At 37.4% G+C, this 72,089-nt stretch overlaps 4 protein-coding genes and 4 long non-coding RNA genes across 18 annotated transcripts; 2 read left to right on the top strand and 6 right to left on the bottom strand.

Moving 5' to 3' along the window:
* Window positions 1-7,880: 7,880 nt before the first annotated feature.
* Window positions 7,881-10,232, bottom strand: LOC108173223 (uncharacterized). Its single transcript, XR_011580181.1, has 3 exons — window positions 9,780-10,232; window positions 8,428-8,518; window positions 7,881-8,144 (listed from the first exon to the last, which is right to left on the bottom strand). It is a non-coding gene; the product is annotated as an uncharacterized lncRNA (long non-coding RNA).
* Window positions 10,233-11,627: 1,395 nt separating this feature from the next.
* On the bottom strand, window positions 11,628-25,769 carry LOC103433802 (uncharacterized). Of its 11 annotated transcripts, XM_070820740.1 has the most exons (6): window positions 25,335-25,647; window positions 23,887-23,945; window positions 23,137-23,246; window positions 20,122-23,041; window positions 13,845-14,390; window positions 11,628-13,557 (listed from the first exon to the last, which is right to left on the bottom strand). In XM_070820740.1, the coding sequence occupies exon 6, from the start codon at window positions 13,049-13,051 to the stop codon at window positions 11,933-11,935; it is 1,119 nt and encodes a 372-aa protein (XP_070676841.1). In that variant the 5' UTR covers window positions 13,052-13,557; window positions 13,845-14,390; window positions 20,122-23,041; window positions 23,137-23,246; window positions 23,887-23,945; window positions 25,335-25,647; the 3' UTR covers window positions 11,628-11,932. The 11 variants fall into 11 exon arrangements, 4 of the variants coding, with proteins under 4 accessions (XP_070676841.1, XP_070676843.1, XP_070676842.1 ...); XR_011580179.1 differs by lacking the exons at window positions 11,628-13,557; window positions 13,845-14,390 and having other exon boundaries at window positions 22,912-23,041; window positions 23,780-23,945; window positions 25,335-25,661; XR_011580178.1 differs by lacking the exons at window positions 11,628-13,557; window positions 13,845-14,390 and having other exon boundaries at window positions 22,912-23,041; window positions 23,137-23,228; window positions 23,780-23,945; window positions 25,335-25,660.
* Window positions 25,770-41,564: 15,795 nt separating this feature from the next.
* Window positions 41,565-51,772, bottom strand: LOC139195344 (uncharacterized). The gene is made up of 3 exons (XR_011580183.1): window positions 51,536-51,772; window positions 42,546-42,609; window positions 41,565-41,767 (listed from the first exon to the last, which is right to left on the bottom strand). It is a non-coding gene; the product is annotated as an uncharacterized lncRNA (long non-coding RNA).
* On the top strand, window positions 43,462-49,306 carry LOC139195345 (uncharacterized). The gene is made up of 3 exons (XR_011580184.1): window positions 43,462-43,602; window positions 48,754-48,978; window positions 49,051-49,306. It is a non-coding gene; the product is annotated as an uncharacterized lncRNA (long non-coding RNA).
* Window positions 51,773-52,274: 502 nt separating the features above from the next.
* LOC108172525 (uncharacterized) lies at window positions 52,275-54,328 on the bottom strand. The gene is made up of 2 exons (XR_011580175.1): window positions 54,071-54,328; window positions 52,275-53,945 (listed from the first exon to the last, which is right to left on the bottom strand). It is a non-coding gene; the product is annotated as an uncharacterized lncRNA (long non-coding RNA).
* On the top strand, window positions 54,233-58,158 carry LOC103433801 (ethanolamine-phosphate cytidylyltransferase-like). The gene is made up of 9 exons (XM_008372093.4): window positions 54,233-54,981; window positions 55,070-55,305; window positions 55,438-55,619; window positions 55,696-55,767; window positions 56,043-56,110; window positions 56,763-56,883; window positions 57,187-57,252; window positions 57,356-57,478; window positions 57,669-58,158. The coding sequence occupies exons 1-9, from the start codon at window positions 54,635-54,637 to the stop codon at window positions 57,738-57,740; spliced, it is 1,287 nt and encodes a 428-aa protein (XP_008370315.3). The 5' UTR covers window positions 54,233-54,634; the 3' UTR covers window positions 57,741-58,158.
* Window positions 58,159-58,693: 535 nt separating this feature from the next.
* On the bottom strand, window positions 58,694-59,805 carry LOC103434040 (protein LURP-one-related 5-like). Its single transcript, XM_017331979.3, has 2 exons — window positions 59,403-59,805; window positions 58,694-59,210 (listed from the first exon to the last, which is right to left on the bottom strand). The coding sequence occupies exons 1-2, from the start codon at window positions 59,661-59,663 to the stop codon at window positions 58,803-58,805; spliced, it is 669 nt and encodes a 222-aa protein (XP_017187468.3). The 5' UTR covers window positions 59,664-59,805; the 3' UTR covers window positions 58,694-58,802.
* Window positions 59,806-61,999: 2,194 nt separating this feature from the next.
* On the bottom strand, window positions 62,000-63,039 carry LOC103419422 (protein LURP-one-related 5-like). The gene is made up of 2 exons (XM_008357528.3): window positions 62,654-63,039; window positions 62,000-62,459 (listed from the first exon to the last, which is right to left on the bottom strand). Exons 1-2 carry the CDS (start codon window positions 62,912-62,914, stop codon window positions 62,052-62,054), a joined length of 669 nt encoding a protein of 222 aa, XP_008355750.3. The 5' UTR covers window positions 62,915-63,039; the 3' UTR covers window positions 62,000-62,051.
* Window positions 63,040-72,089: the final 9,050 nt, after the last annotated feature.

Here is a 72,089-nt window from a genome sequence, read left to right as displayed (position 1 = left end):
TTGTTTTTGCCTTGAAGATTTGGAGGCATTATTTATATGGTGAGAAGTGTAAGATCTTCACTGATCACAAAAGTCTTCAATATCTGTTTACTCAGCATGATCTTAATCTTCGTCAGCGAAGGTGGATGGAATTGTTAAGTGATTATGACTGTACTATTGAGTATCATCCGGGTCGTGCTAATGTGGTAGCTGACGCACTGAGTAGGAAACCTCAAGGTAAACTCAATGCCTTATATGCTAGCCGTGTTCCTCTTCTTGCTGAACTGAGGGCAACTGGAGTAAAGTTGGAGTTGGAAGATCGAAGTGGAGCCTTTCTTGCTAGTTTTCAAGTCAGGCCAGTTTTGATTGATCGTATACTCGAAGCTCAGATGATGGATGAGGAAATTCAAGAAATGGTTCAGTTAAGAAGTGAAGGGAAAAAGAAAGACCTCAGGATTCGGGAATCAGATGGTATGCTTATGCAGGAAAATAGAATGTATGTTCCGAATAATGAGGAATTAAAGAAGGAAATATTGGATGAAGCGCATTGTTCAGCTTATGTGATGCACCCGGGAGGCACTAAGATGTATCATACCATTCGACCATTTTATTATTGGCCGGGTATGAAAAGGGAAATTGCTGAGTATGTGAGTAGATGTATTATCTGCTAGCAAGTTAAAGCAGAAAGAAAGAAGTCTTTTGGGCGAATGCAGCCACTTCCCGTTCCCCAGTGGAAATGGGAAAATATAACCATGGACTTCGTGTATAAACTTCCTCGTACACGAAACGGATTTGATGGTATTTGGGTGATTGTGGATCGACTTACCAAGTCAGCGCATTTCATTCCAGTGGGGGAGAAGTATCCTCTGAATAAATTGGCTAGGTTGTTCATTACGAAGATTGTGAAGTATCATGGAGTTCCAGTGAATATTATTTCTGATCGAGACCCAAGATTTACTTCTAAATTTTGGGTAGCTTTTCAGGAAGTTCTTGGTACGCATTTGCTTTACAGCACTGCTTATCATCCTCAAACTGATGGGCAATCAGAGAGGACGATTCAGACGTTGGAGGATATGTTGAGATCTTCAGTGTTACAATTCGGTGATTCCTGGCATGATCGTCTGGACTTGATGGAATTTGCCTACAATAATAGTTTTCACTCGAGCATTGGTATGTCACCATTTGAGGCACTTTATGGTAAGGCGTGTCGTGCACCATTGTGTTGGTCTGAGGTTGGTGAAAGAGTGTTAGAAGGCCCAGAGATTGTGGATGAGACTACTCAAAATATTCAGGTGATTAAGTCTAACCTGAAAGCAGCCCAAGATCGACAGAAGAGTTTAGCTGATCGATATGCCACTGATCGAGTGTATAATGTGGGCGATTGGGTGTTTTTGAAATTGTCACCTTGGAGAGGTGTGGTACGATTTGGAAAAAGAGGGAAGCTAAGTCCGAGATACATTGGACCCTATGTGATCACTGAAAGAGTTGGTGAAGTTGCCTACCGGTTGGAGTTGCCCCCGGAGTTATCTAAGGTCCATAATGTGTTCCACGTCTCTATGCTTCGACATTATATTTCTGATCCTTCTCATGTGATCCCTCCTCAACCGCTAGAGATTAATCCGGATATGACATATGATGAGGAACCAGTCACTATCTTGGATTGGAAAGATAAGGTTCTAAGAAACAAGACGGTGAGTTTGGTGAAGGTGTTATGGATGAACCATTCCGTAGAAGAAGCTACCTGGGAGACAGAAGATCGTATGAGAGAGATGTACCCAAGATTATTCTATGGGTATTAAGTGGTTTAATTGGTTATGGGAATTTCGGGGACGAAATTCTATAAGGAGGGGAGATTGTCACAGCCCGTCCCAGGATTTTTATATCGGGAGCGTGAAATGAAGATATTACCCTTGACGTTGCTAAGGTTTGTATGTGTAACGTTATTTGGTTTAAATTATTATAAGTTTTGGGGATTCAAAAAAATTGGTTTTGGAATTATGTGGTTAGGGAATTGGATGGATGGTGTGGATTAGAGTGGACCACACCTTACACTCCCTGCTCTCTCTCCCTTCCCGTAGCTCTCTCTCTCTCCTCCCTCACGATCCCCTGCTCTCTCTCTCACCATATACGTACGGACGAAGAACAAACCACCCAAAACACAGTGGATCGAAGCGACCAAGGTAAGATTCTTCATCCTCTTGATGTTCTGAGTTGATTGGTACTAGTTTTAGGAAGGGAAACCTTCGAAATAACGTGAACCCGAACCCCCCATTTTTGGTCACTGTTCATGCACACGTGAAATGTTGTGTTTCAGGAAATTCTAAGCTTATAGTTAGCTTAGTGAGGTCCCAAGAAAGCTCGGAGTGCTTTGTTTGAAGGATTTGGACGTCGGGATCACGAGGGTTAAGTTTGGCCGGTTTTGCTTGGATTTTTCCGATGAGATTTAGTTGTTTTTGGAGCTTAAAAATAGCGTATCGTGATTCTACATGTTTGGGGCTTCATTTTGGTATAAAATACAAAGAAAACGGTTGAGAAACGAAGAAGAACAAGAAGTTTTAAAACTCGTCGGAATCCGGCCACCGGAAAAACCAGTCCGGCGACTGGCTGGGGAAGATGACGCCCATGGGGGCGCGTGTGTCTGTGCGTTCCCTGGCTCGTGGGGGCACGTGCGACACCAAAAAATTAATCTAAAAATTTCTCGACGTCCGTGACGTCGAGAAGGTCGATGTGGTATATTCATATACCCAATTTGAGCATCGTATGAGAAGTTATTTCGAATTGTTGGTTATGTGTTTAAATTAACGTTTTTATAGTTGTTTCGCATATAGGTGACACTTATCCCGAGGACGAGCGCATCCAAGGACGTCACGGGGGTTACGACCCATCGACTTATAAGTGAGTGGGCAGTTTTGTTTTCGTATTACCTATATACAACTGTTTTTCCCAAAAAATGTGTTTATATGAAAATTATGATTTAAATTGCCATGCATGCAAATGTTGAGATATTTAGTTTGATAATCGATGCATATATATGTTAATTGACGCGGTGGACGCACATGTGAGTTTTTATATTATTCAGATGAGTTATTTTATGAGAATTGCATTGAAAGCTCATAACATGCACCCTAGGTGTTAGTGCTTATATTATTATTCACCACACCGCACGCTCGTCTTGGATCCAAGTAGATGGATGTCGTACAGACCATGTGAGGGTTCCGACATGCTAGTCATATAGATCACTAGATGTGATTCCGACTAGTGGGTGACCTTAGTTATGCGCGCTGATGATTGATGAGAGAAGCACTAGAGCGTATTTATACACCTCTCATCGTACAGACTACTATACGTAGTTTCGAGTGATGTGCAGTGTAGTGTCATACAGGTCACAGTTGGTGACTCCGGCAGGGCCGTATAGGTCACTGTGGTGACTCCGGCTGAGTGAGATGTTGAGCTTTAGAATCAGCCGTACAGGACCATTGTAGGGTCTCTGGTTGATTTATTATTTCACCTTATTGATATTGATGCATTTCTGACTATATTTGGCATGGCGTGGCATATTATTTCTGAGATGTTATGTTGATGGATATGAGCTGAGTTTTGATGATATGTCTATATATATGTTTATATACTATTTTTCTGGGGAAGTATACAGGTTTTACGGTGAGGGGTTAGAAATGTTTTAAATGAAATGTTTTGGAAAATCTTTGATTTTACTGACCCACTCATCATTGTTTTGCGCCCCTCCAGGTTCTAGTTAGCGGTTGGTGGCTCTCGAGGTCTTTTTCGGCATTCTGACAGATGTTCTGCATGTAGGACTCACCTGCGGGTGATGTATTTTATTTTGGTCCTACTTGACTACACTTAAACCTATGCTCTGAATTTATGTGTTTACCTTATAACTCATCCTTTTATTCTAGTAGGTGGTTCTACTAGAGATTGGTTTGAATTCCTTCATTTTCTGTTATATCTTGCTTCCGTGTCGCACTTTTGGTTACGTCACGCTCACGTGACGGCCAGCACGCCTTGATCCTCTGGGTCGGGGTGTGTCATATTGCATGTCATATTTTTTTTTTAAAAAAAACTAAAAAGTTTCACGTACAATGTGTGTGGGCATACCATTCTTTCTCTTTCTATTTCTCTCCTTCAATTTTAAAAACTAAACTAAATCATTTTACACACACACATTTTGTGTGTGAGCATACGCTTTCTCTCTCTTCCTCTCTCCTTCAAATGTAAAAACAAAATAAAAAAAATTTACACACATTTTGTGTGTGGGCATAGTTCTCTCTCTTTCTCTCCTTCAATTTTAAAAACAAAATAAAAAAATTTACACACATTTTGTGTGTGGGCATAGTTCTCTCTCTTCCTTTGGAACCCCTTTTCTATTCGAATGAGAAAATCTGAGCACCCGCCGAATTGGTAAGGCAGACGTATCAATCCAACCCATACAATTCATTCATTAAAAAAAATTCTCTCTTCCTCTCTCCTTCAATTTTAAAAACAAAACTAAAAATTTTCACACATTTTGTGTATGGCATACATTCTCTCTCTCATTCAATTTTAAAAACAAAACTACTAAAATTTCATACTTTGTGTGTGGGCATACTTTCTCTCTCTCTTCCTCTCTCCAATTTTAAAAACAAAACTAAAAAAAATCACACATTTGTATGTGGACTTACATTCTCTCTCTCTCTCTCTCTCTCTCTCTCTTCCTCTCTCCTTCACTTTCAAAATAAATTTAATAAAATTTTACACACTCTGTGTGTGGGCATACGTTCTCTCTCTCTCCCTCCCTCTCTCTCCTCTTCAATTTTAAAAACAAATCGAAAAAAAAATTCACATACACTTTGTGTGTGGGCATATACTAGTATTAATGGAAAAAAGGCAATAAACACGTGGAAAATTTTAATTGGCTCAACGACTCACAAATTAGTGCTTTCAAATTCGTTTGGATTATGAATACAAAGGTAAGCATCGCGCAAGTCATGACTCACAACAAAAGAAAAGGAAAGTTTGATTGTATTTTTGGTTCCTAAAAAAAAATGTTTTGATAAGGTTGGGAGAGGGGGGGGGGAAGGATTCAAATTTGTAAGGAATAGGAAGTAGAATTATTTTAATTATAGAGTTTCACTAGAAAAATTTTACGCACTTTGCTGCGAGATTTCAAATTATAATGAACAACCACCATGAATAATATTCATAGAAAATTTCCCTCAAAAGGTAATAGCAACACAATCGCATTTTCAAATGCAACAATTTAGACAACACACATTTTACTTGAGCAAGTCCCACAAAATCACAAATCAACATAGTCATCTCCAAATAATTGAAAAACCAAGAGATAGGTGAATAATGGCAAAATAAGTTAATTCAGTTTGTATTTATATTCTATTAAGTTGACATCAAGAGCCAATATATTTAGGGAGTTTTAATGAAAAGAGCTTCCACAAACTTTTTTTAAACAAAAAACTAATAATAATTTTATTTAATGACAAAAACTTGAAATTTAATGAAAATGACAAAATTTTAATATAATAAAAAAAAGTAAAAAGAAAAATTGAAAAAGCTTACCTGTATAGTTCCTAATCCCCCTCCCCGCCCTTTCCGCAGCCCCGGCCTCGGCCCAGTGCCATCAGGGTGATTGCTTGGGACCCAAAAAAATTAAGTTGTTTTATATGTGTATGAGATTGTTGTATTTCATATAGTAAACGCTCATTATGAGTATCACCATGCTTTAGATGGCAGAGTGGGTTTTTGTGGTTTTTGTTTCCGTGCCCACCCAGGTTCAATTCCCTCTCTCAACATAAAGTAGTGGATAGTTTCCCACTTTTTTCGTTGTGTTTTTTTTTTTTTTTTTTTTTTGGTCTACTTTTAAATAACAAACGAACGTTAATTAGGTTGTTAAATGTGGCATTTTCAGTAGTGGTTTTTTGTTTTCAGATTGAATTTACTTGCAAAATCATGTTCAAGTTTGTCTAAATATAAATTCGGATTTTTTTTTTTATCTATTGACAATCTTTTCATGTTTAAGTAATAAAGTGTAGTCATTATCTTTTTATTGAACAAAGTGTTGTTATTGACAATCCAAAAATATTATCCTACACTTTTGTATAATTTTTCCCTTATGATTTTATATATTTAGAATGAACCGCAACTTCTTATGAGAGCTTGAGAAACAAAAACATAGTTGAATTACTATGTGCCCGTTAGTAGTAGCAATTTGTTGTTTTCATATGTTGATTACATATAGAAATTAGAGATCTTAAATATGAAAAATTCATTTCAAAGGTTTCATAATGTGCAAGTGGCTTGCAGATCAGTTAGTTAAAAGTGTTAACTTTTGTGCTCAAGGACTCGGTTTCATAATCTGCAAGGGTTGAATTTGCAGAGACCCCTTCTCCTCTCTATCTATCTCTCTCTCTCTCTTTTCTCTATTTCTCTCTCTAAATCTCCACAATCTTCACCTCCACTATCTCTGTCTAAAACCCTAAACGCCATTTTCTTCGATGCGATCTCGTCCTCTCCGCGGTCATTTGGTCACCAACACGGCCACGACGTCGTTTCAGCTTCTGATTTCATTGCATTTGTCGAGATTTTCACTTATCGTTGTCGAAATGGCCTTCTTGTAGACGATGTTGATGAGAGCATCAGTGTCTCTATTAAGGAAATATTATTATAATTGTATTATGAATTTCTAGCCTAGGTGAAATTCCACAGATCAGGGAAAAGTTACATGCCTTTCCTAGCCTAGGTCAATCCCACAAATTGGGGATCACGGCTTGCATGCCATAAATTGTAGATATGTATTAATTGTAAAGTGTTATATATAATCTTTGTATGAGGAACAGTTAGGCAATTGAAGAAAATCATTCACCCAATTGTCTTTTACTCAAACCTAGTTAATTTGCCCTTCAATCTTTCCTTTGGTTTCTTAAGAGTCTCTTCAGGCCACGCCGTAGTTTTAGGCTCTGAGTCTGAAATCGATGCTTCATCAACATCAACGGCGTCGTTTGGTTGCCAGTCTAGAACTTGAGATTTGTGATCACCATCTAGGGTTTCGAAATGTCTGTCTCCAAGAAGCCGAGATATGAATTTTGAACTCAAATGCGAGTGATTTAAGGCTATTCGGTTTCTTGAGGAAAACAAAGTTGGGGCTCTGTATTTTTGGCTAGCCAAACAGAGGATTAACTGAGAAATTTGTGATTTTGTGTATTGATTACCGGCTACGGTGGTGGTAGTGTGGCTTTGCCGTCGTCGATTTTCTACTTTTTAGAAAGAAGAGGGACGAGAGAGTTGGGAGAGAGGGAGAGGTTGAGAGACAGTAAAGGGGATTTTTTTTTTTGAATTTTTAATTTCCACGTGGACTCCTTAATAACACGTGGTGCCCAGTCATTATCCACATGGGCGTCACGTCATCAGTTAACGGGATATTTAACAACCAGACTAAATGATGTATGAGACTATCCTAAAATTAATACTTCAAGTATGACTCTGGGACAAAAAAAAATTCATGTATCAAATGTTGAAAACCACAAAATTTAAAAGTAGTAAACTGAGATTTATCCTATATATATTTATAAAGAGAGAAAATGGGCATAAGGAGAGAAGAGAGCGAAAGGGGTGGGGCCAAGTGGAAGATGAAAGATGAGAGAGAGAAGAGAAGTGGACGAAATGAGGAAGAGAGAGGGGAGAGAGAAAGAAAGAGGGGAAGAGGGGGGGGGGAGAGTGGAAAAGAAAGAGAGAAGAGAAGTGGACGAAAGGAGGAAGAGAGAGGGGAGAGAGAAAGAAAGAGGGGAAGACGCGGGGGGGGGGGGGGGGAGTGGAAAAGAAAGGAGGGAAAGAGAAAAATGGTCGTTGGGCCAATTTGTTGAGTTGGTTAATCTTGAATTTTATTCTAACTGTTAAAGAAAGTCAAAAACATTTACCCACTGCCATCGAAAACAAAGGGCCATACCCATCCAGCTACATATTTCTATTCTATCATTGTAATATAGACAAAGAAACTCAAACTATTAACAAACAAAAAAGTTTATAGACAGTTGTGCCAAGAGCACCAATTGCACACTCCTCCCACAGAAGAAGGATGTGGCTTTTTCCCATTTTCGTACCTAGATAGTCCACCTCCGCTTCTCTGTTGGCGGATCCCTCTCCCTCACCCTTGCTGACTGCAAAAGAATCAGATTTAACATATTAAAAAGTTAGCTAAGCAATAGGAGCAAGTTGTATTAGTTGTTAAACATTCTGCTAATCAGTTTTGTACTTGTTAGTGGTTGATAGCTTTCCATTGTTTGTCATTGGAGAGCAAAGATTTCCTTTCCCAATTGTATAAAAGTACCAAATGTAAACTAATCATTTTCAAACAAATACTACTCTTCTTATTACATATTAGCTTTTGCCGCCTTCAAAAGAATCAATAAGAATTTAACAAATTAGGAAGTAACTTTATACCCACAACTTTGTCCGTAATCATGTTGAATTGAGAAAGGCAATTCGGCTGCCCTCTTTGCAATGATGGGTGATTGAACTTGCATTTGATCCCCTATAGTTGGCATTAAAAATAAAATACAAAAATTAGCAATCAATTATTAACTACGTTGAGAAAAATCAAAGAACAATGAAGAATTGAGAAAGATGAACAATTTGAAGACTAGTAGAAACTATAAATCAATATCGTTATACATACATCACCATATTACTGATTATATGATTACCAACATGAACTGTGCTTAACAAGACTGCGAACGCCCATGAACTTTATACTTACAACTTGAAAACTAACAGACATAAATCACCATATTACTGATAATATCCACCCATGAACTGTGCTTAACAAGGCTACGAACACCCATGGACAGATGACTATGAAGAATTTGCACCATCGCCATCGTTTCAACTCTTGACCAAGGTTAATCGACAAGTGACCAAATGAGAGTGACTGTTGGATCTATCCGCTTGTGAATAAATCTGAAGTTTTTGGAATTTTTGTTCAGTTCTATGCATATATTTCCAATTAAGTAGAAAAAAAATATAAAAATCTGATTAAATTTAGAACCAACCCCTTATCTAAACACAACAAAGAAAAAAGAAAAAAGAAAGAAGAAAAAAGGGGGTCATGAGAAAGAAACCCAACAAAGGCAAAGCTCCAAGAATCACGGGAAAACCCAACCCTATCAAAGAAAGCAACTTTTGTTCCAACTTATTAACTTAGACTTCCCTGGATCTGAGGCAACCTATCTCTGCCTCTTGAAATTCAACTCTCTCTCTCTCTCTCTCTCTCTCTCTATCTCTCTCTCTACAAATAATTATGACCATTTGCTAAGCAGGACAAGCAAGAAGGTAAAAGAAGAAGAATGACTACCCAATTTGTCAACTGTATAGTCTTTCCCTCCCTCCCTCCTTCCCCCCCCCCCCCCCCCCCCTCTCCCCCTTCTCACTCTCTCCCTAAACTTCTTTTAAACAGCTGAAATCCATGAAAAGGATCAAAGAAATCAAGAAAACAAGATATGGGCCAATTAAAAAACCCAGCTCAAACATGACTGCCTTTTACAATATGGTGGTGGTGAGTTCATTAGTAAGTGTTCAAGACTTTCTTGCATCTAAAGGCATTCAACACATATACACTCCACAGCAAAATGAGATGGCTTGATTGAAACAGCCATTACTCTTCTTTCTGCAGCCTCATTGCCTCAGAAATTTCTAATTGAATCTAAAAGAGGCTTTGTACCCAAGAATTCAACATAAAAACACACCCAACAACTAATCTAGCCATCAATTACTCAAAAGAACAACAGAAAGCTTACGTAGTGGCAAAATCAAGCTGGCCATTTCTTATGCCTGAAAAACAGTGCGCCCATGAGTAGATCGAACCCCTTATAATCTTTTATTTCGAACGACAAATTGTCCTCCTTCCAAGAGAGGACTTCTCTGGTACGAGGATCTGTTATGGATTGGGCGAGCATGACATACAGCTTGTAGATAAAAGTTGAACTTCCCATCGGAATCCCCCAAGTTGCAGGCGATTTGTCGATCTTAATCTGGCCAAATCCACCATTTGAACAGGGATTTCAGTATCATGGGTGTTCAGCGAGCAGTTGATCGAGATTTCAGTGTCATGGGTGTTCAGCGAGCAGTTGATCACACCTTCCATTGAATTGGATGTGAATTAGGGAAAATTCGGATGTGAATTGGGGGAAATTTGGAGAAGGAAAGTGTTCGGGTTTAGGCCGTCGCTTGGAAAATGGGAAATGTGAAGTTGCAACTCGACTGTGAGACTTTCGGCATTTTACGCCGTCATTTACCTTGAGTGGATTGTATTTTTGGTTCCTAATACAATCCAATCGAGGCAAACAACGGCGTAAAATGCCGAAAGTCTCACAGTCGAGTTGCGACTTCACATTTCCCATTTTCCAAGCGACGGTCTAAACCCGAACACTTTTCTTCTCCAAATTTCCCCCAATTCACATCCGAATTTTCCCTAATTCACATCCAATTCAATGGAAGGTGAGATCAACTGCTCGCTGAACACCCATGACATTGAAATCCCGATCAATTGCTCGCTGAACACCCATGACACTGAAATCCCTGTTCAAATGGTGGATTTGGCCAGATTCAAGATCGATGAATCGCCTGCAACTTGGGGGATTCCGATGGGAAGTTCAACTTTTGGTGGGCTTAAAATGGGTGGAACACGTTGTTCCACGGGACGAGTTTTGGGTGAATTTTCGTTCCGCCTCACCCCCTGGAACGACTCGTTCCACATCCGTGGAACACAAAATTATAACATCTTCGTCTCATTCTTCTTCCTCCTTGTTTCCATCCGAGGACATCTTTGCTCCCTCTCCGTTCCGTCCTGTCCTATCCCGTCCCGTCCCGTCTCATTCCGTTTCATCCCGTTCCGTCTGCATACCAAACGATACCAAAAGCCCCCTCTCCATGTTTTGGGTTGAATTTTGAAATAGTCACGCGGGTTTAAATTTCCACATTGCTTTATAAAGTTTTGAAAGTATATCTATTTACACATTTATTTATTGAATTATTCGAATCTTTATTTAATTTATGTTACATTAGGCATAATTTCGTATTTCAGTTTGACATTATCTATTCTAAAATTGAGGAAGGATTTGACTGTAGCTTAGCTACAGTCAATTGGTTGCCACTCGATTTCAAGCTATTTACCACAATACCAGCCAAATGGCGCTGGTAGGGAGGGTAATTATCAAAAGTTGGGAGGGTAATTTTGACTCTGACCAGATTTGCATTATTTTTTTTATTATCTTGCTTTTTAGTTCGATACGAAACCAAACATTTAACTAAATTAGTCCAACTTACTCTATTCTAAGCTAGTCCAGCTTAATCCCTAAAGTTAGTCCAATCCAAAATAATTTAGTGCAACAAATGCACCCTTAGCCCTCTCGTGAAATTGATTCTCACGGACACAGTCAAAGAAAAAACAAATCATTGATTTTGAACAAATTGATTAATTGCATAAAATTTCAATTGTGTTTTGGACATGTGAAATGAAACATACAGATTCTCCGCTCTGGTTAGAAGATATGATTACGAGATAGAAGGTTGCGGCCAAAGAGGTAAAGAAATATATAGGAAGACTTGGAAATAGACTATAAGAAAAGATTTGAAGCCCTTGGAGCTAACAGAAGACATCATGCAATAAAGCGGAATGAGTTATTGAAATTGAAGCAAAGAAAATAAAATAAAGCATAATGAGTTAACAAGACGACGGCTTTGAGAGATGAACAAATACAATGTAGAAATCTCTACATTCATGCCAATGCCACCCCCTATTCCGCCTGCCAATTTCCTACCCATCTCCAGCTTCACTTGTTTGAGTCCACAGCGTAGCAAACTTCACCATCGAACCAACCAAACAAGAAGGAAACATAAGCTTTCAAACGGCCGGGAAGAATTTGAAAAAATTTACTTTGACACCTCTGCGCTATTTGGATATTGCACCTTGCGCTAGTCGAGGGACTGGAGTCGGCCACCATGGGATAACAATCGGGAAGAATCTGAAACAATTAAATTTTCTGTTTCCAACAATCTTTGACACCTCTCCGGTTACAATGTTGCACCTGATAGTATCTTTTATCCGACCATGGAGCTTCTTCGTATCTACTATCATATACAAGGTATCCTCGTTATTTTGGTCAAAAAATACCCCCTCAATCTCTGTCCATGGACCTATCACAACCTTTGTTTCATCCACCAAATAAACCCTCTTCTTAAGTTTCACAAACAAACTCTTTGATCCTCCATGGATACTCACCCTCGGATCATCATCTTCTTCTTCTTCTTCCTTCAACTCACAAATAGACAGATAGCCGGAAACATAGTCATAGTTGCACATCCGCACACCCCCATCATACGCTGCTATGCACCTCATTGGAAGAGCGTCCCACTCATTCCTGATACGGTGTCTATAACAGGTAGATAAAGTAGCACTAGCACTCTTGTCGATCATGAACGGATCCAACTGAATAAGAATGACATCATCATCGCCCATCCAATACAGCATTAGTTTGGAAGCAACGCCAGTACAGACACTCATCATTTCCAAAGTAAAGTTGTACGCGGATGTTACAGTTCTCTCGGATCTTACAGTTGTCTCCTTCCATTCACCAGTCTCAGAAGAGAAGATCTGCACTTTGAATGTGCAGAAATCTCTCATGTCGATGAGTTTGAAGTTGCTGAAATCTATTATGTCCTTGTCCTCGTCATCGGCATCATCAGGATCCATTAATCTCACAACCCTGCACCTATAATTCGCATTAAGCTGGATCATATCTCCTGGCTGATAATCTTCCTTGTTGTTATAGTAGGGAAGATCACAGATGAATCCCACTAGTACAAACTTGCACACTTGTGGTGGGGGAGGAAGAGGAACCCACTGGATTGTATATGGATTGCAAAGGTAGTAATTGCGCTGGTTAAACTCGCTTGTGCAGCACAGAACTAAGTCATTATATGTACCTACCACAACTGGCTCTTGTTTCAAACCATGGAAACTCACAAGTCTTTGGAAAAGCTGATTCAACGGTTGAGAGGACGGCGACATCTTCTAAGGAATTCCTCCCCTTTTGTATTTATTGCAGTAGTTATTGGCTTTTGGTTACGATCCCTTTGGAGGTATAGAAAACGGCCCATAAAATGAGTATCCGAAATGAGAGTGCACCAACGCTTGGAAACGCACTTGCATTGTGAAACGGACTTATAGGAAGGAAGTCGACAAAAGATTTCAACCAATAAAGAGTCCGCTAGATCATCAATATTGCTGTTCATGAATTTTGATGATGGCCACTGCTCTAGGGGATGACTGGCTTATTCTACTGCGGCCACTCTTCGCACCAATAGTACTGTTATGGCCTCTCATGGCAGGATGCATAATTAAAGTCAGGCTGTCAGCTTCTGAGGGTATTCTATACCCGAAACTGCACAAGATATACAAAAATTAGGACTGACATAAACACCTTTTCGTTCAAGACCAGGAAACCGCTGATTTTGACACTCAAGCGGTGATAAAGATGATCAAAGGGCAAAAGCAAGAGGCTTCAATGATTTCAACTGCACCCCAGAAACGAAACATGTTAGTAATAAGCAAGAACAATCCAACTAAATAAAATACGGTTTTGGGCTTGCTGAAGCATGTCAAGGGTAAATAATACACAAATTTCTAATCCAATTAATCCACAGAAGAAACAAGGGATTCTGCCAATCAATTGATTCAATTACATCAGGTGAACACAGAATCTGACTGACAAGCAAACAAATTTGAGCATATAAATACTCCAAAAACTCTCAGACAAATCAAAGTTGAGTGCTTTTAAATTAATTTAATTCTTCCTAATTACCCATGGCCTAAAGCACTCTCTGAGATAGATAGAGAGAGAGAGGGAGAAAGAGAGAGCTGAATCTGACTGCCAATCACCCGCCTCAGCCGCACAGAGAAAGTGAAAATTGAGGGAGGGAGAGACAGAAGTGAGCGGAACCCCGAACCGAACCCAACAGTTGCATCCTCGTCGTTTAAGTACTTCCAAATATCAATCACACAAAGCGTTATTGAACTTTACCGGGATGCCATATTTTACCACTAATACCCACGTGGCGTGCATGGCCCATTCCAAATTACACATTTTCTGACCAAACTTGTATTTTGAACCCAAACATACTTATAAATAATTTTAAATCGATTATTAGTAATTCAAAGTATGCATGCATATTGCTTACGTAACAACCGTTTATATGTATATATTAAAAAAAAACGACATATTTATTCTAGTTTCGTGAGAATTACTTACTCATATTCATGATTGCAAAGAAAGAATATCATCAAAATCAATGTTAATATAAATACCTTATATTCACGAGTACTCCAATTCTATATCGGGTAAAAAACACTTTTATATATATATAGGCTTGGCAAACGGGTCGTGTCAGTCGTGTTCGTGTCGTTTTCGTGTAACATCTGTTATCTTAACGGATCGTGTCGTGTCATACCTGTTATCTTAACGGGTCCTTAATAGGTTTGGTCACTTTACCCAACCCGACCCGTTATGACCCATTATGACCTGTTAAGAAAAATATTTTTTTTTCTTAAATTTGCACTTACCACACATTGTCACATAAATAATACTTCAAAACATTAAAACACATTTGTCGTTTAAGGACTACATCTACACTCGAAAATAAAAGTCTCATAAAAAATACATCCATACACTACTAATCTATTACAAATATTAAATGTGCAAGGATATGACAAATGAAAGCGTTTTTGTTTTCAAGGATGTGAAGCATTTCTCAAAAGTTTAAACTTTGCCAATGGAACTCAAAACTTAATGAAAGTGACCCACTAGAGTGTTTATTCGTACTTTCATTAAGTATAACATAAGATTTTGTGGTATCCACTAGTGTAAATATTTTAAATTGAAGATCGAATTCATTCATTGTATTCATATAGGGTCAAGGAGTGTAGTTATAAAAAATCATCAAAATCGGAGTTAAAATAATCGTTAAATTGTGATTTTTCGTTTATAACCGTCGAAAAGTTTTGTCATGTTACTTAATCTTTAAATATTTGTTTTTTGCAATTTTTTGGCGTACAAACAAGTATGACGGCTAGATCGTTGAAACTAGTTTCGTAGAATGCGTATCTCATCAAAACAATAGATTCATTAACACTTAAGAGTTTATTCTTACTTTCATTAAGTATAACATAAGATTTTGTGGTATCCACTAGTGTAAATATTTTAAATTGAAGATCGAATTCATTCATTGTATTCATATAGGGTCAAGGAGTGTAGCTGTAAAAAATCATCAAAATCGGAGTTAAAATAACCGTTAAATCGTGATTTTTCATTTATAACCATCGAAAAGTTTTGTCTCGTTACTTGATCTCTGAATGTTATTTTTTTGCAATTTTTGGCATATGCGATCTCAAAGTATATACAAACATGTTTGACGGTTGGATCGTCGAAACTAGTTTCGTAGAATGTGTATCCCATCAAAACAATATATTCACTAACACTTAAAGATTTTATTCATACTTTCATCAAGTATAACATAAGATTTTGTGGTATCCACTAGTGTAAATATTTTAAATTGAAGATTGAATTCATTCACTGTATTTATATAGGGTCAAGGAGTGTAGCTGTAAAAAATCATCAAAATCGGAGTTAAAATAACAGTTAAATCGTGATTTTTCGTTTATAACCGTCGAAAAGTTTTGTCTCGTTACTTGATCTCTGAATGTTTGTTTTTTTCAATTTTTGGCATATGCGATCTCGAAGCATATACAAACAAGTTTGACGGTTGGATCGTTGAAACTAGTTTCGCAAAATGCGTATCTCATCAAAACAATATATTCACTAACACTAAAGAGTTTATTAATATTTTCATTAAGTATAACATAAGATTTTGTGGTATCCACTAGTGTAAATATTTTAAATTGAAGATCGAATTCATTCATTGTATTCATATAGGGTCAAGGAGTGTAGCTGTAACAAATTATCAAAATCAGAGTTAAAATAACCATTAAATTGTGATTTTTCTTTTTTAACCGTCGAAAAGTTTTGTCGCGTTACTTGATCTCTGAATGTTTATTTTTTGCAATTTTTGGCATATACAATCTCGAAGTATATACAAATATGTTTGACGGTTGGATCGTCGAAACTAGTTTCGTAGAATGCGTATCCCATCAAAACAATAGATTCACTAACATTTAAAGATTTTATTCATACTTTCATCAAGTATAACATAAGATTTTGTGGTATCCACTAGTGTAAATATTTTAAATTGAAGATCGAATTCATTCATTGTATTCATATAGGGTCAAGGAGTGTAGTTGTAAAAAATCATCAAAATCGAAGTTAAAATAACCGTTAAATTGTGATTTTTCGTTTATAACCGTCGAAAAGTTTTGTCGTGTTACTTAATCTTTAAATGTTTGTTTTTTGCAATTTTTTGGCGTACAAACAAGTATGACGGTTAGATCGTTGAAACTAGTTTCGTAGAATGCGTATCTCATCAAAACAATAGATTCATTAACACTTAAGAGTTTATTCTTACTTTCATTAAGTATAACATAAGATTTTGTGGTATCCACTAGTGTAAATATTTTAAATTGAAGATCGAATTCATTCATTGTATTCATATAGGGTCAAGGAGTGTAGCTGTAAAAAATCATCAAAATCGGAGTTAAAATAATCGTTAAATCGTGATTTTTCATTTATAACTGTCGAAACGTTTTGTCTCGTTACTTGATCTCTGAATGTTTGTTTTTTGTAATTTTTGGCATATGCGATCTCGAAGTATATACAAACATGTTTGACGGTTGGATCGTCGAAACTAGTTTCGTAGAATGCATATCCCATCAAAACAATAGATTCACTAACACTTTAAAGATTTTATTCATACTTTCATCAAGTATAACATAAGATTTTGTGGTATCCACTGGTGTAAATATTTTAAATTGAAGATCGAATTAATTCACTATATTTATATAGGGTCAAGGAGTGTAGCTGTAAAAAATCATCAAAATCGGAGTTAAAATAACCGTTAAATCGTGATTTTTCGTTTATAACCGTCGAAATTTTTTGTCTCGTTACTTGATCTCTGAATGTTTGTTTTTTTCAATTTTTGGCATATGCGATCTCGAAGTATATACAAAAAAGTTTGACGGTTGGATCGTTGAAACTAGTTTCGCAAAATGCGTATCTCATCAAAACAATATATTCACTAACACTAAAGAGTTTATTAATATTTTCATTAAGTATAACATAAGATTTTGTAGTATCCACTAGTGTAAATATTTTAAATTGAAGATCGAATTCATTCATTGTATTCATATAGGGTCAAGGAGTGTAGCTGTAAAAAATTATCAAAATCGGAGTTAAAATAACCATTAAATTGTAATTTTTCTTTTTTAACTGTCGAAAAGTTTTGTCGCGTTACTTGATCTCTGAATGTTTATTTTTTGCAATTTTTGGCATATACAATCTCGAAGTATATACAAACATGTTTGACGGTTGGATCGTCGAAACTAGTTTCATAGAATGCGTATCCCATCAAAACAATAGATTCATTAACATTTAAAGATTTTATTCATACTTTCATCAAGTATAACATAAGATTTTGTGGTATCCACTAGTGTAAATATTTTAAATTGAAGATCGAATTCATTCATTGTATTCATATAGGGTCAAGGAGTGTATCTGTAAAAATTTATCAAAATCGAAGTTAAAATAACCGTTAAGTCGTGATTTTTCGTTTATAACCATTGAAAGGTTTTGTCTCGTTACTTGATCTCTGAATGTTTGTTTTTTGCAATTTTTGGCATATACAATCTCGAAGTATATACAAACATGTTTGACGATTAGATCGTCGAAACTAGTTTCGTAGAATATGTATCCCATCAAAACAATAGATTCACTAACATTTAAAGATTTTATTCATACTTTCATCAAGTATAACATCTCCACTAGTGTAAATATTTTAAATTGAAGATCAAATTCATTCATTGTATTTATATAGGATGAAGGAGTGTAGCTGTAAAAAATCATCAAAATCGGAGTTAAAAATAACCGTTAAATCGTGATTTTTCGTTTATAACCGTCGAAAAGTTTTGTCCCGTTACATGATCTCTGAATGTTTGTTTTTTGTAATTTTTGGCATATGTGATCTCAAAGCATATACAAACAAGTTTGACGGTTGGATCGTCGAAACTAGTTTCGTAGAATGTGTATCCCATCAAAACAATAGATTCACTAACATTTAAAGATTTTATTTATACTTTCATCAAGTATAACATAAGATTTTGTGGTATCCACTAGTGTAAATATTTTAAATTGAAGATCGAATTCATTCATTGTATTTATATAGGGTCAAGGAGTGTAGCTGTAAAAAATCATCAAAATCGGAGTTAAAATAACCGTTAAATCGTGATTTTTTGTTTATAACCGTCGAAAAGTTTTGTACCGTTACTTGATCTCTGAATGTTTGTTTTTTGCAATTTTTGGCATATGCGATCTCAAAGCATATATAAACAAGTTTGACGGTTGGATCATTGAAACTAGTTTCGCAAAATGCGTATCTCATCAAAACAATATATTCACTAACACTTAAGAGTTTATTAATATTTTCATTAAGTATAACATAATATTTTGTGGTATCCACTAGTGTAAATATTTTAAATTGAAGATCAAATTCATTCATTGTATTTATATAGGGTCAAGGAGTGTAGCTGTAATAAATCATCAAAATTGGAGTTAAAATAACTCTTAAATCGTGATTTTTCATTTATAACCGTTGAAAAGTTTTATCCCGTTACTTGATCCCTGAATGTTTGTTTTTTGCAATTTTTGGCATATGCGATCTTGAAGCATATACAAAAAAGTTTGACGGTTGGATCGTTGAAACTAGTTTCGCAAAATGCGTATCTCATCAAAACAATATATTCACTAACACTTAAGAGTTTATTAATATTTTCATTAAGTATAACATAAGATTTTGTGGTATCCACTAGTGTAAATATTTTAAATTGAAGATCGAATTCATTCATTGTATTCATATAGGGTCAAGGAGTGTAGCTATAAAAAATTATCAAAATCGGAGTTAAAATAACCGTTAAATCATGATTTTTCGTTTATAACTGTCAAAAAGTTTTGTCTTGTTACTCTATCTTTGAATGTTTGTTTTTTGCAATTTTTTGCGTATGCGATCTCGAAGTATATACAAACATGTTTGACGGTTGGATCATTGAAACTAGTTTCGTAGAATGCGTATCCCATCAAAACAATAGATTCACTAACACTTAAGAGTTTATTCATACTTTCATCAAGTATAACATAAGATTTTGTGGTATCCACTAGTGTAAATATTTTAAATTGAAGATCGAATTCATTCATTGTATTCATATAGGGTCAAGGAGTGTAGCTGTAAAAAATCATCAAAATCGGAGTTAAAATAACCGTTAAATCGTGATTTTTCGTTTATAACCGTCGAAAAGTTTTGTCTCGTTACTTGATATGTGAATGTTTGTTTTTTGTAATTTTTTGCTGATGCGATCTCGAAGCATATACAAACAAGTTTGACGGTTGAATCATTGAAATTAATTTCGTATAATTCGTATCCCATGAAGTTCAATGGTGTGTGTGGTGTATATATATTTATTTATTTATTAAGTATATTTAAATCTATTTATTTTGTATGTATAATTATTATAGTTTTTAGGGGTATAAAATTTAATTGAAAATTTAATATATATATATATATATATTATAGTTAGTATTTTGGGGTATAATTATTATAGTATATATAATTATTATAATTATTATAGTTAATTTAATATATATATATAATTATTATAGTTTTTAGGGGTATAAAATTGTTAAATTAATATATATATATATAGTAATTATAGTATTTGTTTTAGGGTTATAAAATTATTAAATTAATATTCTGCTTATCGTGTATCGTGTTACCCACGTGTATACCCGAAACAACCCGTTATCTTAATAGGTGCTTATCGGGTTACCCGATAACGACCCGTTTCGTTATCGTGTCGATCCGAACACCTGTTAATTTCGTGTCGTGTCATGTCGGGTTATCGAGTCGTGTCAGGAATTGCCAGGCCTATATATATATATATATAATTATTAAAAGAAATTAAATCATACCCAAATTAGGTCTCCAACAAATAAAAAAACCAAATAGATTATTAAAAGAAAGATTCCTAATCAAACCAGAATTTGGTCTGTACAGAAAACGCCCCATTTGACCGACCAAATGAGTAAGGATTCGGTCTCAAAAAAGACTGTTATTATTATTATTGGTAAAATTTATCGCATTCTGTTTAACTTCTTGGAAGAAACTTTCTTTTAAAAACGTGACGTCTTGACTGTCTTCTAAACCCCTAATTTATATATCCCACAACCAAAATATTATCTCAAATAACAAATAAGTTTTAAGCAATTAGCAAAACTATAAATTAATATCGACCCATCATCAATCACTTTAGATTTTGTAAGTTTCAGATTGGGGATGGCGACGGGGCAAATCGTGTTTGGAGTGCCATCCCAATACCCGATCCGTTTATTTTCTCCAAATCTGAAACCGTAGAATCTCCAAACGAGTTGGAGCAAGTTAGGGTAGATTTAGAACCTAAAACTTGAGTTTTACTTCAATGGTTGGAGTAGATCTAATGAAGTGCTTGAGTTTATTATATAAAACTCATGGCACCCTTTGATAAATTATGTGTCTATTGGTCTTAAACCATCTGACACGTTTTAGCAAGGGATGGCACCAATTAAATACAAATGACATAATCTTTCTTTGAAAGCGATTAACATTATTTTTTATTTAATTATAAAAATTATATATTACAATATTTATATTATAGTATATAATTTCCGACAATCCCTCAAATAAATAAAAAAATTAGAAGAATTTGAGAGTACATGCGGACAAGAAATGTATCGGGAGAAGTGTCTTTTAGATTTGAACCTACCCTAGTGAATACTTGTCGAATTTACTTAGTGACAGAATGAATGTGGAAGATCTTGAACTGCTAAACCGAGACAATAAGCAACACACATCACTAATCCTAATATATAACGGTTTATACGGTTGTGTTCATTTTAATCCTGAACAAATCTCGAATTCATAAGAGCTTTAGAGAATTTAGCCATCTCATACCCATAGAAGCAAATTCTTCTTAGAATTAGATATTGTCACCTTTAGGTATTCTACATGGTATTAAGTAAATATCATTATATCTTAATGACATTTAAGTCACCCCCACAATTCTCTCATAATTGTGATTGCTGAAATGCATGAGATTAGTTGGACGACTGGGTGACCATCCCGAACAGAACCCAACGGTTGCATCATCGTCGTTTAAGTAAACTTGCAAATATCAATCACATGAAGCATTAATGAACTTTACCGGGATGCCATATTTTACCACTAATACCTACCAAACTCACGTGACGTGCATGGCTGATATTCCAAATTACTCATTTTCTGACCAAACTTGTATTTTGAACTCAAACATACTTATAAATAATTTTAAACCGATGAGTAGTGATTCAAAGTATGCATGCATATTGCATACATAACAACAGTCTATATATGTGTGTGTGTGCGTGTATATATATATTAAAAAAAAAGGACATATTTATTCTAGTTTCGTGAGAATTACTTACTCATATTCATGATTGCAAAGAAATAATATCATCAAAATCAATGTTAATATAAATACCTTATATTCACGAGTACTCCAATTCTATATCGCCTAAAAAAACCTATATATATAATTATTAAAAGAAATTAAATCCTACCCAAATTAGGTCCTCCAACAAATAAAAAAAAACCAAATGGATTATTAAAAGAAAGATTCCTAATCAAACCAGAATTTGGAGAAAACGCCCCATTTGACCGACCAAATGAGTAAGGATTCGGTCTCAAAAAGACTTTTATTATTATTATTATTATTTGGTAAAGTTTATCTCATTCTGTTCAACTTCTTGGAAGAAACTTTTTTTTGAAAACGTGACGTCTTCACTGACTAAACGCCTAATTTATATATCCCACAACCAAATATTATCTCAAATAACAAATAAGGTTTAAGCAATTAGCAAAACTATGAATTAATACCAACCCATCATCAATCACTTCAGATTTTTAAGTTTCAAATTGGGGATGGCAACGAGGCAAATCGTGTTTGGAGTGCCATCCCAATACCCGATCTGTTTATTTTCTCCGAATTTGAAACCGTAGAATCTCCAAACAGGTTTGAGCAAGTTAGGGTAAATTTAAAACCTAAAATTTGAGTTTTACTTTAATGGTTGGAGTAGGTCTTATAAAGTGCTTGAGTTTAAATAAAACTCATAGCACCCTTTGATAAATTGTGTCTATTGGTCTTAAACCATCTGACACGTTTTAGCAAGGGATGGCACCAATTAAATACAAATGACATAATCTTTCTTTGAAAGCGATTAACATTATTTTTTATTTAATTATAAAAATTATATATTACAATATTTATATTATAGTATATAATTATAAATAGTGCCCGCACGTTGCTGCGGGATTAGAAATTGTGTGAGAAAATATGTTTCAAAAGGATAAAAGAACGTAAAGCACAATATATACAGATATTTAAAGAATGATCAAGTTTGGTGCAGATTGGTTTGTAGACAAAATGAGAATAAAGGGATTAAAATAGAAATAGAGGAAGAGCTTTTAGGACATTAGTAAACAGAAAATCATCCTTAGATGCTTAAATAATAAAAATAAGTCAATAACCATTGTTCCTACCATCTAACGTCTCCAAATTGTCACCTATCTTTCCAATAACTTCCTATCTTTAAAAGAAAAATTGTCAACTATCTCCAAATTCACAAACCAAAAAAAACTATACTGTTTACTTTATCCAAACACTGAACTTTTAAAGATTCAATAAAGAACACTAATCTCCATTGGGACCAGAGAGTGCTCCACCATCACATGACTGAGTTTTATAAGATCCTCCATGTTCACGAAACATTCATAACTAAATTCATTAAGGGCTCAACACTCTACATTGGAATACAATGCAATACTGCAAATTAGAAAGAAAAAAACACAAAAAAATAGAGAAAATGATACAGTTATGCATCGTTGGCAGCATCCAAATTGACAATTGTAATTTTCCTCTGAGCCAAAAACAATGCAATCTCTGCAACAATCAGAGCTTTCCGCTGAGAACACAAAGAAACCTGCAACAATCAGCTCTGAACAAAATGCATATGGATCCATCGTTGGCAAAACTGCAGTGCGATCAAAATGTTTGCAACTTATTTTGTCAATTTTGATCTCTGATTATGTCCACTCATTTTCAAATAAATTGGCATCTAAGGTAATACTATGAAGCAGCTGATTGACTAATCACCAAGAACGTCAAAAGTTTTTTTTCACTCACATCCAAAGAAAAACCATCTACTTCCTAATTGGGGAAACACTTCAAAAACCTAAAGTAATAATGAATTCGAATTTGAATCAGAAGGAAGCCACAATTGTTTTAAAACTCCTAATAAATTTGATAACTAAGCTGACAGATTTTTTTCAAAGCCTTAAAATATGTAAGCAAAACTCTAAATACTCATCACTATTTACCAATAAAAAATTCTTTATAATTTCAACTCACTATTTAATTCAAAGATTGATTCAATGAGATACCGTAGTTTTAGTTAAGTATCACTTAGAATAATAATTCAATAAACCGACAACTAATGTTATTAGAGTAACTTACAAATTAATTATTTTTCTTCTCAATCAGCAGGTATACTAAGTGAAATGACCAATGAAAACTTTTGAATATTCTAGTGATCAGTGTTTGCAAGGTGAGGAGGCGCTTACTCAAAGCAACATGGAGATGCTGATCAAACACATCAGATATCTGATCTCCACCAAGTTGTCTGAAAAGAAAAGAAAAAACAGTGAAATGCTATTACACCAAATTCATATGAACATTTCCAAGTAAATTCACACATAATTAATTTTAAAATAAACAAAGAACATATTTCTTCTACAGAGTAATGTCACTCCTATTCCTAATGCAGATTTACAAAGACAATTAAACGAATTTAACAAATTGAATGAAACAATAAAGAATAACAAATGAGGATTTAAATATTTCCATGTGATCTGAAATAAGTGAAGAACCTCACATGATCCATCTGATCTTTCTTCTTTTTTCTTGAAATGCTTGGAGGCAGCTTTCACCACCTTATTACAAACTTATCAAATTTTGGATACTTTATGAATTTAAGATCTTTAGTCTTAGTATTTTTTATGAAATTGTAATGAATTTGCAAATTTATCAACTATATCTTACATTCATGGTTCCATATTCATAGCAAATTCCAAAAATTTAATTAGATTTAACCAATACAGTCCTAAACCCATTTAATCTGAAAAATATAAAGCTAATTCTGTACATTACAAAATCAAATCAAATCATATAATCTCAAACATTTTATTCATAACTTTTTTATTTTGTCTTTATACCGATCACCAACAGCCTTTATATATTTTTACTCAACCTCTGAAGGTGAATTTTTTTTCAAAAACCTGCAATCATGACAAAAAAAAAAATTTAATATCATACTCCATAACTGTATCCCCCCGTTGACTCGATCCTACTGGTTAACTCTATCTATTGCCTAATCTTTCCAACTCAGCCATAACCTTCAAATGAAAAATTTAGACGGAGTCTTAACTCGCTGAGAGAGATGCTTGAACTTTGAACGGAGAAGAAGCAGAGACTTTCACAGAGAGAGAATGGTCAAACATGACGGGCAGCGTCCGACAATGGTTGATAAAACCCTCTAGAATTCTTTCCTTTCTCTTTCTACACCCTCATCCTCTCTCTCTCTAAAATAATTCCTCTCTCTTGGTGCTTCGTTAAGGGGTTTTGTAGAAAAGCTTTTGGGGTTGCCATATTCGTGGACGGTTTTGGTCCAGAAGTTCTACTCTGACATTAATTTCCTGGGGTTTTGCTAAATCTGGTGCACAGAAAAATGGCAGTAAGTTCACAATTTTTGTGGGTTTTTTGTGCTTTATTTTTTTTTAATCAAGTTCTCTACACACCATTATCGCTCAGTCGATTCAAATCTTCAAGAAAAAAGGTGGGTTGCTAGATTCATACCTCTCTACCATCTTTAAGTGAATCCACAATGTAAAATATCTTAACAGTTCAAATTAAATCGAAAAAAAATTAAAAAAATTGAAAAAACTTGAGCATCGTACTTTCATACTCAGAAATAGAGAGAAAAAAGAATTGGGGGAAAAGTTGGGAAATTTACCAGAGGGATTTAGGTGGAGGCGCCGCGAGGAGGCGATGGGCAAGGCCGATTGAAGCTCAAAGGGCGGAGCTTCGACTCTCCGGCAGCGGCGAGATCTAGGGTTTTTCCACAGAGACAGAGGGAAACCTAGATTGGGAAAATAGGGAGAGAAATAGACACCTTGATTCGAAGAGATATGGTGAAGCTCTAAATCGAGCAGCTTGCGCAGAGAAGAGTGAGGCGAAGAGGGAGACGGGGAGAGCCGGGGTCAATCAAAATAAGAAAAGATGATAATGGAGAGAGAGAACCGAAGCACCCAAAGAAATCGAAACCGGAGGATGAACGCGTGGCCTGGGAGGGCGAGGAAGTCATTTTACTGTAGAAAATATGGCAAAAAATTGGCTTAATAAACGAATTGAGGGGCATTTTGGTCCGCACACTGCCCTAGAACAGTAATCAGATGTTTGGGTTTTAGTATATATAGAATTTCCGACAATCCCTCACATAAATAAAAAATTAGAAGAATTTGAGAGTACATGCGGACAAGAAATGTATTGGGAGAAGTGTTTTTTAGATTTGAACCTACCCTAGTGAATACTTGTCGAATTTACTTGGTGACGCAATGGATGTGGAAGATCTTGAAATGCTCACCGTAATAGTAAATCGAGACAATAAGCAACCCACATCACTAATCCTAATAAATAACGGTTTATACGGTTGTGTTCATTTTAATCCTGAACAAATCTCGAATTCATGAGAGGTTTAGAGAATTTAGTCATCTCATACTCATAGAAGCAAATTCTTCTTAGAATTAGATATTGTCATCTTTAGGTATTCTACCTGTTGTTAAGTAAATACTATTATATCTTAATGACATTTACGTCACCCTCACAATTCTCTCATAATTGTGATTGCTGAAATGCATGAAATTGGTTAAACATATGAAGCTATTCTATCTTCCTAGGCCTTAAAGCCTCACTAATCTTTTAAGATAAGCATGAAATCTTTCTTGCCATGACCAACCATGATCTAACAAACTCATTGGTTGCCATGACAAATTTTGAATGCACATCTTTAGGCCGGCATGCAAGTGTATCTACAGTTTTTATGACGTTGAAATTCTGAATAGTTGCAACTTGCATTAATAATCCGTAGTTCTGATTTTTGTACGACTTGTGACGATTTTTTCAACATACATTAGTAAAATAAAGGCAAGAAACACGTGGCAAATTAGTAAGGAATAAGAAGTAGAATTATTTTAATTCCAGAGTTCCATGCGTTTACTAAAAAAGGGACTAGATGATCTAATTTATTTTCTTCAATTCTCCTACTTCGATTCCTTCCTTTTTTTTTCCATTTTTTGTCGAGTAAATATGCCCTTACACTATAGTAAGGGGGAGGGATGTCTCGAATCTAGGATGCAAAGGTAAAAACCTAATACCGCATCCACTAAGATATTGAACCATATACAAATCTCAAGATTTCGATATCTAAATATTTTCAATAATATAGCGAAATTAAGTTAAGATTCATAACTATCCGAACATATAGGGAAATTAACATTGTAATTGGCTAACAGCAAGTGCACGGTAAAAGATTACCAACAAGGTAATAGCAGTGACATGCTAAGAAAACTCTACTGGTTAGAATATCCAAAGGACTAACACTAGGATACGCACCACACAATCAAATTGAAATTATTAATAAACATAAAAGTAAGTCGTCCAAGAGCACCAATTGCACACTCCTCCCACAGAATACAGGATCGAATCAGACCATCTCATCTCCACCTTGCTTAAATCTCAACAGAAGAATCACTGCAACACTGCAAAATTCAAATCAGTTAATAGTAGAAAAATCTTCGCGGTAATATTTCGATATTAAACAACAAGAATCTAATGACAAGAAATTAATACATCAATGTAAGAAATTACCATTAGAAAACCAATAGAACTAACATTCAAAAAAGTTGAAAATTTGGAAGCAAGTAATGAGCTCATGTTTTTGAAATTGGGATCCAAATAGCTCAAAGCTCTTGTTGAAACTGAAACAGAACAAGCTTGCAAAAAAGCATTTTTTACTGTCTTTAGCACTCCATACATGCAAACTCGGAATAAACAATATGCAACCAACCATGGAACATATTCTTAAACAAACAACTTAGAAAACTTCACAATCAATCAATCAATCAATCAAGTTTCAACCTAGATTGTCGCGAGTCTTTTAGTTTCACTCTAGCTAGCCGGTTCATTTTCTTGTTGGGCTTGGGGATTTTCAATTCGCCTCGAATACTTGAGTTGTTTGAGCAAATCAGGACGCCCCTTTTGCAAATGCCAGTTCACGAATTCAGAATGAATGCCCTGTAATTAGTGAGCAACTATTGATGTGTATATATAATCATAGAAATTAAAACCTACATAAAGTAATAATTCAAAATATCAAAAATAAAAAATAAAACTATTAATCAGAAGGTTACTTACAAGGCAAGTGAACTGGGACATCCATCTCCCATTCTTGAAATACTTGTTCATCATAGTACTGAAACCCTCGAAATCATGAATCACAAAGTTAGATTCATCTTCCCAAGAGATTATTGCCGTCACATTGGCATCGATGGTTGACTCCATTATAGTGAAGTATAACTTACGGACAAATGGCGGAGTATTCGCCGGAATTCCCCATGTATTTTGTTCATCGACCACCACCATATCTTGAACAACTCCTTCTGGATTTTGCTCCTTGATGCAATTCACGTCCGAGAAACTCTTGACGAGGATGGCCGGAGCATCCTTAAGCTTGCTGAGCGATTCATTGATCGTGTTCTCCAGCTGCTCCAGCTGGATGGGGCAGTCCAGTTTTTTTTCATATTTGGCCTTGGCCTTCACCAATCGGAAGACGATTCGTAGGGCTGCTGTTGTCCAGATCGGCATTCTGCTGAGCCAAACAGCACAAATCAGCATTTAAGTTTGAATAAAACACCAGGCACAAATAAAAAAGTTCAAATAAAACACCAGCATCGGCATTCTGCGAAGCCAAACAACACAAATCAACATTTAAGTTTGAATAAAAAACCACAAATCAGCATTTAAGTTTGAATAAAACACGCACAAATGAAAAAGTTCGAATAAAACACCAGCATCGGCATTATGCTGAGCCAAACATCACAAATCAGCATTTAAGTTTGAATAAAACACCAGCAATACAGAGCACAAGTAAAAAAGTTCGAATAAAACACCAGCATCGGCATTCTGGCGAGCCAAACATCACAAATCACCATTTAAGTTTGAATAAAACACCAGCAATACAGAGCACAAATAAAAAATCCGATGAATCTTGAACAACTCCTCCCACAGAAGATAGAATCGAATCAGTCACCAACAACTTCCAACATCTCATGTCTACCTTGGTCAAACCTCAATAGAAGAATCAATGCAACACTGCAAAATTCAAATCAGTTCATTGTAGAAAAATCTTCGCAGCAATATTTCAACATTAAACAACAAGAATCTGATGACAAGAAATGAATACATCAATGTAAGAAATTACCATTCGAAAAGTTGAAAAATTGGAAGCAAGAAATGAGCTCATGTTTTTGAAATTGAGATCCAAATAGCTGATGGCTCTTGTTGAAACTGACTAAGAACAAGCTCGCAGAAACTGACTAAGAACAAGCTCGCAGAAAAGCATTTTTGACTGTCTTTAGCACTCCATACATACAAACTTGGAATAAACAATATACAACCAACCATGGAACTTATTCTTAAACAAACAACTTAGAAAACTTCACAATCAATTAATCAAGATTCAAATTTCATACCTAGACTGTTGCGGGTCTTTTAGTTTCACTCAAGCTAGCCGGTTCATTTTCTTGTTGGGCTTGAGGCCTCGAATACTTGAGTTGTTTGAGCAAATTAGGACGCCCATTTTGCAAATGCCAATTCACGAATTCAGAATGAATGCCCTGTAATTAATGAGCAACTATTGATGTGTATATATAATCATCGAAATTAAAACCTACATAAAGTAATAATTCAAAATATCAAAAATAAAAAATAAAACTATTAATCAGAAGGTTACTTACAAGGCAAGTGAACTGGGACATCCATCTCCCATTCTTGAAATACTTGTTCATCATAGTACTGAAACCCTCGAAATCATGAATCACAAAGTTAGATTTGGGCAAGAGATTATTGCCGTCACATTGGCATCGATGGTTGACTCCATTATAGTGAAGTATAACTTACGGACAAATGGCGGAGTATTCGCCGGAATTCCCCATGTATTTTGTTCATCGACCACCACCATATCTTGAACAACTCATTCTGGATTTTGCTCCTTGATGCAATTCACGTCCGAGAAACTCTTGACGAGGATGGCCGGAGCATCCTTAAGCTTGCTGAGCGATTCATTGATCGTGTCTTCCAGCTGCTCCAGTAGGATGGGGCAGTCCAGCTTTTTTTCATATTTGGCCTTGGCCTTCACCAATCGGAAGACGATTCGTAGGGCTGCTGTTGTCCAGATCGGCATTCTGCTGAGCCAAACAGCACAAATCAACATTTAAGTTTGAATAAAACACCAGGCACAAATAAAAAAGTTCAAATAAAACACCAGCATCGGCATTCGGCCGAGCCAAACAGCACAAATCAACATTTAAGTTTGAATAAAACACGCACAAATGAAAAAGTTCGAATAAAACACCAGCATCGGCATTCGGCCGAGCCAAACAGCACCACAAATCAGCATTTAAGTTTGAATAAAACACGCACAAATGAAAAAGTTCGAATAAAACACCAGCATCGGCATTCTGCCGAGCCAAACAGCACAAATCAGCATTTAAGTTTGAATAAAACACTAGCAATACAGAGCACAAGTAAAAAAGTTCGAATAAAACACCAGCATCGGCATTCTACAGAGCCAAACAGCACAAATCACCATTTAAGTTTGAATAAAACACCAGCAATACAGAGCACAAATAAAAAATTCGATGAATCTTGAACAACTCCTCCCACAGAAGATAGAATCGAATCAGTCACCAACAACTTCCACCATCTCATGTCTACCTTGGTCAAACCTCAATAGAAGAATCAATGCAACACTGCAAAATTCAAATCAGTTCATTGTAGAAAAATCTTCGCAGCAATATTTCGACATTAAACAACAAGAATCTGATGACAAGAAATGAATACATCAATGTAAGAAATTACCATTCGAAAAGTTGAAAAATTGGAAGCAAGTAATAAGCTCATGTTTTTGAAATTGAGATCCAAATAGCTGATGGCTCTTGTTGAAACTGACTAAGAACAAGCTCGCAGAAAAGCATTTTTGACTGTCTTTAGCACTCCATACATACAAACTTGGAATAAACAATATACAACCAACCATGGAACTTATTCTTAAACAAAAAACTTAGAAAACTTCACAATCAATCAATCAAGATTCAAATTTCATACCTAGACTGTTGCGGGTCTTTTAGTTTCACTCAAGCTAGCCGGTTCATTTTCTTGTTGGGCTTGAGGATTTTCAATTCGCCTCGAATACTTGAGTTGTTTGAGCAAATCAGGACGCCCCTTTTGCAAATGCCAGTTCACGAATTCAGAATGAATGCCCTGTAATTAATGAGCAACTATTGATGTGTATATATAATCATCGAAATTAAAACCTACATAAAGTAATAATTCAAAATATCAAAAATAAAAAATAAAAATATTAATCAGAAGGTTACTTACAAGGCAAGTGAACTGGGACATCCATCTCCCATTCTTGAAATACTTGTTCATCATAGTACTGAAACCCTCAAAACCATGAATCACAAAGTTAGATTCATCTTCCCAAGAGATTATTGCCGTCACATTGGCATCGATGGTTAACTCCATTATAGTGAAGTATAACTTACGGACAAATGGCGGAGTATTCGCCGGAATTCCCCATGTATTTTGTTCATCGACCACCACCATATCTTGAACAACTCCTTCTGGATTTTGCTCCTTGATGCAATTCACGTCCGAGAAACTCTTGACGAGGATGGCCGGAGCATCCTTAAGCTTGCTGAGCGATTCATTGATCGTGTTCTCCAGCTGCTCCAGCAGGATGGGGCAGTCCAACTTTTTTTCATATTTGGCCTTGGCCTTCACCAATCGGAAGACGATTCGTAGGGCTGTTGTTGTCCAGATCAGCATTCTGCTGAGCCAAACAGCACAAATCAGCATTTAAGTTTGAATAAAACACCAGGCACAAATAAAAAAGTTCAAATAAAACACCAGCATCGGCATTCGGCCGAGCCAAACAGCACAAATCAACATTTAAGTTTGAATAAAACACCACAAATCAGCATTTAAGTTTGAATAAAACACGCACAAATGAAAAAGTTCGAATAAAACACCAGCATTGGCATTCTGCCGAGCCAAACAGCACAAATCAGCATTTAAGTTTGAATAAAACACCAGCAATACAGAGCACAAGTAAAAAAGTTCTAATAAAACACCAGCATCGGCATTCTACAGAGCCAAACAGCACAAATCACCATTTAAGTTTGAATAAAACACCAACAATACAGAGCACAAATAAAAAATCCGATGAATCTTGAACAACTCCTCCCACAGAAGATAGAATCGAATCAGTCACCAACAACTTCCACCATCTCATGTCTACCTTGGTCAAACCTCAATAGAAGAATCAATGCAACACTGCAAAATTCAAATCAGTTCATTGTAGAAAAATCTTCGCAGCAATATTTCGACATTAAACAACAAGAATCTAATGACAAGAAATGAATACATCAATGTAAGAAATTACCATTCAAAAAGTTGAAAAATTGGAAGCAAGTAATTAGCTCATGTTTTTGAAATTGAGATCCAAATAGCCGATGGCTCTTGTTGAAACTGACTAAGAACAAGCTCGCAGAAACTGACTAAAAACAAGCTCGCAGAAAAGCATTTTTGACTGTCTTTAGCACTCCATACATACAAACTTGGAATAAACAATATACAACCAACCATTGAACTTATTCTTAAACAAACAACTTAGAAAACTTCACAATCAATCAATCAAGATTCAAATTTCATACCTAGACTGTTGTGGGTCTTTTAGTTTCACTCAAGCTAGTCGGTTCATTTTCTTGTTGGGCTTGAGGATTTTCAATTCGCCTCGAATACTTGAGTTGTTTGAGCAAATCAGGACGCCCCTTTTGCAAATGCCAGTTCACGAATTCAGAATGAATGCCCTGTAATTAATGAGCAACTATTGATGTGTATATATAATCATCGAAATTAAAACCTACATAAAGTAATAATTCAAAATATCAAAAATAAAAAATAAAACTATTAATCAGAAGGTTACTTACAAGGCAAGTGAACTGGGACATCCATCTCCCATTCTTGAAATACTTGTTCATCATAGTACTGAAACCCTCGAAATCATGAATCACAAAGTTAGATTCATCTTCCCAAGAGATTATTGCCGTCACATTGGCATCGATGGTTGACTCCATTATAGTGAAGTATAACTTACGGACAAATGGTGGAGTATTCGCCGGAATTCCCCATGTATTTTGTTCATCGACCACCACCATATCTTGAACAACGCCTTCTGGATTTTGCTCCTTGATGCAATTCACGTCCGAGAAACTCTTGACGAGGATGGTCGGAGCATCCTTAAGCTTGCTGAGCGATTCATTGATCGTGTTCTCCAGCTGCTCCAGAAGGATGGGGCAGTCCAGCTTTTTTTCATATTTGGCCTTGGCTTTCACCAATCGGAAGACGATTCGTAGGGCTGCTGTTGTCCAGATCGGCATTCTGCTGAGCCAAACAGCACAAATCAGCATTTAAGTTTGAATAAAACACCAGGCACAAATAAAAAAGTTCAAATAAAACACCAGCATCGGCATTCCCCATGTAAGTAATGAGCAAATATTGATGTGTATATATAATCATCGAAATTAAAACCTACATAAATTAATCATTCAAAATAAAAAAAATTAAAAAAGTAACATTATTAATCGAAGGGTTACAAGGCAAGTGAACTGACACATCCATCTATCATTCTTGAAATACTTGCTCATCGTAGTACTGAAACCCTCGAAATCATGAATCATAAAGCTACATTCATCTTCCCAAGAGATTATTGTCATCGATGGTTGACTCCATTTATATCGGAGTATAACTTACAAACAAATGACAGAGTATCCATCGGAATTCCCCAAGAAATGATTACATCAATGTAAGAAATTACCATTCGAAAACCAATAGAACTAACATTCGAAAAGTTGAAAAATTGAAGGCAAGTAATGAGCTCATGTTTTTGAAATTGAGATCCAAATAGCTTATAGCTTTTGTTGAAACTGACTCAGAACAAGCTTGCAGAAAAGCATTTTTTTCTGTCTTTAACACTCAATACATACAAACTCGGAATAAACGATATACAACCAACTATGGAACTTATTCTTAACCAAACAACTTTGAAAACTTCACAATTAATCAATCAAGTTTCAAATTTTATACCTAGACTATCGCGGCTCATTTTGTTTCACTCAAGCTTGCTGGTTCATTTTCTTGTTAGGCTTGAGGATTTTCAATTCGCTTCGAATACTTAAGTTGTTTGAGCAAATCAGGACACCCCCTTTCGCAATTGCCGGTTCACGAATTCAAAACGAATGCCTTGTAATTAATGAGCAACTATTGATGTGTATATATAATCATCGAAATTAAAACATACATTAATCATTCAAAATATGAAAAATAAAAAAATAACACTATTAATTGAAAAGATACTTACAAGGCAAGTGAACTAGGACATCTATGGTTGACTCCATTAGAGCGGAGTATAACTTACAGACAAATGGTGGAGTATCCATCGAAATTCCCCATGTATTTGCTTCATTGACCACTACCATATCTTGAACAACTCCTTCTGAATTTTGCTTCATCCGATGAATCTTCAACAACTCATCCCACAGAAGACAGAATCGAATAAGTCACCAACAACTTCTACCATCTCATCTCTACCTTGCTCAAACCTCAACAGAAGAATCACTACAACACTGCAAAATTCAAATCAATTCGTTGTAGAAAAATCTTCGCAGTAAAAAACAAAAAGAATCTAATGACAAGAAATGAATACATCAATGTAAGAAATTACCATTCGAAAACCAATAGATCTAACATTCGAAAAGTTGAAAAATTGGAAGTAAGTAATGAGCTCATGTTTTTGAAATTGAGATCCAAATAGCTCATAGCTCTTGTTGAAACTGAATAAGAACAAGCTTGCAGAAAAGCATTTTTGACTGTCTTTGGCACTCTATACATACGAACTTTGAATAAACGATATACAACCAACCATGGAACTTATTCTTAACCAAACAACTTTGAAAACTTCACAATCAAACAATCAAGTTTCAAATTTCATACCTAGACTGTCGCGGGTCTTTTAGTTTTACTTGAGCTTACCGGTTCATTTTCTTGTTGGGCTTGAGGATTTTCAATTCGTTTCGAATACTTGAGTTATTTGAGCAAATCAGGACGCCCCCTTTTGCAAATGCCGGTTCACGAATTCAAAACGAATGCCCTGTAATTAATGAGCAACTATTGATGTGTATATATAATCATCGAAATTAAAACCTACATAAATTAATTATTCAAAATATAAAAAATAAAAAAATTACATTATTAATCGAAGGGTTATTTACAAGGCAAGTGAACTGACACATCCATCTATCATTCTTGAAATACTTGCTCATCATAGTACTGAAACCCTCGAAATCATGAATCATAAAGCTAGATTCATCTTCCCAAGAGATTATTGTCATCGATGGTTGACTCCATTTATATCGAAGTATAACTTTCAGACAAATGACAGAGTATCCATCGGAATTCCCCAAGAAATTAATACATCAATGTAAGAAATTACCATTCGAAAACCAATAGAACTAACATTCGAAAAGTTGAAAAATTGCAAGCAAGTAATGAGCTCATGTTTTTGAAATTGAGATCCAAATAGCTTATAGCTCCTTAATGAGCAACTATTGATGTGTATATATAATCATTAAAATTAAAACCTACATAAATTAGTCATTCAAATTATTAAAAATTAAAAAATAACACTATTAATCGAAAGGTTACTTACAAGGCAAGTGAATTGGGACATCCATCTATCATTCTTGAAATACTTGCTCATCATAGTACTAAAACCCTTGAAATCATGAATCACAAAGCTAATTAATCTTCCCAGGAGATTATTGCCGTCACATTGGCATCAATGGTTGACTCCATTAGCGCGGAGTATCCATCGGAATTCCCCATGTATTTTCTTCATCGACCACCACTATATCTTGAACAACTCATTCTGGATTTTGCTCCATCTTATGAATCTTGAACAACTCCTCCTGTAGAAGACAAAATCGAATCAGTCACCAACAACTTCTACCATCTCATCTTTACCTTGCTCAAACCTCAACAGAAAAATCACTGCAACACTGTAAAATTCAAATTAATTCATTGTTGAAAAATCTTCACAATAATATTTCGACATTAAACAACAAGAATCTAATGACAAGAAATGAATACATCAATGTAAAAAATTACCATTCGAAAACCAATAGAACTAACATTCAAAAAGTTGAAAAATTGGAAGCAAGTAATGAGCTCATGTTTTTGAAATTGAGATCCAAATAACTCATAGCTCTTGTTGAAACTGACTAAGATCAAGCTTGCAGAAAAGCATTTTTGACTGTCTTTAGCACTCCATACATACAAACTTGGAATAAACGATATGCAACCAACCATGGAACATATTCTTAAACAAACAACTTAGAAAACTTCACAATCAATCAATCAATCAAGTTTCAAATTTCATACCTAGACTGTCGCAGGTTTTTAGTTTCACTCAAGCTTGCCAGTTCATTTTCTTGTCGAGCTTGAGTGTTTTCTCCATGGGGATATAGATAAGGAGATTTACATGTAAGTTCCCGAAGAATTACATGGACTCGTTCAAATAGTTCCAAAACCACAGAACACCCTCTGAAGTTGTTTAAGGCGTTTACTTACAATCCGACGGATGTGGTATACTCGTTTAAGTGATTATTTGATCAGTTATGGATAAATTATGCATTTGCATGTTAAATTATGAAGTCTTATTCTGAATTGCTAAAGTTACAGTTTATTTTGTTGACACGAATCTCACTAAGACTTCGGAAGAGCTTGAGAAAATTGCCTCGTACTTGAAGATGGAATTTGAGACGAAGGATCTTAGGAAAACTCGTTTATACCTTGACCTGAAGTTCAAGCATTGTTCTGACGATATTTTGGTCTACCAATCGAACTACATCCCGAAGGAGTTACTTTTGAGTATAAGTTTGATCGTCCATACATTATATGCAAATGGGACCCTTGAAGAGGTTATAGAATCTGAAATTTCATATCTAAGTTCAACTTTGCACTTCGTTGTACCTAGCTCATTGTATTTAGACATGACATCTTATTTGCTCTTGATCTTGGTAAAGATGCAGCATCGCGCCTAAACGCAACTACTAAATTAGTATTAAAGACGTGCCCTGAAGGTACTACGAATTTAGGAAAATCAAATCCCAACGCATCTTGAGCAGATCCAACCCCCCTAATCCACGGAATGATGCTTGCCTTGTTTGTTATGTTGACGCATGTTACTTATCAAACCCGCACAAGGCAAAATCCTTGAATGGTTTTGTCTTTACCATTAGGGATATCACAATATCTTGGAGGTTCATGATATGACCTTAGTTGCAAAATCTTCGAATCGTTCCAGGACTCACCTTATTTCACTACGCCACAAGTGAGACATGGTTAAGAGTTCTTATTGAGCATATTCGAAGTACTTGCTGTTTTCATCCATCGTTGAGTCCCAATGACGATCCATGAAAATTATGCCGCATGTATCAACCTAACCAAGCCTTGATACATCAACGAAGTTAACGCCAAGACATATTGCATCTACATTTACATCAGCAAAGCATCAGGAGATTGAAGTCATGCAAGCCGATCCCAGACAACCTTGCTGACCTCTACACGACGTCACTGCCGAAGTCAACCTTCCAGAAGTTTGTCTAAGGAATTGGTATGCCTAGCTATTCATATGTGATGCTTGTAATTCTCATTTAGAAGTTTTGTCAAACTCAAAGGGAGTATCCAGAAGTATACTAACTTGATCTTAATGTACTTTTTTTCCTACGATTAGGAGCATTTTTCCCACTGGGTTTTTGCTACCTAACTAGGTTTTAATGAGGCACCCATCCTGGGCTGATCATACCCTTGTGAGCTCTTCTACTTACGTCCAAAAGACGTATAAGTTTGACTTAATGCAATTTCTCATTTTTCTCCTTAGTCTATGGGTTTCTCTCCCACCTTGGGTTTTACCATAGCGAGATTTGATGAGTTTTACTTTTTATGCATTCTTTCATTGATTTGAGACTCGCATTCGCTTATTGTGCCGACGACTTCATCGCTGAAGACCTAATGCACCATTTACTTGAGTATTTACACACTCAAGAGGGAGTGTTGCAGTCCTATTAGAATAGTAATGTGATTATGTAAATCCTAGTATATCTAGAAATATCTTTTATGTTCCTATTAGGAGTTGATTACCTATTAAGAGTTGTAATCCTAGAAAGGTAAGGATTTTACCTATCCTACTACTATAAATAAAGGCACAATGGGGGTGGAATAACACACTTCATAATTACACATCTCTCTCATTCTTTGACCAAACATGAATTTTGAACACAAACATACATATAAGTAATTTTAAAACAATAATTAATAATTCAAAGTATGCATGCATAATAACTGTCTATATGTATATGTTAAAAAAAACGACATTTTCATTCTAGTATCATGAGAATTACTTACTCATATCATTAAAATCAATGTTAATATAAATACCTTATATTCACGAGTTCTCCAATTCCATGTCGCCTGAAAAAAAAAAAAGAACCTTTGCAAACACACTCGAATATATATATATATATATATATGTATGTATAAAAGAAATTAAATCCTGCCCAAATTAGGTCCTCCAACAAGTCAAAAAAACCAAATAGATTTTTAAAAGAAAAATTCCTAATCAAACCAGAATTTGGACTGTACAAAAAACACCCATTTGACCGACCAAATGAGTAGGGATTCAGTCTAAAAAAGACTTCTTTTTTAAAAAACTTATTATTATTATTATTATTATTATTATTATTTGATAAAGTTTACCGCGTTCTGTTCAACTTCATGGAAGAAACTTTATTTTTTGAAAACGAGACATCTTGACTGACTAAACGCCTAATTTACATATCCCACAACCAAAATATTATCTCAAATAACAAATAAGTTTTAAGCAATTAGCAAAACTATAAATTAATATCGACCCATCATCAATCACTTTAGATTTTGTAAGTTTCAAATTAGGGATGGAAACGGGGCAAATCGTGTTTGGAGTGCCATCCCAATACTAGACCCTTTTATTTTCTCCGAACTTGAAACTGTAGAATCTCCAAATCGGTTGGAGCAAGTTGGGATAAATTTAGAATCTAAAACTTGAGTTTTACTCCAATGGTTGAAGTAGGTCTAATGAAGTGCTTGAGTTTATATAAAACTCAAGGAACCCTTTGATAAATTATGTGTCTATTGGTCTTAAACCATCTAACACGTTTTAGCAAGGGATGGCACCAATTAAATATAAATGATATGTGTTTGTTTGGATGTGCTTTGAAATGACTGTAAGTGTTTTTGGTGAAAATGTCTTTGGAACCAATCCTTAGTAAAAATGCAAGTAAATTCTGGAAAAACACTTAAAGTGTTTCCTCGAAGAAGCACATAACTGGTGTTTCTTGCAGAAAGCACTTAAAGTGCTTTTGGAACCAAAAAACATTTTCTCTAAAAACGCTTTTAGCCATTTTAAAAGTACATCCAAACGAGAACGATTAACATTATTTTTCATTTAATTATTAAAATTATATATTTCAATATTTATACTGACAATTTCTCACATGAATGAAAAATTAAAAGATTTTGAGAGTACAAGCAGACAAGAAATGCATTGGGGAGATGTGCCATTTGGACTTGAACCTACCCTAGTGATTACTTATTGAATTTCCTTGGCGACGCAATGGATGTGAAAAATCTTGAACTGCTCACCGTAGCAGTAAACCAAAACAATAAGCAATACAAATCACTAATCCTAATATATAACGGTTCATACAGTTGTGTTCATTTTAATCATGAACAAATCTCATATTCATGAGAGCTTCAGAGAATTTATAATTTAGTCATCTCATACTCATAGAAGTGACCCACTTCTACTCTCGCATAGGTGACCACTGATTAAGAGCAATTTGCTTTATTCCTCTTATTTTTAAGGTACCAGTGTCATTAAGTATAAATATACACCTATAACTTTTGTAGAACAACACACTTTTCCCACCACAAGAATGAGGTATATAGTATGTTAACTTCCTTAAAACATGCCAACCAGTTTGCCTACTAAACTTAGACCATGAGATCTCCAATCAACTAAGTTAGGTTTCCGCTCAACTGATTCATTAGTTATGTTGGCTTTAGCTCATTCTCCTCGATGATCAACTTACTCTCTAGTCAAATCCTTATAATTGTTATGGCTTAGGTTGACTATTCCATCATGCATGAAAAAAATTTCAATGGAGAGTTGTTGTTTTACAATGTCAAGTCCTCTAAACATATGTTAGGACTTACACAATAATTTGCTAAGAAGTAGACTTGCCACATTTAAGGTGTTTAAAGAAAGATCTCTAAAGCTTTCCATACCTTAAAATTACATATTGTCATGTTTAGGTAGCAAATACTTCTTGTTAAGTAAATACCATTATATCTTAATGACATTTAAGTCGCCCTCACAATTCTCTCATAATTGTGATTGCTGAAATGCATGAGATTAGTATAAACATATGAAGCTATTCTATCTTCTTAGTCCTTAAAGCCTCACTAGTCTTTTAAGGGGAGTATTTTTGTTCACCACCATTTAGTGTGGTGTATACTCACCATCCTATTTATTACAGTTGAATGAGTTTGGCTTTCGAGATTCGTGTAGTGGATTAGCACAAATCTCAAAATTCAAACATATCTAACGATGATAAATAGGATGGTGAGTATACACCACACTAAATGGTGGTAAGCAAAAATGCACTCATCTTCTAAGATAAGCACAAAATCTTTCTTCCCATGAGCAACCATGATATAACAAACTCATTGTTTTCCATGACAAATTTTGAATGCACGTCTTTAGGCCGGCATGCAAGTGTATGTACACTTTCTATGACATTGTCTCTTATTTTGCAAGATAATTTGAAGACTTAATCTTCCAGTACCTCAAATAAGGAACTGCTTGAAGACTTAAATCTTCCAAATTTTGCAAACATGTATGTGTCTAACCGTTTGGTAGTTCTCTAAATCCATCGAACATAAAACTGATTCGCCATTTCTCATCTGTTTGACACAAGTTCTTGGCCCTATATATATCAATTGGATGATGCATCGAATTCAAATGAAGTTCCTTCCTTAAAGAGGAACTTATCCCACGGATTGATACTAATCTGCACTATAAAAAACAAATGAATCCATGAGTCGCTTTATACATACCAATTGTTCTAGCTTTTCTCATTGAATGGGTTTTCAGTAGCATACTAGCTGCAATAGAACCTTGTCACTTGTCATTACTTTGGAAAACTTGGCCGAGTATCAAACATAGTCAACCGATGAAGTTGTTTTTGTGAAATAAGGTTGCTTGCGATATTGCTCATAATCCCAGTGGAATATGATAGAACTTAGCATGTAGAGGTTGATACGTTCTTTATTAAAGAAAAGCTAGAAGGTAAAATTATTGAAATGCCTCCAATTAGAACGGAAGATCAAATAGCTGACATTCTCACCAAAGCAATTCCTAGTTAAAAGTTCTCTAAGTTTCTATACAAGTTGGGCATGTGTAACATATATGCACCACCTTGTGGGGGGAGTGCTGACTTGGATAGTTTCCTATAATTTAGGATTTCTTAGTTTAGGATGGATCCCGTGTAATTTGGGTGAAATCTCTTTGTAATCTCATGTAATTATTCATACCTATTTGGTTAGGATTAAGATTGTATATTATGCCTCTTTCTGAGAAGAATTGACACGCCCCGACCCTGATATTCCCTGAATACCAGGATAGACACGTGTTGGCCGACACCCGAGGGTGACGAAAGCCATTAATTGATACAAAAGCTAAGAATAAGAAATAAATACGGGTTATGAATTTAAAAAGAATGAATTAACAATTTAGGAACGTTTTCAGAGCATACAACTAAACCTAGTCACTAACAAGAATTAAGATAAGATTGAATGAACAAAGGAGTGGGTCCTACCCCGAGAGGACTTGAAGATGCCGCTGCGGAAGTATCTTGATGCCGGGATTATGTGCCTTCATCCTAAGTCCTGAATGGGGGCGCAAAACAAGGGTGAGTGGACCAAGTTTATATACATACATAATACGAAAACATTTATGAACATACTAACCCCCACAGTTAATATGATGAAAACTACTAAATAATAAGTGATAGGTTTCTCAAAACCTCTAGCATGCCATAAAAACAATTCATATATGTATCTGCAACTCAATCTCATTCTGCAAATCAATCTCAGAAATCATATCATAAATCATATCAGAAATCATGTCATGAAGCATAACACAAGTTGTGCTGCTAATGAGTGCACTGAATAATAATACTCCCGGCCCAATGCCTGCACCTCAGTCTCTGTGCCCGTAGCCAGAGATATCTCCCTTCCGGCCCAATGCCTGTCTCCGTGTCCCTCAACCTTTCACTAGGGATTATTTCTCCCGGCCTCAATGCCAACACCAAATCCTCGCCCCAGGCGGCATAGTGTTCACTAGGTACGCACAAAACAGTTTTCTAAAATACAACTTCGTAGCATAAATTCATCGATCCTCTATACTACGAAGAGGTGTTCGAAAATCATTTGAAACTCATTCTTAGCATCCTATCGTCATCGATCAGATAGTCTACCAGAATGAGGGTTCTATAGAAATTACAATATAATGAAAATAGTTCAAAAAATATATATATAATCAATCATCATCAAATTATCATGCTTCCTGTAAAGTATTCCTCAAATCAATCAATCTGTAAGACATGCTATTTATATATGCAATTCTATAAATAAAACATGCAATTTTTGAAGGTGGTCCACTCACAGATACTCCGAAGCAGCAGAATTGTGCGGAAAATGATTAAGGAAGTCTCCACTAGCAACTTCACCTAAGCACGAAAATGTACAATTTAATAAACTACCCAAAAGATAGAATCTTAGGAAATGGAAATGGGTTTTGGGTTTGGGTAGGTTAGGAACAAGAGGGAGTTTGGGCTTAAGCCTAAACCCATACTTACACACACTGCACACCTTCACACACACACACGGCATGCATATATATATATATATGTTAGAATATGAGCATGAGTATGAATTGGTAAACTTAGTTGTAGGATTAGAGATTGAGTAGGAAGTCTTGTTGGGAATGGATTTGTAAATCCATGTTGTAACTGGACTGCTATTTGGGGTGAATTCGTATTCTATATGGATTTTAATAGGGGAATCTTTATAGAATTTGGCTAAGATTGTATAGTATATATATGGTTGCCTCTGCTCTCGCAGTGTGTACTCAATAAAAGACTAAGACCTATTATTAGTTGAGAGTCTCGTTCACTGAAGAGAGGAGAAGGTGCACCACGACTTTGCTACAGAAATCAGACATGGCAGCAGCTTCGAACTCTTCTGCAGGTATGTTTTATCTCTGTGCATTGCTTTATGGTTTATGGTTTTGTGTTTTGATCACGGTAACTTGCTTTGCATGATCCTGGTGTTGTGTTTATGCTTACATGTGGTATCAGAGCCTTGGGTTCATAAATTATAAGTTCTGTGATTAAAACCAATAGGTTCCAAAACCATAAATAATAGAGGAAAATATATCTTCGTTGCCGCGTTGGGAAATCGAACACAGGTTCTAGTTAATGCCTTGCGAATAACGACAAAACATGTTTGAAAAATATAACCTTTTGAATTTCAAAGGATGTTACGGTTGGATTTTCTGCAAATCCAAGGGAAGGGGTTTTCTTTCCGATTGGGTCTTTTCGATTAAGAACATTAACCAACAATACATGCTTCTGGGTTATAATTTCATCAATCTTGCAACTGATATGATCAATTTGAATGGTTATTCCGCTGCGCTGTTTCAAAAATTGGATCTGTGCAAGGTATGTTTGACAAATTGCAAAGTTTTATTCTTGCATTCTTAACTGTTGTTCTGCAAGATTGAGTCCAGGGTTTATATTAGATCTTAAAGGATAAGATTATGATAACAAAATCTATATGGATTCAATTGAATTGAAACTGTTTTGCATAAATTTTAGACTTTGGGTGTTCGATCATGTGTTATCCGCAATTATTTTGAAATCTGCAGATTACTAATGCACCTTTATGTTTTCTGTTAAACCATGAATGATGGTTATCATGCATGAGACATCTCTTGACTGTCTGTTGTTGCATATCTTGTCATGGTTTTTGCTAAGTTTTGATAAGTCAATTTTTCTATGTATGCTTATCAACTATATGTTGTTAAGTCTATATGTATGATTTATTTAACACAATACGTTGACATGAAGGAAAGTTTATTTATTGATATCCCCGATAAGTTACAAATATGTACATATACTTGAGTCAAAATAAACAAACAAGAGGGAGCCTTCACAAAGGTGGCTTAGGAGAAGTCTCAGCAGTCGGTAGAGCCCCAGAAAGAGAAGGCACCGGAGGGGGATCATTCGGAGCCTCAGTACTGGATAAAACCCTAGAAGAATGAGGCATCAGAGGTTGATCATTTGGAGCTTCATTACGCGGTACAGCCCCAGAAGATGAAGGCAATAAATGCCTTTGGAACAAACCCACAAATCTCTGATGATCAAGTAAAACCTGACCATCAGATTCCTTCATCTGGTCAAGCTTCCTCTTCATGTTTGTAGCATAGTCATGTGCGAGCCGGTGCAACTGTTTATTCTCATGCTTGAGCCCTCTAATCTCCTGTTTGAGACTCATCACTTCAGCCGCCAATGATTCAACTTGGCGGGTTCGAGCAAATAGGTGTTGGGCCATATTAGACACAGAACCTGCACACTGAACACTGAGAGCCAGAAAATCCTTAACAGCCAACTCATCAGACCGTTTGGAAAGTAGTCTGTTATCTTTGGGAGTGAGAAGGTTCCTGGCCACTACCGCAGCGGTCATATCATTCTTCATCACGGAATCCCCAACGGTAAGAGGACCAGTAGGGGAGACGAATGATGGGCGCCATATGTTATCTGGAGAAGGCGGGGCTGCCTCTTCAACAAGGTTCAAGTCAAAACGATGGTCGGAGGGGCCAGACATTTTCAAAGGTGTTGAAGAGAGAAGAGGTCGGACAAATCAAGATCTTAGAAGTGCAAGAATGGAGCTTCTACTGGTGGATATTCAAGTGTGCTTTGGAACTTAATGTCAGCCCCTATAAAAATCTGCACTCGACGAAGCTTCAGAAATCGAAGAGGCGCCTGCTCAGAAATCGAAGAGGCGTTTGCTTTCTCAAAAGCTGGGCTGCTCAGAGACCACGAGGGTCGATCTTAGAAATCGAAGAGGCGTTTGCTTTCTCAAAAGTTGGGCTGCTCAAAGACCACGAAGGTCGATCTCAGAAATCGAAGAGGCTTGCTTTCTCAAAAGCTGGGCTGCTTAGAGACCACAAGGGTCGATCTCAGAAATCGAAGAGGCGTTTGCTTTCTCAAAAGCTGGGCTGCTCAAAGACCACGAAGGTCGATCTCAGAAATCGAAGAGGCTTGCTTTCTCAAAAGCTGGGCTGCTCAGAGACCACGAGGGCCGATCTCAGAAATCGAAGAGGCACCTACCTTTCCAGCCTTGTCAGCACCTGTCACACGCACACTCAGCTTTGCGGAAATTATGGGTATTCTGTCGAAGATTTCTGACGAAGTAGAAAGCACATGAATCGTACTGTTCAATCACCCACTTCCCACACGCAACAGTAACTCATGGGTACCACAGATAACTTTGCCAAAGTTCTCTGACAAAGTTGAGACACGTGATGCTTGCAGCTCCCGCTACATTGCTCTGACCAAGAAGGGTAAAAGAATTGCAAAGAAACAACACTAACAAAGTTTAGACACATAAATTTTGAAGGTCTAGCTACCATATTATTACCCACAAGGGTAAAGGAACAGTACCACTGCTGGATAATTGGAAAGTCCCGGTGTGTCAACCTTTGTGCTTCGTGGCAAGGTAGACTAGCAAACATGCCCAACCTTTACTCACATTCGAGAAAACACTCCCAACAGGATTGCTTGCTCCAAAATCGAAGAGGCACCGCCCTCCGAATCTTGAGAGCCAGACTCCCAACATGATTACTTACTCAAAAATCAAAGAGAGGGTAAAGGAACAGTACCACTGCTGGATAATTGGAAAGTCCCTGTGTGTCAACCTTTGTGCTTCGTGGCAAGGTAGATTAGCAAACATGCCCAACCTTTACTCACATTCGAGAAAACACTCCCAACAAGATTGCTTGCTCCAAAATCAAAGAGGCACCGCCCTCCGAATCTCAAGAGCCAGACTCCCAACATGATTAGTTTCTCAAAAATCGAAGAGAGGGTAAAGGAACAGTACCACTGCTGGATAATTGGAAAGTCCCGGTGTGTCAACCTTTGTGCTTCGTGGCAAGGTAGACTAGCAAACATGCCCAACCTTTACTCACATTCGAGAAAGCACTCCCAACAAGATTGCTTGCTCCAAAATCGAAGAGGCACCGCCCTCCGAATCTCGAGAGCCAGACTCCCAACATGATTAGTTTCTCAAAAATCGAAGAGAGGGTAAAGGAACAGTACCACTGCTGGATAATTGGAAAGTCCCTGTGTGTCAACCTCTGTGCTTCGTGGCAAGGTAGACCAGCAAACATGCCCAACCTTTACTTACATTCGAGAAAACACTCCCAACAAGATTGCTTGCTCCAAAATCGAAGAGGCACCGCCCTCCGAATCTCGAGAGCCAGACTCCCAACATGATTACTTTCTCAAAAATTGAAGAGACACTGCTTTCTGAATCTCGAGAGCCAGACCCCCAGCAGGATTGCTTTCTCAAAAATCGAAGAGGCATCGTTCTCCGAATCTCGAGAGCCAGATCCCCGACAGGATTGCTTGTTCGAAAACCGAAGAGGCACCACTTTCCCAACTTCAAGAGCTGGATCTCCTTGGATAAAGCTTGTCTGTAATCTTCACACGCAACATCAGCTTTCCAGATACCACAGACCACTTTTTCAAAGTGCTCTGACAGAGTTAAAACATGTGAAGCTGGCAGCTCCCACTACTGTGCTATGACCAAGCAGGGTAAAGGAATATCATTATTACTTGATGTTATGGAGACTCCTATATATGTCGACCTCCATCCCTAACGGACAGGCAGACCTGCAAAAATGCTCAACCCTTTCTCTTATCTGAGAGGACACTCCCAACGAAGCCTTTCGAAATATTCAGCTTTCTTTCCCCCCGATAATACCTCTGTAAACAAGCTATACTAGAGCAAGAATATCTCATATCATCAGGGTTAAAAGCAAGAGTATCCCATATCATGCTTTTTCCCTATCTTTTCCTTTGGCCTTGTTCTTACCTGTAAGACAAGGAGAAAGAGAGCAATCAGTCAGCACTTGGAATCAAGCTTCCAGCCAGGAACTGACTGCCTGGAACCCCTTACCTGATTACTTACCTGGCATTGCTCTCGAGTACTCATCTTCAAAATCTTATGCTTCCAGGGAAGATACCGCATCTGCCTGAGGAACAGATAGGGCAAGTGAGAAGGATACAAGGAAGCATATGGAGACAAGCGTAACAGCACACGTGCCGATATATCCACTACTCTGTCAAAAGCAAAAGTATCTCATATCAGCAGGGTCGAACGTACTCTAGATTTGATGGACTTGTTTTGACCCTCAAATTCTTCAGTCGGCCTTATACTCTGGAGGAAACCAGAAAACCCTCCAACCCGGTTCAAGAATAAGCCTGTGGAAAGTTACTTCTTTAAAAGCAAAAGTATCCCATATAATCTCTTCTCATTTTTCTTCTCTTTATCCTTCATGCTGCCTGCAAGATAGGGAGAATATGAACAATCAGCCGGAGCTCTGATTGCTTACCTTGTCTGTCACCTTTTTCAGCAAATCCCCTAGCCCGGCGACTTGGGGGACTCCTACTACATGGTTTGTATCGCGCTTGACCAAGCCTGAAACTACAAGTAAGCTTCAAGTGAAATTGATACATTACCTTGTGCATCTCCACCAGTTACAGATACCACCCCTGGATGGAGGAAGAGTACTTCCAGAGAAGATGCCACATCTACCTATGAGACAGATAAGGCAAGTCAAGACGATACCACACTCCGGTATTTAGAAGTTTCGTGGTTACGAGATCATTCTCCCACAATATTTCCTAATGTCATTTGTACTAAATCATTCACTTGTATTCACTAAAGGAGAGCTTGAACCTATGTACTTGTGTAAACCCTTCACAATTAATGAGAACTCCTCTATTCCGTGGACGTAGCCAATCTGGGTGAACCACGTACATCTTGTGTTTGCTTTCCTATCTCTATCCATTTATATACTTATCCACACTAATGACCGGAGCAATCTAGCGAAGATCACAAAAAGTGACCGTTTTCGCTACCTAGGATCTATCTTGCAAGAGAACGGAGAATTAGATGGAGATCTCAACCATAGAATACAAGCTGGATGGATGAAGTGTAAGAGTGCATCCGGCGTGTTGTGTGACCGTCGTAGGCCACTGAAGCTCAAGGGAAAATTTTATAGGACGGCAACAAGGCCAGCGATGTTGTATGGCACATAATGTTGGGCGATGAAGCATCAACACGTACACAAAATGGTTGTAGCAGAGATGAGGATGCTTCGTGGGATGTATGGGCACACGAGAAAGGATAAGATTGGGAATGAGGATATCCGAGGTAAAGTAGAAGTAGCCAAAATTGAAGGAAATATGAGAGAAAATCGGTTCCGGTGGTTTGGACATGTGCAAAGAAGGCCTACTGACGCTTCGGTTCGAAAATGTGACTACGGGACAGAGGTTCAGGGCCGAAGGGGTAGAGGAAGACCTAGGAAAACTTTGGAAGAGACCCTAAGAAAAGACTTGAGTACTTGGATCTAACGGAGGACATGACATAAAACCGAGCGCAATGGCGTTCTAGGATTCATATAGCCGACCCCACTTAATGGGAAAAGGCTTTGTTGTTGTTGTTGTTGTTGTAGTTGTGATGTGCTAAACTGCGAAAAGGAAATCAGGAACCTAACTGGTTCATATTTGTGATTTCTTCTGCAGCATCCGCCATGTCTCTCAAGACTTTGAACTTAGCTTATATACCACTTCTGCAGCTGAAGGTGTCTTATAATACACAAGACAAGAGTTGGGATATAGATGAGCTCATCGCACAATGTGTTCAAGAGGAGACTCGGCAAAAGCAAGAAAGAGGCAAGGATGTTGAGACTGTGAATTTTGTGCAAGTAGGAAAGGGGAAGAAATTCAACAATGCTGGAAATAATTCAGGTAAGAATTTCAAGTACTCCAAACCTTCTGATAAGACTGGTACTTCTACTAAAATATTTGATATTTCTAAAGGGTCTAACAATCTTAAACCAAAAGTTAAAAATGTTGCCAAGCTTAAGTGTTTTTTTCTGCAAAACTCGAGGTCATCTAAGAAAGGATTGTGAATTGTTTAAGGATTATCTGAGAGCTAATGGCAAAGAGGTAGTTAATGTCTGTGAAGAGTCTTTTGATCAGTGGGAGTAGTTTGTTATTTTGTTTTACAAAGAGCAATTGCTGCATTAAGGACAATTGCAAAATAAAGTTTGAGAAGTGTTGCTACTGTGAAGTTCGAAGAGCTGGTGTGGCAGTTTTGTTCTTCTCTAAAGTTAAGTTTATGTTTAGCTAGTTTAATTATTAATTAGTATAATTGTTAGCTAGGTTTATTGCATTCAGAGATTCAATTTTTGTAATTGATTGGTTTGATATATATATGTTTCCGCTACTGAGTATTGGTACTCATCTAATAAATGGTATGTAATTCTTGAAAATCAGATCAGAGACATGAAACATAAAGCTTACATCTTGTATAATTTTAAATTCCTGATATGATGTTTCAATAACAGTCTTTTCCCAAGGCTCGTTACTTTAAAATTTTAAAGTTTTGCAGTTTTGGATGGTGGTCTTATTGTAGAGGAAGTTTTGTTTGATGCTTTGGAAACAGTTTGGCTGTTTTAAGATTATGATTAGTAAATCATTTTAAGTCAATCATTTTAAGTCAAGGTTATGTTGCTTTCCTATAAGATCGATTTATGTTTTGGTCTTTTTGAAAAGTGGGAGCATATTATGTGATTGACTGTTTAATATCAGTTTATGTTATGAGTCATATTTGCAGTCTGGATATGTGTGAACTTAGAATCAATACTGCATTTTGGTTGTGGTTTATGATTCTCTGTTTCCATGTTTTGGAGTGTAATAGAATGATGGTCATAACGATGGATTCTCAGGTGAGGCTCTGCAGTCACTTCTTATAAATTGGAGAAGTTCATATCTGAAACTGATCTCATGTTAAAGTGGGAGAAAATGTAATAATATGAACATGAGATTGGGTGTTTTTGATGGTGAATGGTTAAGTCCAATTAGAATAAGAAAGCCTTATGAGAAGTTGTGAACAAATCCTTGTTTGTGAAGGATTCTGTTAAAAAAAAAAAAAATATTTGAACTGATATGGCTTGGAAAACATAAGTTGTTTTCTATAAGGATTGTAATAGGAAATCCTTGTCAAGTTATAAGGACATATATGTGTTTTGGATTTAGATTGATGCTTGAGAATCTTTGTGATTTGACTTGAGCAGTTGGTTGAATTCATATATTGGTAATTCTTTATATTGGAATGAATTACTAGTTGATAATTTTACTATCTGTTGGACTTAATTGTTTCGAATTAAGTTAAGGAATAGTGGGAGTGGATATTTAGGTCCACTGATGTCAATTTGATCATAATGTTATAAGTGCAGATTTAACATAAGCAATCTGAGGGCTTTAGACTGATTATGATGTAGCTCAAAAGGGCGTGGTGATCACCCTATTATAGTCTTAATCGAACTAGTTTTCTTGGTTCATACTTGCTCAAGTGGGAGAATGTTAGAATATGAGCATGAGTATGAATTGGTAAACTTGGTTGTAGGATTAGAGATTGAGTAGGAAGTCTTGTTGGGAATGGATTTGTAAATCCATGTTGTAACTGGACTGCTATTTGAGGTGAATTCGTATTCATATGGATTTTAATAGGGGAATCCTTATAGAATTTGGCTAAGATTGTATAGTATATATATGGTTGCCTCTGCTCTCGCAGTGTGTACTCAATAAAAGACTAAGACCTATTATTAGTTGAGAGTCTCGTTCACTGAAGAGAGGAGAAGGTGCACCACGACTTTGCTGCAGAAATCAGACATGGCAGCAGCTTCGAACTCTTCTGCAGGTATGTTTTATCTCTGTGCATTGCTTTATGGTTTATGGTTTTGTGTTTTGATCACGGTAACTTGCTTTGCATGATCCTGGTGTTGTGTTTATGCTTACAATATATACATATATAAACACACACACAGCATGCATATATATATATATATATATATTACATACATATATAAACACACACACGCACAGTATGCATATATATATATATAAACACACACACACATCACGCATACTTACACACACACACTCGCGGTTCACACACACACACACACACTTGCACATACACATACACACACAGTACACCCACACTACACAAACACACTCACGAACTCGCCGGAGTTCGTCGTCGGAACCGGACATGCATGCACAAAGGATGGCAAGGGTTAGGGCTTGAATAAAGGGTTCTAAAACTTCACAAATATACATAAGAACTCACCTAGACGCACTGCAGCAGGTTTTGGGAAAAATGGACCTCGAACTCGTCGGAGTTCGTCGTCGGAGCTAGATTATGGACACAGAGAAAAACTGAGATCAAAACCCTTGAGTTTTGTCATAAAAACAACATGCATAACCCAGAAAATTGAAGAAGGAACACAATTCTTACCTGGGTTCGAGTTTTAGAGCTTTGAAGCTCTCGGCTTCAATGGCAGAAAAACCCACGGTGCTCTGATGGCACATGCAAGGGTACCATTGAGTTCGTTAGGTCTCAAGGATTCCAAATATATGGTTTTGGGGTTTGATTTGTGAGGGAAGTGAGGTGAAAGCTAGAGAGAAGCTCTCGGAGCTTAGAGAGTGTGAGAAAGAGAGAGAAGAAACCGAAGAAAGAGAGCACTGAGATTCTGAGATGTGTTTCGGGCAGAGATGAAAGGAAAGAGGGATCTGAGAGCTGCCACATGGCAGTTTAAGATCAATAGCCTTTCTAGATCAAGGGTTAGGATTAAAAGAGAATAAGGGACTAAATTGATAGATAACAAATATGTTCTAGGGGAAAAATAGAAATAGGATGAAAATATGGGGGTGGGGTTTAACAAGAATAATCATATCATTCAAAGCATTCTCGTTTATCATATGGGTATTCGTATTTAATACACTATTGTCTTCTTGATTTGATTTACTTTCCTTATGCTTCTATATTGTTATTAATATATACAAGGTGTTTGATCTGAAAATTATACAATGTTGTATATTCCATATAGAATAAGCATGTTCAAGAGATTAATATTAAGTAAGCTTAGTTCAGACACCTATTTGTAAAAAATGTCTGTGGACACACTTGCACTAGTAGTGGTTTATACATTTGGTATTCCTTTTGTTATTGCTTAATGAATATGTACGTATATGGATTTTATGAAGCAAACTGAGGAGATTTATATTTATGAAGGAAACATAAGATTACAAACGGGAAGAACCTGAAACAATTTACTTTTCTGTTTGTAGCAATCTCTGACACCTCTCCTATTCGGACATTGCACCTTGCGCTAGTCGAGGGACTGGAGTCGGCCACCATGGGAGCACAAACGGGAAGAATCTGAAGCAATTAAATTTTCTGTTTCCTACCATCTTTGACACCTCTCCTGTTAGAATGTTGCACCTGATAATATCTTTTTTCCCAGGTTATCTACAATCATATACAAGGTATCCTCGTCATTTGGGTCGAAAAATACCGCATCAATATCTGTCCGTGGACCTATCAAAACCTTTTTCTCATCCACCAAATTGACCCTCTTCTTAAGTTTCACAAACAAACTTTTTGCTCCTCCATGGATCGTCACTCTCTGATCATCTTGTTCTTCTTCATTCACCTCGCAAATAGACAGATTGCGGGAATAAAGGTCATAGTCGCACATCAGCACACCCCCATCATACGCTGCTATGCACCTCACTGGAACAAAGTCCCACTCATGACTAAAACAACGTCTATAACAGGTTGTAGTAGATAAACTAGCAATAGCACTCTTCTCAGATCATGAACGGATCCAACCGAATAAGAATGTCTCCTCACTCGTCCAATACAGGCTATACTGGGACTCATTTTTTTTCAAATTAAAGTTGAACGCAGATATCACAGTTGTCTCCCTCCATTCACCAGTCTCACAAGAGAAGATCTGTACTTTGAATTCGCGGGAATATTCTATGTCGTAGTCGTCATCACCATCATCAGGATCCATTAATCTCACAACTCTGCACCTATACTCCGCATTAAGCTGGATCATATCTCCTGGCTGATAATCTTCCTTGTTGTTATAGTAGGGAAGATCACAGATGAATCCCACTAGTACAAATGCGCACACTTGTGGTGGGGGAAGAAGAGGAACCCACTGGATTGTGTATGGATTGCAGATGTAGTAATCCCGCTGGTTAAACTTGCTTGCGCAGCACAGAACTAAGTCATTATACGTACCTACCACAACTGGCTCTTGTTTCAAACTGTGGAAACTCACCAGTCTTTGGAAAAGCTGATTCAACGGTTTAGAGGACGGGGACATTCTTTTAAGGAATTCCTCCCCTTCTGAATTTATTGCAGTAGTTATTGGCTTTTGCTTACGATCCCTTTGGAGGTATAGAAAACGGCCAATAAAATGAGGATCTCAAATTAGAGTGCACCAACGCTTGGAAACGCACTTGCATTGTGAAACGGACTTATAGGAAGGAAGGCGACAAAAGATTTCAGCCAATAAAGAGTCCGGTAGATCATCGATATTGCTGTTCATGAATTTTGATGATGGCCAACTTGATGTTGTTGCTGATGATCTTTTCTCTTATCGAGTGACAGATATCAACCGAGGGCGGTACTGCTCCTGAGGGGATTACTGACTTATTCTGCTGCGGGCACTCTTCGTAGCAATAGTACGTACCATTAGGACCTCTCATGGCAAGATAGGCACGCATCAAGCTTGGTTTCCAATCTATACTACTCAGAAGGATTGTACTGCACCTAACGAAGCAAAATTTTGCAATTCACGGTCTTGCTTCCAGAATTTCGTCTGTGGATTTGCACCACCAACTGCACGAATCTGCAACAATGTAATAAGCAAAGGAAAAACGAACACCAACAACATAAACACAACAAATCTGGAAGACAGAAACAAAAAAGCAAAGCCAAAAAGAACTGAACTGGCAACATTAAACCAAAACCTACTGTTAGTGCACCAGAAACCACAGGTACTACAAGTCCAATTCAATCCAAAATTTGCAACCTTTGAGATACACGTGCAAACAAAGCATCCTCGATCAGTACCACTGGTTTCGTCAGCTTCGAATCATCTTCGACTCGGAAACGAAAAGGGGCGACAAGGATTGCAGATATGAAGAATTTGGTTGCGCAAAGATGTGAAAGATGGATGAGAGAGAAAGCGATGGGTCTGCGAAATATGGGTTTCACTTAACCCGTTTGTACGCGTAACAATTTTACCTCAATCTAAAATCTCAAACCGTCCATGTTTGATCCAACGGCGAAGAAACACAGCGCATTAGGCCTAGCCCAAGAATCACCCGCCGCACAGAAAATGAAAAAGTGAAAATTGAGCGAGAGAGAGAAAAGTGGGGGGAACCCCCGAACAGAACCCAACAATTGCAAATAAAAAAGTTGCCGACTTTCTTCGATTTTTCGATTCGATACGCCGAAGGAAATGTTGGGTTTAATCAAATGACTGAGGCAATCGCTTTCGTTTTGATTTGATTTGGAAAATTCAGAAGCTTCGAGATGGGTTTGGAAGATGGGAACTCAGAGAACGCGCGGAGCTGGGCGAGGTTTGTAGCCACGTGTCTCGTCGGCGGGGTGGTGGTGGCGGTGGCGGTTGGGACCGGGGTTTCTTTTCTGGGCTCAGAAGAACGCGGCGGACCTCAGCTTCCTTTGGGACTTCCTTGGCGGAGGAAGAAGAACAGACCCGTCCGGGTTTACATGGACGGCTGCTTCGACATGATGCACTACGGCCACTGCAACGCCCTCCGTCAGGCGCGTGCCCTCGGCGACCAATTGGTGGTCGGAGTCGTCAGCGACGCCGAAATCATCGTCAATAAAGGCCCCCCTGTGACTCCTCTCAACGAAAGGTACCAACTTTTTGTGTTAATCAGCTGATTAGCTTCATAATTATGGGTTATGTGAATGTGTGGTTTAGCTAATTACCTTGTTAATTAGGATGATTATGGTTAATGCTGTGAAATGGGTTGACGAGGTGATTCCGGATGCACCTTATGCTATAACCGAAGAGTTCATGAAGAAGCTGTTTGATGAATACAATATAGACTATATCATTCATGGGGATGACCCATGTGTGCTTCCTGATGGGACTGATGCTTATGCTCTTGCGAAGAAGGCCGACCGCTACAAGCAGATCAAACGGACAGAAGGCGTCTCCAGCACCGACATTGTTGGTTAGTTCCATTTCTAGGAGAGGAGCTGATTAACTACTGATATTCTGTATAGAGTTACGATTGTTTAGTTCTCTTATTGCGGCAGTTTGAATTTGTTAGTCTAATTTTAGTATTTGATAATTCCGTGTATAGGGCGTATGCTTCTCTGTGTAAGGGAGAGATCTGTTAATGAGAAGCAGCATCACTCTTCCTTGCAAAGACAATTCAGCCACGGTCACAGTCAGAAGTTCGAAGATGGTGGATCTGGAAGTGGAACCCGTGTGTCTCATTTCCTACCGACATCTCGGAGAATTGTTCAGTTTTCAAACGGAAAGGTAATTTTGTTTCCATAGCTGTTTCCCTACTGGTTATTTGAAATAGAGCTAATGAATGCTTTATGCTTGAATGCAGGGGCCTCAGTCTGACGCACGCATAGTTTATATAGATGGTGCATTTGATCTTTTCCATGCTGGACATGTGGAGGTAATGTGGATGTGTTTACTCACATGATATTTATCTTTTACTGGCTTACAGTACTATTGCAAACACAAATACAAACACGAACACACAAAAAAACAACACAGACACACCTACACATCTGCACTGTTTTTCTTAGATGGGGGATTGTTTTTTGTTCATTCTACTATTATGGTCTTCTTGTCTGTTTCTCTTGTTTTCCAAAATTTGCTTTAGATTTGATAAGCTGGTAAGGGAGAAAAAACTTACTTTTTGGTTACATGGCCATCCTTTTCATATAGATCTTAAGGAAAGCACGAGAGCTTGGGGATTTTCTTCTTGTTGGAATACACACTGATCAGACTGTCAGGTACCATCTCCATCTTACTCACTCTCACATGTTAATTTCTACAACCAATAACCCCTTAATCCTTGAATCTACTTTAGAACCATATAGAGTTTGACAATGATAAAAATCAAATCCAATAGTAAAGATGCAATTGTAGCAGAACATCCTGCACACGCACGTGTGTGTATATTATCTCTTCACATGAAAAGCAAATGACTCCATAAGTCACTTTATACCAAATGTTCTAGGTTTTCTCATTGAATGGGTTTTCAGTAAGCATACTACTTTGAATAGAACGTTGTCGCTTGTCACTACTTTGGAAAACTTGGCTGAGCATCAGTTTATCTTTCATGAAATTTGATTTACTTAATCTACCTTTATGGTTTGCACCCGTTTCCCTGCCTTGTGTGAATTTTGGTGTCACATAAAAATGCAACTTTGCTCTCACCATATGTGTATTATTTCAATTCCTGGTTGCGATAGAACCCTAAACTTTATATATTTCACTAATACTTCAGTTCATGAACGCCCACCTCGTATATATGTTAATTTACTATTGCAAACTCTGATTAGGTTTTTTTTTTTCTTCTTCCGAGTACAAATCCTTTTATTGCATTATATACTAGATTTCAAAATCCACTAGTAATAGCTGTTTCTAATATTTGCATTGCAGTGCTACTAGAGGAGCACATCGCCCAATAATGAACCTTCACGAAAGAAGCTTAAGTGTTTTGGCTTGCCGCTATGTGGATGAGGTTATAATCGGTTCTCCATGGGAAATCTCAAAAGACATGGTGAGCTTGTCTTACATTTGGTCCTGAGTTTGCTTCATTATGCTTTTAGTCAGCCTTCATTCTTCTCCTGTATTCTTCTGGTTTCCTTACAGTTATTTCTTTTCGTCACAAAATTTTCTTATTCGGGAAGTTGGGGATGATTTCTTTTTTTCTCCCCCAACATTTAATGTTACTTGAACTAGAATTTGGGTCTACCAGTAATCTCGTTTGAGTACTTTCCATATTTTTGTGAACTTCACGTGTTTATAACAGTGCTCACATTTATAATTATAAGATTCTTTGTGGAATGTTTTATTGCTGCAGCTCACAACCTTTAACATCTCCTTAGTGGTCCACGGAACAATAGCAGAGAATAGCAACTTTGAAAAGGTAAATTGCAAAACGAGGTCCTAACGCTAATGTATTTACTTCTGTAGCTTTAATTCTGGAGCCGCCAAGATGCATTGGTTATTTACACATTTTTATTTTGCAGGAAGAAGGCAATCCTTATCAAGTCCCAATCAGTTTGGGCATCTTCAAAGTTTTGGATAGCTCGCTTGATATCACCACTTCCACGATAATTAGACGGATTGTATCCAATCACGAAGCATACCAGGTTTCCCCCTATACCTGAACGTCCTTGCATTACTCTTGTTCAAATTTGGACACAATATATAGAATGAAAGTTTCCAGCGTTATAAACATAAAGCATTCATATGTTTAACTGTTGTTTTAGTTGGTATCGTTTTGAAATCTGCTTTAGCATGCTTCAAACGTATGGCTTATCACTATATCTTTTCCTGCAGAAACGTAACGAGAAAAAGGCAGCAAGTGAGAAAAGGTATTATGAAGGCAAGGCTTATGTTTCCGGTGACTGATATACGTAGATCTCTGAGGCCAATACATGGCTAGCCGTTGGGTGCACCTGTTATTTTGGTACTCTTACCAAGTGGTACTAACTTCACAGATGACACAGCTGAGTTTTGGTACATTCACATGATGTTATTCACAGATCCTATTATCACATACGATTCCCGAGTCTTCTTGTCATGCAGCAATATTTTTGTTGTTTAGATCGATATTTTCGGATTCAATCCACAACCAAACTAGTTTGATTTTCCTTCTGTGCCATATCTTTCCCACAAAAGGAATCATCTTTAGACATGAACAAGTTACGAGGTAATCTCTCCGAGTTTGGTTTACTTCTTTTCGTTGTCGAAAACTTGTCCTGTATAGACATGTTTGGCATTGTTAGTAACATGTTGTGTGGCGCTGTAACAACCAGCTGTTCCATTACATGCCATGTGCATCCTTTATAAGTCGATCAACAAACAGTTATGTGAATGGCTATCCTTTGCCCTTGGGGATAAATGCACCGAAAAGTTTCGGCTTGGGCAAGACGGTAGTATACGCATCTTCTCTTGCATGTACATATCACTTGCCACTTACTTGCCGCTTACATGATGCGTAAAAGGATTTTGATCCGAAAAATTAAATAAATTAATGTTCCAATAGGGGAAAGAACAGATTGAACTTATTTATTTCTTCCTAACGAAGTGAGCGATGATCTGAACTCTGTTAACTTGCGAAAATTGTGGTTTGAACAAACCGACCGGCCAACTATCATGGCCAACTGGCCTAATTCAGATTTGCATACTCCTTGTTTACTTAAAAACAAGAAAATGGGAGTGATGGCTCCTCTACAAAATATGAGATCCAGTGGGGTACAAAAGTATCCTGTTTTACATGTGATTATTTTGGGAACTTTAACAAAAAGCTTCCGGTACTGTTCAATTTAAAGAAAAACCACATTTTTACATTAAAAAGTCAATCATGGTACTATTAACTTTACCCTTTATTTTGTTCTTATTGTTAAAATTCAAAGTTTTCAAACCCTTTTCATTAGTTTTCCTGATTAGTTTTGTACATCACAAGGTAAATCAAGAACACAAGATCGGGGTAAATGTCTTCCCACAAATCCGATCCAAAACAATTACAAAACCCATAATTAATTCAAGATCAAATCCAGGTTGCACCACCAAGCTGAACACGTCGTTTTCAAGCAAGACTGAATTATTTACTCGTTTTCTGGACACAGTGGCCACAAGTTCTCCACTGCAATCTCTAATTTTGCAGTTTCTTCTCCCAAAACAACCTTCAACTATGAAATCTGGTGCACTATTCGAGCTCGTGGATCCTCCCATGAACACCTCAGCTGGTGCACTTTTATTTCTGCTGCCAAAAAGATTTGATCCACTTTTCATGGTGAACACTCTGCTGGATTTAGGGTTCTTTCCACATCCATCTTCTCCTCTATATGTATTCCATTGGTCTTGCAAGCTCAACATCTGTTCATTGCAAAAATGGATTTGGATAAGCTTTCATGTATCATATGATATACAGAGAAACGAGCGTATTATTCGGATCAACTGATTTAACTCACGTATGTCATCTCGTACAAGTTTGAATTATATTTATTCGTATTGGTTACTAAACATGCATAATGCAATGAAGAGGAGGATTTGATCATATATAATTACCTGGGGTTTAAGGGTCAGCAAGGCTCTTCCAGCTCCATCCATGAGTACAAGTCCTCCTCTAACGCAACAGTTCTTCCTCGAATAATTGTCTACTCGAAAAGTTAGAATTCCGCGATTGTCAAACACTGTAAATCCATCAGTTCCCTGGAAACTCATGCTGGATCTCTTCCAAACGGTGAGCACAGACGGAGGCACATGAACATCTTCCACCTGATGATGAAACCTTTCTTTCAACGACGCGGCCGGATGTATCCTCGACATGGTTAGCTAGATAGAGAAAATCGAAAGGTGTCGGAGAACACAGAGAGAATGATAGAGAGGAATATGAGTAGTGACAAATGATTTAGCTTTGGTTTTGCTGTCTGAAACTTGAGAATAAAGCTATGTCCAAAGATATGTGTGTATATATAGAGGTAGTAGCCTATATATATATATATTGGTATATACAGTGAAAGGACGTTGGTACGTGGAAACAAAGAGAGAGAGCTTTGTGTTCTCTGTTGTCTAGCTAGCTAACTGGTTAACACTGACTTCTTACGTAGGTCCCCAACTTTTTCAACTCTGCAATATCTACTATGGAGCCTGGCTGTTTTCCTTCTTCTATTCTTTTTCATCATTTTTTATATACAACTTACAATTATTTATATACAATTTACAACTCTTTGACAGCATCAGTGACCAGCCTACCTACTTCACATATATTAACAGGTTGGTTGTACGTTGTAAATTTGTTTTTGTGTCACGTAATCTGGTTCTTTATGTTATCAAGACCAATTTGAATTCTTCGTCCAGTAAAATTACATACAAATGTATAATCGTAATAGATGGTGAAATAACCTATCATGCCAAACTATCTGACGAATAATATAATTGTGTACTGCACCTTATCTTCATAAGTATAGACATCTTATAAAATGTTTTCAGGTTGGAATGTTCGATCTTTTCGTGGGCACATAAAGTGCATGGTCGAGGGTTAGGCCAAGTAATCATTTTATATCATTTGGCTTTGTGAATTCATTAGCAAGCATCATCAATGTCATGTTTTCATGAAAACCTAATAAATGCATCAATGGCACTAATGCCACAGACATAGTGGGACTCTCGATCAATGACATTTTGGTTCATTAGCAAACATCATCAATGTCATGTTTTCATGAAAACCTAAGAAATGCATCAATGGCACTAATGCCACAGACAGAGTGGGACTCTCGATCAATGACATTTTGGTTATGGAGCCGAGTAATGTTTTTGATATACCTAGAACATTGTCCACGTTATGTTAATTGTGTTGTTCACTTTTATTATAATACGTAAAATAATACATCAAGTAACTTGTGTTATCAATGATGATCTTAAAAAAATTTCATGGCCAAACTGACGCATTTGCTTTACAAGTCATGATTATTACTATAAACCTCGATCGATCTGGCTAGGATTAATGGACTCCATGAAGTGATTTAATTCAACCAATGAGCAGCAATTAAGTAAGTACATTTGATGCTCATTAGTCAAAATTTCCTGCATTCATGTGAGTCCATTTGTCGGCATACTGAAACTTTGCACCAGATATTCCCATTTGTATATTTCGATTGGGGATATTATATAATTAAGTTAAGCTAAACATCCTATTTGGTATTTGCCACTCTACATGACCAATATTATTCTAAACCAAGAATATATTTTCGTCTGGTTTTAGTTGGAAAACAAGGGATTTCTTGTTGTCATGTTGTGTGTCGTGATTCGTAATGGGTGATGTCATCCACATACTTTATTAATTTTTATTCTTTGATCTTCTTCAATTTATTCGATCCCGACAACTAATTAGAGATGGATGTATGGATAACTCCACCCATTCATAATATGTAGTTAGCCGATTAATTGGCCATAAAAACTCTTTAAAAAGAACTAATTGCCATGGGGAATAATCCATAAGAAATGTTTCCGATTAAGGGAATGTACATGTAACAGTAAGATTGGACTGACAGATGGATACATAGTAAAAGGAAGAACATATACCATTAGTGCCAATTAATTAATATATCATCGTTGGTATAGAGATTCTTAATTAAACAAGATTGAACTCTTCTATTCCTTCATAACGAAGCGAGCGATGTTCTAAACTATGGTTATTTACAAAAATTGGAATTTAATACATTGTCCTGATCAACTGCCCTGAATTTAGATTTGCAAACTCCTTGTTTAACTAAATACAAGAAAATTGGAGTGATGGCTCCTCTACAAAGTATAAGATTCAGCCCTGGTTTGGTATTGAGGTGATTCTGAAAAAAAATGGCTATAAAAAAAAGCTGAGAGCTTTTTTATGTTTGGTAAACATTTAGCTTCAGTTTTTTTTCACAGTTTTGGGTGAAAAAAAGCCAAAAACACAAAGCTGCAAAACCCAACTTTGAAAAACCAGCTTTTTTTCAAATCTGTTTTACATAAAAGTTTATCAAACACTATAATACTGTTTTTTTTTTCAAAAGCACTTTTACGAAAAAATTTACCAAACACTCTGCTGCTTTATTTCTTATTCTCACAGCACAGCAGAAGCAGTTTTTTTTCAAAGCACAGTAATACCAAACCAGCCCTCAATGGGGTAAAACAGTATCCTGTTTTATATGGGATTATTTCTGTACATCACAAGGTAAATCAAGAACACAAAATCGGGGTAAATGTCTTCCCACAAATCCGATCCAAAACAATTACAAAACCCATAATTAATTCAAGATCAAATCCAGGTTGCACCTCCAAGCTGAACACGTCGTTTTCAAGCAAGACTGAATTATTTACTCGTTTTCTAGACACAGTGGCCACAAGTTCTCCACTGCAATCTCTGATTTTGCAGTTTCTTCTCCTAAAACAACCTTCAACTATGAAATCTGGTGCACTATTTGAGCTTGTGGGCCCTCCCATGAACACCTCAGCTGCTTCACTTTTATTTCTGCTGCCAAAAAGATTTGATCCACTTTTCATGGTGAAGACTCTGCTAGATTTAGGGTTCTTTCCAAATCCCTCTTCTCCTCTATATGCATTCCATTGATCTTGCAAGCTCAACATCTGTTCATTACAAAAATGGATTTGAATAAGCTTTCATGTTTCATATGATATGAGGCGAAACAAGCGCACCGCTCTGATCAACTGATTTAACCCACTTATGTTATAACTCATATAAGTTCGAATTATAATTATTTGTATTGGTTACTAAACATGCATACTACAATGAAGAGGAGGATTTGATCACAAATAATTACCTGGGGTTTGAGGGTTAGTAAGGCTCTTCCAGCTCCATCCATAAGGACAAGCCCTCCTCTAACGCAACAGTTCTTCCTTGAATAATTGTCTACTCGAAAAGTTAGAATTCCGCGATCGTCAAACACTGTAAATCCATCAGTTCCCTGGAAACTCATGCTAGATCTCTTCCACACAGTGAGCACAGACGGAGGCACATGAACATCTTCCACCTGATGATGAACCCTTTCTTTGAACGACGCGGCCGGATATATCCTCGACATGGTTAGCTAGCTAGGGAGAAATGAAAGGTTTCGGAGAACACAGAGAGAATGATAGAGAGGAATATGAGTAGTGACAAGTGGTTTAGCTTTGGTTTTGCTGTCTGAAACTTGAGAATAAAACTATGTCCAAAGATGTGTATATATAGAGGTAGGATATATATCAGACCTTCATGCAAAGGGATTCCCACTTTTTTTTTTAAATAGGAATTAGGTGTGGTATACATTTCACATCGAATTTTAACGATCCGAACAGTTTATTTTGTAAATCTTAATTCATAGATCATTTTTGCAAAAATTCTATTCAATCCGAAATTATTTGCCTATTTAATTATAAGGATTCGACGTAAACTAGGAGTGCCGGCTGTCGACTACCTGACGCCCTCCCCCTTCTCCTTTATCCGGGCTTGGGACCGGCAATGTAAGATAAACTTACACAGACGGAGTTATTTGCCTATTTAATTATTAAGATAAAATTTTATTATTTCTTATATAACAAAGTTTTTGTTAATTTTTTTAAATCCAATTAGATGTCTTAAATATTTCTAATTTGGCTAATATTTTGCAATGATAATCTATGAGGTGTACTTGAAAAATAGACGGTTTGAATCGTTAAAGTTCGATATGGTATGAACCCCACAACTAATTTATATTTAAAGGCTTCGTATATATATAAGTATATACTATGTGAGGACGTATGTACGTTGAAACAAAGAGAGGGAGTTCCCTGTTGTCTAGCTTATGTTGTGGTTAACACTGCATTCTTTCGTAGGTCCCCTTTTTTGACGCTGCAATATTCTATGAGCCTGCCTGTTTTCCTTCTATTCTTTTCCATCATTTTTTATATATACAACTTACAATTATTTGTACTAGGGTATAAGCACACTTTGAGTGTGACCAATTTCATTTTTCTTTTTCGTTTTTTATTAAGGAGTGTGATTAGTTTTTAAATTTTTTAAAAAGAGTATGAGACAATGATGATGGGATCTCTTAATAAAGACATATTTTTCTTAATATTACATAATTATCATTTTGCTCTCTTTATATAAATATTGTGTATCAAAAGTGATGGTAAAATAGGAAAAATGGGGATATGATTGTCATTTTGTCAAAATGTACAAAATTACTATTTTGCCCTCCTCATATCAACATTGTATATTTAAAAGTGAGGGGCAAAATTTGAAGAAAATGAGACAAAAAGTTGACAAGCTCTCTTTTCTTAATAATATAGAAGATAATGTAGATATACAATTTACAAGACTCTTTTACCTCACCAGCCAACAGGTTCCTCTCTGGATCTTTTGGTGAGGATTTTAGGAATTCGTGAATCGTATCTGTTTATCGTATATCGTGCGATCAGTTTTTGTTAAGTATTGTTTATTTATATTTTTAAATAAAAATATTTAAAATAATTTCTGATAGCACGATATACGATAAACGGATAAGATTCACAGATCTTTGGAATCCTCACAAAGATGATCATGAGAGAATCCGGACTCCCTCACCAGGGACCAGCCTACCTACTTTACATACATTTACAGGTTGTTTATATGTCGTGAATTTTTTTTTACTTTATGTTATTGGGATTAATTTGAATTCTTCGTCTAGTAGAATTACATATAAATAGAATCACATATAAACATATGATCGTAATTGACAATGAAATAACTTATCAGGCCAAATTATCTGACAAAAATATAATTGTGTATTGTACCTTATCTTCATAAGTTTAGACATTATATAAAATGTTTTTAAGTTGTAGTGTTCGATCTTTTGGTGGGCACATTAAGTTCATGGTCGAGGGTTAGGCCAAGCAATCATTTTGTATCATTTGGCTTTGTGAATCCATTAGCAAACATCATCAATGTCATGTTTCCATGAAAACCTAAGAAATGCATCAATGGCACTAATGCCACAGACAAAGTGGGACTCTCGATCAAGGACATTATGGTTATGGAGCCGAGTAATGTTTTTGATATACTTAGATCACATCCCACGTTACGTTATGAGATATATTAATTTTATTGTTCATTTTTATTATAATACGTAAAATAATACATCACGTAATTTGTGTTAATGATGATCATAAAAATTTCTCACAAGGCCAAACCGACTCGTTTGCTTTACAAGTCATGATTACTATAAAACTTCGATCAATCTGGCTAAGATTAATGGACTCCATGAAGTAATTAAATTCAAACAATGAACAGCAAGTATATTTGATGCTCACTAACCCAAACTTGCTGCATGCATGTGAGTCCAATTGTCGGCATACTGAAACTTTTGACCAAACATTCCCATTTGTATATTTCAATTGGGGATATTTATATAAGCTCATCCTATTTGCCACTCTATATGACCAAATTATTCGAAACCAAGAACATTTTCGTACGGTTTAGTTGGGAAAAAAAAAAAGGATTTCCTTTTGACATGTTGTGTGCCGTGATTCATTATAGGGTGCTATCCACACCCAACTTTTATTTTTGACACATTCTCTATTAATTTTTGTTATTTTGTTCTCTTCATTTCATTCAATCTGATGGCTAAAAATTGAGAATGGTGTATGGATAACACACCCCCCATTCATTATATGTAGTTAGGCGATTTTGGCTATGAAATTGAAAAAGAACTAATCACCATGGGAAATAGTCCATAAGGAATTTGTTTGATCAAGGGAATGAAAATGTAAGATTGGACTGACAGATGGATAAATACTAAAAGGGAGAACATATACTGGGCACCGTTAGTGCCAATTAATTAATATTTCATCGTTGGTTTAGAGATTCTTAATTAAGCAAGTTGCTTAGTGCCCATTGTTTTGAGTCACTAAAGCACTAACAAATCACTATAACGTATTGAACGCGGGTTCATATTTTATCCATCCAAAGATTATACCACTTTTCTAAAATTGTCAATTAATTTTGATTTTCATTACACATCCTTGACACAACAGAAGTGATAGGTTAAAGTGGGATCACCGTTAGATATAGTTGGTATGCCAGAGAAGTGAAAGAAATTATCATTTTGATTGGGGAGGGGGCTTGGAAAACAGAAAATCGAGAAAAACCGAGTAGAATATCAAAACCGAAAAAATCCAAACCAACCCCAAAGCTAGTGGTTGTTTCGATTTCGATTTTGATGGTTCAAAAATTGAACTGAACTGAATTCGATATAAAGTAATACTTTTATATATATATATATATGTATGTTGAATATTCAATTTTCAAGTCAGCCATTAGACTAATTTCAATTCAAGCCTAGTTATCTTATATTTGATATTTCAATCCAAGCCCATTTCTTAAATCTCCACATTTTTTTTCTTCATTTCTAGGTTTAAAAAATAAAAATTTGAAGAAAAACGAAAACAAACAAACAAACAAAAAAACTAAACTGAAACAATTCGGTTTTTACTTTACAAATTGCAAGAACTAAACCGAATAGTAATTTCAAGTTGGTTTTTTATTTTGGCTAAAAATCGAACCAAAATGAACTAAACCCACCCCTAATTTTGACCCACTAAACGTTATTAAACTCCCAAAATTCATCATATGTCGTGGGAGGCTAGTTTGATTCATATCTCGTCGTTCCCCTTCCAAAAATATATCTTGATTCAGAAACAAATTTCGTAAACTCCAAAAACATGGTTCATTGTAAAAGACACTAGCAATCTAGAAATCATTATTCACGCTGAAACTCACCGATCTAAGATGTTGTTCCAGTTCTACATCAACTATAGTTATCAAGAACTTTTGTATTTAGAAACACAAAACTAATCACATTGTTGACATTCTTTCTAAAAAAAAATAGGCCTTATCATTATGCATGAATATTTTGTACTAGAATATTTATAAAAAAAACTAATGTTTGTTATTTTTATCTCCCTTATTTTTCATCATGTACATGTACAACAATAACAAAAAGGGAGCCTCTCAAATGGAAGCCGACATCCATTAAAACAAAAGGATCAAGTTAGGTGATAAGCAGCCATCGACCTATGTACCTGTTTGGGCCCAAAATAACAGTTTGGGCCGAATGTAGGGTCATTCTCGGCCCGGAAGGCCTTGCGGCAAGAATACCATTGATCATTCAGTACGTGGGCCTCCAAACCTAGGTCGGCTAGGTCGTAACACAAGAGGTCGAATCCTAGTGCCATAAGGAGTCTCGGCAAGACCCGGAAGCGAATCTGGCTCAGTTAAGGACTAGGTTCACAGTCCTAGTGAAGGTAGGACTGGTCGAGTTGATGCTGATCAGGGGAAGAAAACCTAGTCCGAGTAGGTCTATAACTCGACCTTGGGGGGAGCCATTGCTATAAATAGAAGAGGTTGCACATCATTCAGGCCCCCTGCAAATCAATACAAAATTGCCCTGCGCAAATTCTCACAACTTGTGATTTTTCTTTTCCCTTTTGCGCTGACACATCTTCCGTTGGCATCAACAGCACTGTGGAAGCAACCGGTGATATCTTAAGTCGGCATAGATAGCTCTGTCACCGTAGAGTCAGTCGGTCTTGCAGTACCTTCCGTTGGCATCAACAGCACTGCGGCGAGAACGATTGATTACCTATCCAAGTCTCGGTCGAGAAGGGTTTCTAAATCCTTATTGGTCGAGGTCATCTCATCAGCCTTCTTGGCGAAGTGAGGTGTTACAGTTATTACATTCAGCACATTGAAAGCCGAATTTGATATTGAACTTCGTAAGAATAGTAACCTTGTCTTCAGGTTCGAGAGCCCAAGAGGCCGAGACGTGTTCCTTTCTCGGCCGCAATCGCAAGACGCAGAAGTCAGTAGCGCAACCCAACGCAACATCGACAAATTTACTCATCGGCCGATGAGTTGGCACGCCCCGCATTCACCGAAGGACGTAGTTAGCTCATTAATTACTCGGCCTGCGCGCCACGTAGGCTTTGTAGTTTTTAGGGTCAACATTTTGGCATGCCCAGTGGGACCCAGTGCTAAACTACGAAGTTCATGCCAATTGAAACACGATCGGTAAAAAAGAAAACAGCTATGGGAAAGTCGACAGCCGATTTGCCGAGTCAGAGCATAGGACAGAGTGTGCCACAGGCGCAGAATCCCCTTAGCACTACGACACCTGAGTCCACGAGTACGACTCGCCGAGAGAGAGAAGTTAATCTCGGCGGTCAACTCCGTGGTTTAGAAATCCCTAACAGAAACACATGCGTTCTCAATGAAGGGATAGTAGAGGAGTGTGACGAGGATGGTGGTGAAGGATCTGACCCACCAACGAGGTCGTTTCTCTGAAAGCGACTAGACAAGCAGTCTCGGTCAGTCGAGCAGACGTTCAGTCGAGGCATTGACAAGCTGCATGACGCGATACTCAGTTCCAATGATCGACAAACCAGGCTACTCGAAATGCTGGTTAGTAAAGTTGGTGGCAGCAGGCCTTTCGATCTTCTCCAACATTGTCCACCAGGAAACAACCCGGTACCGATTGTACCGGCCGAGCCTATTCCTGCTCCGCTCAAACCAATTAACTTGGAAAAAGAAGGAGGGTCGAATAGTAGGTCAGACGGGACCGACCAGAGGATCGAAGCAACACCTGTTGATATGACCGAAGTTCAGCGGATGATCGACTCGGCCATGAAGAAAGGGCCGAAGTTTCCCAAGTTTATTCATCCGTACCCAGCTTACGTGGAAACGTTTGGATACCCGAAAGGTTTCAAGATCCCAGATTTTAGTCTTTTTGCCGGTGAATCGTCCCTGTCCTCGTTGGAGCACGTGGCCCGTTTCACCGCGCAATGCGGAGATGTTAATAGTGATTTCCATAAGTTACGGCTGTTCAACTTTTCATTGACCGGCTCGGCATTTGCCTGGTACATCAATCTCCTTCCTAATTCCGTCCAAAACTGGGAGGAGTTGGTCGAGAAATTCCACGAGCAGTTTTATCGGCCGGGGATGGAGATGTCAGTCTCTTCATTAGCACGAATGGCTCAAGCATATGATGAATCACCAATGGATTATCTTACCAGGTTCAAATCGGCTAGGAATTGGTGCCGAGTGCCTTTACCCGAAGTCGAATTTGTTAGGCTTGCTTTGAACGGCCTTGACGTCGAATACAAAAAGAAATTCTTGGGGGAAATTTTCGGGATATGTACGAATTAGCCCAACATGTCGAGCAGTATGATTATTTGCTCCGCGAGGAAAAGACTTCGAAGACTCCAACTCGGGGAACGATTTACAAGAACCCTATTGTCAATTATGCATCAACCGAGGATGAATGCGTTAGTGTGGATGCGGCTGAGATAGTGATAGATAAGCCATACGTTTGCAAGGCATTGACTCAGGTTGATTCTAGAGAAGCCAAAAGTCGCTCGGCCACTGAAGGAGCATTGAAACCGTCAAAGGTTTATACTTTTGATATTACCAAGGCCGACGCAATTTTTGACCAACTGTTATCAGCAAGAATCATTAAGCTTCGGCCTGGTCATAACATTCCTAAGGCCGAAGAGCTTAAAGGAAAGGTGTATTGCAAATACCACAATTCGAGCAAACATACGACAAACAATTGCGTTGTATTTCGCGATAACGTCCAAAGCTGGATTGATAATGGCAAACTGAAGTTTCCCGAGAAGAGAATGAGTGTTGATACTGATCCGTTCCCCACGGCAACAGTAAATATGGTCGACGCGTACCTACCCAAGGACAAAGGGAAAGGCAAGGCCGAAGTGGTTGAGACACAATGCCCGCGGAATCAGAATTTTCGGCCACGGTTCATGGCCGATTTTCGTTCAAATAAACCACCTACGGCTTTAACGGGGCCCGCTATTGTCAAACCTATGATGGATTACAGCACCGACGAAGACAGTGGGACGGTGGTTTTGTGCAGGAAATGTAGAGCGAACGTCGACAGTGAACCAGAGGAGAAGCCCTCTTCGCAACCTGTGGCCGCAACTCGGCAAAGGGTAGCCAATGAAGGCCAACACCCCGGGGTTTTTGGGAGGCTCGGTCCTAAAGTACGGATGGAAGAGACACCCCCGGTTAGACGGCGCCTCGATTTTGATGCTTCATTCTATGACGATGATTACTATAAGCGTAATTCTAGCAGTTCAGAATCATCGCGGAGCCAAAAGACCTTCAAGCCTCCCGAGCCCAGAAATCAACGATGGTATACATACCATTCTTCGAGGGGCGTCTACACCGCGTTGTCCAAATCTCAGAAACGCTGGCATCAACGGATAAATTGCATGGCTCGCCGACGAGCAGCCCAAGAAACTTCGACCCCTAAGTGGCGGCCGAAGGACACAGTTGCCACTGATGATGAGCGACCACCTCCAGCAATTATGATAGAGTTGGCTCAGGGGAAACGGTTGGTCGATCAAGATGTCGAGACCATGTTTGAAGAAGCTGATAAACGGATCAAACTTCTCATTCGACCAGGGGAAATGAAGGCACGCCTTGAACATTTCAGGCAAGAGGCCGAAAGCAAATTATCCCCGCTGGCTATACAAGAACCTTTGGTCAAAATTCGACGGAATTTGCATCCCCCGTTCCTTGGGGAGTCTTTGGAGTATATGCGAGAGTTTCATAAGAAACATTCGGCCAACGATCTGTATGGTTTGCCGAAGGCATGCCAGGACACCATTGATCTAGTCCTGACTTGTCCGGATGCTGAGTGGATCATCCAGAAGACCTCAGATCCAGGATTGAAAGCAAGGTTCCAGCACATACGAGAAGCTCGTGTCCTTGGATTTGAAGTCGACCCGTACACCGATATCAATGCAGCCGACCTTCCTTTCTCGCTGGAGGACCTTCAGTATTTACGATATCATTTTGACGTATTTTCGGCGATTTCTCTCTTCGGCCTTACGACCGATGAAATCGCACGTATTGCCCGTCTGGATGCTTATCTCGACACTAGGGATGCTCGGCTATATTACCAGGAGCAGGTTCAGGTCCTGATCCCAAGTACATTGTCAATCTCAACCCTACCTGAGGCGGTCACGCAGAACCAACAAGTCGCCGAAGCAGCTCCGCCGAGTGACGTTATTGAAGAAGGGACAGAAGAGTCTCGTTGTCCGACTCTGGCGACAACTGAGTCCGTAGTCGCCGACCAACCGAACGAGGAGGGTCTTAACCAGATGGGCCCGTCAGTCTTGGACAATATGGAAATCAGTATGGTCCATGTGTTACCTGCCGATTTTCAATCAAGCACGGCTCAACCAAATTTCCTTGATGGAGATGTGGTTGCCGAGGAACCCGGCCACGTTGATTTTGTATCGAGTGCGGAAGGTGAGTCAACAACAAAAGATGATAGTCTAAAGGCCGCTTTGGCCGAATTGTTCCCTCGTTCATCGTCGGCCAAGCTTCACCATTTAAAGCCATTGTATGTGACGGCCCACATCGAGGGATATCCAGTTTCTAAAGTTTTTGTCGACTGTGGAGCTACCGTCAATATCATGCCTCTGAACATCATGAAGGCCTTACGCCATTCAAATGACGAGCTTATTCCGTCAGGAATCACAATGAGTAGTTTTGTCGGTGACAAATCCCACACCAAAGGTGTACTTCCGTTAACTGTGAATATTGCCGGTCGCACCCACATGACCGCCTTTTTCGTGGTTGATTCCAAAACCGAGTATAATGCACTGCTCGACCGAGATTGGATTCATCAAACCAGTTGTATTCCTTCCTCATTGTACCAAGTGCTTGTCTTTTGGGACGGCAAATCAGTCACTGTTCATCCGGCCGATAGCCAGCCCTTCGAAGCTAACATGATCCAAGCACGGTATTATGACGATCACGTCGGCTACATTACTTTACAAGGCTTCAATGAAGAGGGACGGCCGACTCGGATTTCCGTTCAGAAAGCTATCGAGGTTGGCGCCGAGACTGTCTAGCAGGATTCGGCGATACTTGGATTAGCTAACTTTCTCCCCGAAGCCGATGTTTGACACCGATCGGGAAGCACGCAGGGCCGCGGTTTCATCTACTATGGAACGATTGCTGGCCCATTGGTATACGATATCTAAACAACCAAATTCGGGCGTCAACGTCGTCGAGTTCCTTGCTGAGGGAGATAATGGGCCTGTATTATCTTTTGATAAAATTCGAGCCGCCCCGGTCGAGCTCGAAGATCATCGGCCCCTCGTTAAGGACCCTTTAGAAGAGATTAATGTTGGGACGGCCGATGACCCACGACTTTTGTTTATTAGTGCTTT

Source organism: Malus domestica, chromosome 04 (assembly GCF_042453785.1).
Source record: "Malus domestica chromosome 04, GDT2T_hap1".
NCBI classification, from domain to species: Eukaryota; Viridiplantae; Streptophyta; class Magnoliopsida; order Rosales; family Rosaceae; genus Malus; species Malus domestica.
The sequence above is the reverse complement of the archived record's forward strand: the minus strand, read 5'-3'. Positions and strand labels throughout refer to the sequence as shown.

Excerpts from the sequence above, each read along its gene's own strand:
- LOC103433802 (XM_070820742.1), bottom strand. The coding sequence starts at position 13,051 with ATGTCGCCGTCCTCTCAACCGTTGAATCAGCTTTTCCAAAGACTTGTG.
- LOC103433801 (XM_008372093.4), top strand. The coding sequence starts at position 54,635 with ATGGGTTTGGAAGATGGGAACTCAGAGAACGCGCGGAGCTGGGCGAGG. Across the intron at positions 55,768-56,042 it reads TCCATGCTGGACATGTGGAG|ATCTTAAGGAAAGCACGAGA; the intron begins GTAATGTGGATG and ends CTTTTCATATAG. Across the intron at positions 57,479-57,668 it reads CCAATCACGAAGCATACCAG|AAACGTAACGAGAAAAAGGC; the intron begins GTTTCCCCCTAT and ends CTTTTCCTGCAG.
- LOC103434040 (XM_017331979.3), bottom strand. The coding sequence starts at position 59,663 with ATGTCGAGGATACATCCGGCCGCGTCGTTGAAAGAAAGGTTTCATCAT. Across the intron at positions 59,211-59,402 it reads TGCTGACCCTTAAACCCCAG|ATGTTGAGCTTGCAAGACCA; the intron begins GTAATTATATAT and ends TGCAATGAACAG.
- LOC103419422 (XM_008357528.3), bottom strand. The coding sequence starts at position 62,914 with ATGTCGAGGATATATCCGGCCGCGTCGTTCAAAGAAAGGGTTCATCAT. Across the intron at positions 62,460-62,653 it reads TACTAACCCTCAAACCCCAG|ATGTTGAGCTTGCAAGATCA; the intron begins GTAATTATTTGT and ends TGTAATGAACAG.